This window comes from Lytechinus pictus, chromosome 3, assembly GCF_037042905.1.
Source record: "Lytechinus pictus isolate F3 Inbred chromosome 3, Lp3.0, whole genome shotgun sequence".
Taxonomy (NCBI): Eukaryota; Metazoa; Echinodermata; class Echinoidea; order Temnopleuroida; family Toxopneustidae; genus Lytechinus; species Lytechinus pictus.
In genome coordinates this window covers 45377439-45449527 of record NC_087247.1, presented here as the reverse complement: position 1 = coordinate 45449527, position 72089 = coordinate 45377439, and the positions used below count along the sequence as shown (strand labels likewise).

Below are 72089 nucleotides of genomic sequence, written 5' to 3'. Positions count from 1 at the left end.
CAAGTATTAAATGAAAAATGAAATGTAAACCCACTTTTAATGATAAAAACTGAGTGAAAAAATGCTGGAGATGTCTGATATAAACTTTTGTTTAGATTCAGTTATGATCCAGCTGGCACAAAAAGGGTGCTTACTAAGTGTTAAAATATTAATGTGGGTGGCAAAATTGTTAAAAAATGCTTGAATGTATCCGGTTTTTTTCAATTGACTAAAAGTGCAGGGAAATGTATGAGAAACGTTTCGCAGGGTAAGTTTGATTTCGCCTTTTCCCCTTGACACAGCGTGAAAACGAGCATTTCTGCGCAAACAGATTTCTGCGAGCTTTACAAAAATGGACAGTGCTCACTCAAGCGTAACATTCTGTCAAAACCTTTACTTTCATTGGATAGATGAGACCCAAACCCAAGAATATATGTGAAAAAAATACCCACATGCTCTATTTTTTCTATTCCCATGGCTTTTTCAAAGTACAAACTTTTTTATACGCACTGTGTTTATATATACACACATATATATATATATACATATATATATATATATATAGTTTATTAATTAATTTGAGGTGAATAACACATTTAGTACAGTGTGTCTTGCAGTAGATAGGTAAACAGTGTTGTAACAAGTGAAATACATACATGCATGGTGTAGTCTCTTCTGCTTCCCCCATGCAGGTTTTTAGTTCACATTTCTATCGTGTCTATAAGGAATGCTATGATTCGCTCTCATTCTTAATGAAAATGATATAATTCAATATTAATTCAACAATAATCAAATACTAATGACGAAAATAACTTTGAAAATAGATTACATTTATAGGCCAGTCTCATTTCATTGTCATGTTTTCACTCTCCACTGCAGGATTTATCCATGAGTTGGCTACAGGCGCTCCATAAACAAAAGTGTTCGAAGTTGATTTTAAAAGACAAGTCTACCCCTACAAAAAGTTTCTTTGAATAAAAAGACAAAAATCCAACAAGCACAACATTGAAAATTTCTTCAAAATCGGATGTAAAATAGGAAAGTTATGACATTTTTAAGTTTCGCTTAATTTCACAAAACAGTTATGTGCACATCCTGGTTGGTATGCAAATTAGGAGACTGATGACGTCAGCCACTCACTATTTCCTTGGTATTTTATCATATAAAATATATTTGAAATATTATATTTTTTCCTCATTGCCAAGTGAAACGATTAAATACTCCCTAAACATGTGGAATTAACATTGTTCAATACTATATGGTTCAGTCAAGTTGGTCCCTATTGTCAAATCTGTAAAAAAATGAAATATTGTATAATTCAAACAATAAAAACAAAAGAAATAGTGAGTGAGGGACATCATCGTTTGTCTCATTTGCATGTCACTGAGTTGTGTATATCACTATTTTGTGAAAAATAAGCGAAATCTTAAATGCCATAATCTTCTTATTTTAGATCCGATTTTGATGAAATTTTCAGCGTTATGCTATATTTGATTTCTCACCATTTATTCAAATCAACATTTTTCTGGGAAGGACTTGACCTTTAGTGATACACCCGACCTGTCGAAAACAAAGAAGAAATACTACAGCATCTATCACAATAATGTATTATAGGCGTATCAAATCAATATTTGATTCATGTTCCTATTGTTTTAATCATTCAATGAAAAATTATGTTTTCTGCTTCGTTGGTTGTTTTCTTGTGTCCCAATTTCCAGTACTAAAGATTATATTTAAATGTCAAATCGTATATAGACATGTAGAACGCGCAATTTGGCGCCACAAGGGAACATCGGAATTCCCAGTAGTCACATTATGAGCGAAGAAACCTTCAAAAAAATTCGTGAATGTTGTATAGCCAAACAAAAAAATCACGAATAAGAACTAATGAATAAATTCATTTGATTTTCATTGACATTTTTTCCGGGAAAGACCAGCCTGAAAATGCATATTCTCTTCCTTTTTTGGATGGAAGGTCGAAAATAGTGTAAATCATTCAAACAAAAATATATTAAGGATTTTCTTTAAAGGGAAATGAAACCCTTGGAACTAGTGGGCTTGTGTGGAAAGAGAAAAATCAAAGAATGAGATCAAAGAAAGTTTGAGGAAAATCGGACAAATAATGGGAAAGTTATGAGCATTTGAATATTGCGATCACTAATGCTATGGAGATCCTCGTATTGGCAATGCGACAAGGATGTGTGATGTCACATGTACACTACTTTCCCTTTGATGGACTATAAAATACACCCCAAATGTCTCTTTTTGCTCTTTCTTATGGTGATACAAGCTTTTTATCCTTATCATATTCTTTGAAAATCTGTATTACAAGCCCTCCTATAGAAAAAAAATCATAATCTACTGATGTGATAAAAGAGGCATTTTAAGTGAAATGTATACAAAGTAATGGTAAAGCTGTTCACATTGTGACATCACACATCCTTCTCGCATTGCCAATAGGATGATTTACATTATAATAATGATCTAAACTTCAAATGCTTATAACTTTCTTATTATCTATTCAATTTTTCTCAAACTTTCGTTGATTTCTTTTGATTTTTTTTTCTGTTTCTTTGATTTTCCTGTTTTCACATAAGCTATCTTGTTCCAAAGATTTCATTTTCCTTATTTTGACGTATGTATAGTCAATAATTGTACAAGCACCGATGATACCATCAATAAAATTGCGGTTGATACACTCCCTTAATATCAATGCAGCACGGTATATATGTTGCATTGCACATACAAGACGATATGAATGCGGGGGGTACTCGTGAGAACAAGTACCATAATTACAAAAATAAATCATGTATTGGGTCATATTAAAACGGAAATATTATGTTTTTTAGCGGTTTTGTTCTTCTAAAAGAGTATTACGTATACAATATTTTAATGTCTATAGAGACTGGATAGAATAATCTTACTCATTTACTTCTTTGGAGTTTAAATGGAATCAGAATGTAGTGCATGAAAGATGTGTAATAAAAAAGCTCAATGACATTTCTGAAACTTAGGTCAATAATTACTGAATTTTACATGAGACTCGTTCTTGGATTTAGATCTTTGACCAGCAAAAGATGACAATACGTTATACGTTAGAAGACATTTCACACACTGGTTTTTTTTACACACATACTATTTCTACTGCTGGCTTTGATTACGATTTCAAGTAATGTTTGAGATCATACATAATATATTGCACTTCAATAAATTTCATTTAGCAAGGCATCAAAAATTTCTAATTACAAGGCAGTAAAGAAACAATATCGAACAATTGACACAAAGCGTTTCAATAACAATGTGACAAAACTATTTTCGCTGGTTTCAATAAAAAGTCAGCTACTTTCAGCTCCCGAATCTCCGCTAGAGTCAATTTGCGAGTCTGCAATGTCGGTTGTTCGCTGGTACAGTCCTGTAAGGCGACGGATATCTTCAGCTTGCATGGAATATCGACGATCATGCGAGGCGGTTATTCCACCAACGTGACGCCCTAACCGCGGTGACGGTTTTGACGTCGTTGACCCGATGTCTGGAATTGGAGGACGTGGGTTGATGTTCAACGGTGGTAATGTACCGGGTCTTGTATAGGATAGTTCGTCTTCTAGTAAAAATGGCGCGGAACCTCGACGCAATAACGGCTTTTTCTTACCACTTTCGAACGGTACAAGATTGGATTCATTAGTAATATCGGTTAAACTATTAGTATTTTTGCCATTATTGGAGTCTGATGACATTTTTAGTTCAAGTAAAGCCTTTGGCACGTTGATGGCATGAACAGTTTGACTTTTCTTAAGAGGTGGTGGCATTGCAGGTAACGAGCCACGTCGGCTAGAACCAACGCCTCTGGGTATTTGTTTCTTCTCTGGAGTTGATTGGGGTGAATGAAAGGCATGTGTGATTAGTTTATGATTGGCGGAATTTAATGATGAGGGATTGAATGCATCGGCGCTCTGCCGTCTTATCAATGGACGTCTGAAAGAACGCGGTGATCTGTGCAACGAATCGTTACTGTTTGCTGGTAGAGTAGGTGCACTTCCGCTACTTTCTCGGGCAGCTTCCTCTTCGGACTCTTCCGGTAAATCTGGATGAGATCTTGTAGGTGATATAGACCCATTGTCGTACAAGAGACCCATGCTACCCCGTCTGACAAGGCGACGAGTCTGTATCGATGATTGTCCTTTTGACGGTTGCAACCGCTGTGAGCGCGGCGAATTACCCGGTGACCGCGGCGAGCTCTCTGGCGATAGAGGTGAATCTAATAGTAGTAGCTGTTTCTCTCGCCTCCTATGTGACTTTGGCGAGGATATCTCTGCGTTAAGTTTATTTGTTGCACTAGGAATGTCCAAAGAATTCGGCGGCTTCAACTCGATCTGAGCTGGACTAATACATTTATATAGTGGAGGACTTGTTGCTAGAGAAGGAGGGACATCTAAATACTGTTTTGTATCTCTCTCCTTTCCACGATCGTTTGTAGTTATGATAATCACTTCTTTTCCTTTGTTCTTGCAGTTATTGATAAGCGATGACAGCACCGACGCATCCCCTGCGTTCACAGCATACACCAGGGCTGATGATCCGTTTTTATCCGTTATTCTCGGGTCTGCTTCGTAAGTGAGAAGTAGCTTTATTAATTCTTTCCCACCCAGTTCCATACATGCATACATCAAACACGTACGGCCACATTTATCCTGGGCGTTCACATTAGCTTTGTTCTCCAAGAGCAGTTTCACCAATTTCGTCTTCGTCACATTTTCCTTATCATCTTCGTAGTGCGTCATACACGCTATGATTAAAGCCGTTCTACCATTATCGTCAACACTGTGTAAATCTGTTCCTCCTTCTACAAGCAGTCGTGTCAGGCGAAGTTTACCAAGTCTCACCGCTTTTTGAAGTGCGTTTCCATCGGTATGAACGAATGACGCCGTCATGGGTCCTGTCTCAAACCGCGGCAAAGTGGCCATTGCCAAACGAGGAGGTAGGCACCCGATCATTTGATAGCTCAAATAAAAATGTCCTCCGTCAAAGATGACGTCCTATATCATGGTTTTATTTCAGATCCCATACCGAGAAAATTTTAGAAAAGAAAAATTCAATGTTCAATATCACAAGGCGATTGAACATTTCAGAGTAATAATACTGCAGTTGATAATGTTTTGCAAAGGGCAGGGGGAAATGTCTCCTGGTAACCGGTCAATAAATTGAAGCATGCTTGTCTGTTGAATTCGCACCAACTATTCTTTCACTGATGAGCTGACCATTCAGAGTGTCCGCACACTCTCGTGATACACATAGTATACGTTGCGATATTAGTCTCGTTTACAAAATACACTTTCAGCCATTCTCGAAAAATCCGTGTTGATTAATACAACACATGCCATAGGCCTGCAGTTGAATTATCAGACTTTTGGCAATTAAGTAAACAGGTGTGCATTATGTTCACGCTGAAAGAACGAAGCATTCGTTATTTTGTTCCACCGTCACTCTGCTACTCAACAATCTATTATGAAAAGAAATATGATAAGGTAGTGTGTTCGTATAGGTACTGAGCACGTCATCGGTTGATTGCAATTTTACGAGATCAATTTCTGATGATGTAGAAACAGAAAAAAGATCTGTACAGAGGAGCTTGCATATTGGAGCAACTCACGAAAAACTAAGGATTTGACAGCTTCACTTAACAATAGAGCATTCCAGGCATTTTCTTGTGAAATATCGTATGACTGATCGATTAAAGATTCGTAACATGTTAACATCTTCTGTAGACGAACATTTCAGAAAAGGCACAGTTGAGTCAGGACAAGAGGAACAGTTCAAAGTGAAATCTGCAGATTCTGGAAGGCAATTATTACGATCTCCCTTCTGATATTTAATTAAAAGATGTCGATTGATCTCCCGCTTGAATAAATTATAACAGGTGCTAATCTGGAGGCACAGGTGTGTTTGAAATTCAACAATCACAATTATCAGACACATTGATGATGATATGATCAAAATGAATGTCCTCTTGAAGTTCGTTCATCCTTTTTTTATGATCTGGATTCCAATGATTTCAACTGCTGTTGGAATATTATGTACACACACAGGTACACACACACAGCCCTGACATTGTAAGTGTCCTAGTCTGAAATCCGATTGGGAGCCCGTGTGTGCATGGTTTTACGGTAGGACATAAAATGACAATCTCCCGATGGTTTGATGGGAGACTCGGCAGACGATGGGTATTTATTGGCGCGAAAAAAAAGTCAAGTGTCACGATCGGCCACGTGATTGGCTTTTGGTTGGTGGTAACTAGGCATTGACACGACCATAAAGGAGTGACTGGTTTTCACGGTAAAAGTCGGGGGCTAAGTATTAATCTAATCTAAAATAAATATCGGGATATTGATGTTGATCATGTTGCCAGTGTTGTCATGTAGGTCCAAGATGAAAAAATTACCGAAACCTTAGCAGGTGAAAATCACCTAACAGAACTGTAATCGCTATTTTAGACTTTATTTTGCCATTGAATCTAAAGCATGTTTTGTTTCCTCCAGCACAATTAGCTGGAATTTTAAGAGCATAACATGGTACACGCGTTATACGAGCAAGCAAAAAAAGACAGATTTTTACATAGAAATGCTATTTGTCAGAGCTAGATCAGGGGAGCGTTTCATCAACATTTTCATCTTACAAGTAGTCAGATCTGACAACTTTCCTTGATTCTGATTGGCTGAGAGGCACTGTTACAGTGGTAATTGTCGGGTAAAACGTCCGACAGGTCCTTTCATGAAACGCTCCCAAGGATGTTAAATAGCAAATTGTTGATGAAAGTTTTTCAGTTGGATTATTTTGTACTTAAAGGAAAAAGAGAATCACCAAAAAATGTAAAAAAATTAACAAATTTTCCTTTATTACCAAGTTATAAACTGCAAAAAAGTTTTATTTACATTTTCGACTGAAGCATGGTGCTATTTTAGTTGACTTTTTTTTTTGGGGGGGGTTGATTGGTAATCAATATATTGTATTATCTATTTTATTGAAAATTGGGTTTCCTTGGGGTTTTTTTCTTTTAAATTTCGTTTAGGGTCATAAGAGTACACTATAAGCAGAGGCGTTGATCCTAGGTGGCAGGTTGGGCAATCTCCCCCATGAAAATATTAGGGAGTAAGCCCCCCCCCCTCCGACAAACAGAAATAAAATGAAAAATGTATAATATGCATTGAAATCACAATGAAAATCAAATACTATACTTTTAAAAATAAAGTGCTAATTTAGCACCTACAGTGCTTGTATAGTTACTGCACTACGAATGCTGATTTTCTAGTTTAGATTTGAACTAGAAAAGCAGCACCCGTAGTGCAGTCACTATACAAGCACTGTGCTAAATTAGCACTTCATTTTTACAAAGTACCTACATAATTGTCTGTATTCCGCACGCTGACATTTTTTTGAAATTTTTCAACTTTTGCCCCCCCCCCATCCGAAACATGGATCTACGCCATTGACTATATAGGCACATTATATATTGGGACATTATGTTACCCCTATGTCATCGCGGTCCGTACCAGTCAAAGTCAAGCCACGTACACGTATATCCGATTTAATACCAATGCACATCATATTTTGATATTTGGTAATGGTTTACAGAACTGTTGACACAAAATTTAATAAATTTGACTGTAGATATGGTAGTATTGCTGCTAACCAATGGTGGATCCGGGGGGGGGGGGGCAAAGCCGGCCCGTGCCCCCCCCCCCTTGAGAGGCACAATTAAAATTTTTAATGTAAAAATGCCGTTAAAACAGAAGTGTGCCCCCCCCCCCTTTCGAAAGTGAAGACCTTTTTTATTTTGCTTGTCAAATATTTCCTCGGGAAAATGTGCCCCCCCCCCTTCGGAAAATCCTTAGTCCGCCCCTGCTGCTAACAATGATATTTTTTGTAAAAAGACTATATCGCAGGGTGTCTAATGTAGGAAACATGTAGGAGATAACTGTTCCGAAACATTCACCGCTTCGATAGGCCATCATTCGAAGGCAAAATACATATGGTTTCCTTTTTTGCATAATTTTGATCTGTGAACACGTGAACACAATTCATTACGCATTTTTGCAAGGAATTGGTTCCATGACATTTGCTCCGGCGAAATTGCTCAACTACAAACGCCACACACTAATGGAATCGCCATATTCAACCCTTGCTTTAATACCCTATCCCAGAGGCGTCGATCCTGGGGGGGGGGGGGGGGCAGGGGGGCGATCGCCCCACCAATGAAAATATTGGGGAGGCAAACATATCATTTTGCCCCCCCAATAATTCCGGATATACCAACAAAAAACAAGATTGTAATGTTCAGCAAGCGAGATTGAGATACACAACTCGTTCTTTATTTAAAATCGTGCTCAAAATGTCTGCTTTTCAGATTGGAATATAAATTTTTTTAGCTCGCGCTTCGCGCTCGCATCATTTCTGTAGTAAAAACCCATACTTTTCATGATTGAACAGGTGAATGTAAATGTCCTATTTTCAGTTTTAAGCTTCAAAAGAACTCCTGCTTCGATTTGCAATCATCTTTTCTTGGATATATATCTTGTTCTTTATAAAAAAAAACTTCCATTAAACTGTATTTTTTTTCAGATCGAAATATCAAAATTATTCTTCTTTTAGATACCAATCTTAATCATTAGTACAAAAAATGCTTAGAATATCAAGCTTTCAGGTCAGAATATAGATAAATTTCAGCTCACTTTCGGCACTCGTACTATCTGTGTAGTGAGATATGTATCCTCATGAGTTACAAACAGCCCTAAACAGGCACGCTTTTCCTGTCAGTATGCTTTTAAAAAAATCAGCTCGCGCTTCGCGCTCGCATTAATTTGTTGGTGAGATACGTCTCTGTGTCTCATGAGTCATATATATATATATATATATATATATATATATATATATATATGTATATATGTGTGTGTGTGTGTGTTTGTGTGGGGGGTGGATGGGTGTCTTATACGATCGAGCGCCTTTGGAACGTTAATGATTTTGCCCCCCCAATCTGAAAAATGGATCGACGCCCCTGCCCTATCCTAAACCTAATCCTAAACCTAACATTAAAACTTATTGCAACCATATAACCCTAATCATATAGGCCTATCTTAGAAAAAATAAAGTCCAGAGCAATGGTCGTCGTGTCACCAAAATATACACTTTAGTAAAACGATTGACAAATAGATATTATTTTTAAGACATACATTAATATACAGTTTTTGTGTGTTTTACACAATTTTAAGGATGTAGAGAAAGCAATATTTATATATATATATTTTACATATTTAATTTTGTGTTTTCTGTGCCCTTATTAATTGCCACCCTCAGAGCGTGTATTACTTTGAATTTATTGATTAACCTTTATAACACTGTAAACACTAAAAAGGACCTCGGGTCGTTCATTGCTATAGTTAACAGAACTATATTGTAAGGCGAAAATATGCAACTTTGAGAGGAATCCTGCGAGAAATCAAAGAGACCGAGCATTACAATTTAATTGCCCTTAAAAATCTTTAACAGTATTTGAAAAACTATGTTTTGATGCATCCTTTTTTCCTTTTCCCTTTTGTGTTTTTTGCACCCTCAATTTTCCATCAAGTGGATTTTCCTACCCCCTCCCAACTAGACACGCCACTTTAATTGCAAGCTCCAAATGCATGGACAAAAAAGTAACGTCTTACAGCAGACAGTCCATTAACACTTGGTATCCATAACAACGTGTTGAGAAGAAGCAAAGGAATGAGACAAAAGTACGAGAGAAAAATGCGAGCGATGGGAGCAATGAAAGTAGAATCATAAAAGAATTGGGGAAGTAGTAACACATTGTAAAGTGTCAGTTAAGGTGAGACTTCTGCATTCGCAACTGCGGTCAGTTTGAAGACAGTCATGAACTGGTTTAAAATGTACATATTGATACAGAAACCGTATTATAATAAGATGTTTAGAATGAATTGAAAATGTTGAAAAAAAAACCCAAATGGATAGTTTCAGGGTAGATTTCCAATTAACCATGTCTATTTGTAGGTAGGTCGTCATACTACTACTAATCTCCATGAATTTCATCTTTTGTTTTGTAATAAAATTATCTCCAATTAATATTTTGTACCCTAATTAAAAGTCGAGTATATGTGCCATATATAGTCTATTTTTAAGGGCGTCTTGATTGTCCATGTTTCCGAACCATACAAAAGGATACTTTATATACATGCCCAGGGGCGGATCCAGCCTTCGCCAATAGGGGGGGGGGGGGGCCGGAATTTTTTTCCACCCATATTTTCCCCGATCGGCCGCTCAAACATGATTTTTGTTTGTTTCTTTGAAGGGGTAGTCCTAATAGTCACTTCTTTGCTTTATTCTTATAAATCAACAGAAATATATAATATCATAATCCTTATTTATATAATGCGAGTGCGAAGCGCGAGCAATTGTTTTTTTTTTAAATTTTATGTATTTTTTCCTAAAATTTGAACATGTTAGGCAATGTTTGTTACCCTGAAAAAGATGTGTATGCAACTAAATAATTACTACGAACGCAAAGCGCGAGCAGTAATTTTTTATACACGTTTTGGACTGATAAAAAAGGTAGGCCTACCTACTGCTTGCAGTTAGCCATGAAGACGTTACATATTTCAACAATCAAATAATGCGAGCTGAATTTTTTTTTACATATTTACCTGAAGAATGGAAATTCTAAGCACTTTTTGTAACTTAAACAAGCACTTTGTAGGAAAATTGTGAGGTGAATATGGATCGCACTTAATAAAGAGCAGATATTTTTCATTATCATTACTTTGAGTTTTGACATAGGACCGGGACATCGTTAAGACATGTCATCATATGAAAATTATGACTATATCTTTCTATTCTTCCTATTGCTAAGCGCGAGATGAAACAAAAGGGACAATTTAATTATTGAATTGATATCTTATTTATTAATGCATAATGAGGGCGCGGAATTAATACGAGTGCAAATCGCGAGCCGAAATTTTTGATAAACTGTCATGAAAAGGGGATTTCAAGTAGTTTGTTGTGAAATCAATATTGACGCATACATAACTCGCCAATCAAAATGCGAGCATGCAGCGCTAGCGCTAGCTGATACGTTTTGACAATCATACCTGAAAAGGGACATTTTGAAAACTTTATGTATTTCACGAAAATAATAAGTACCTGATAAATCAAATTTGCTAGCGCGCAGCGCGAGCAGAAAATGTTAATATTTAGACCATAAAACTGACATTTTACAGAGCACTTTATAAAAATCTATATGTAAATCACACAAAATAATGAAAGTTCGATTTCCGATAATTTTATATAGTGACATGAAAGATTCTTTTTATTTTCCAAGTATTCCCCTTATTTTTTTTTTATTCACTCGTCTTACTCCTCATCTTTTTCTCTCTTTCCCCTTTTTTTTCTCCGCCAATAGGGGGGGGGGTGGGCCCCTCGCCCCCCCCCCCCTGGATCCGCCTATGCATGCCCTAAACTTCCATAGAAAGAAAAGTCTCTCTTGAGTCGCATGAATGAACCTAAACACTTAAAATCATCAACTTCCTTAAGCATGACCCTTTTTGTCAGTATTGACCCATGCGAGGTCGTCATGGTTCTGAAAATATACATCCTGATTACCTCTGAAAATTCGTTACATTTTAAAGCTTCTTTTACATAATCAATTTGGCATTGTTGTTCATTAAAAATGCATTCATGTCAGTATTCTATTTTGGCATGATTTTTGTTCCATGTTTTCTTGTGAAAAATTAAACAAGTTTTAAAACTATTTTTATTATAATTATTGTGATTATGATTATAATCCATTTCTTCTTCTTCTTTTCTTCTTCAAGAAACTTCAAGAAATAGAAAGGAGTAGTGGGAGAGAGTGAGGGACTGAGAGAGAGGGAGAGAGAGAGAGAGGGGGAGAGAGAGAGGGGGAGAGAGATGTTTCAAGGTTGATGATCAACATGTCACTTTATATCATTACGTCTTATTTCTTTTATTAATAAACCATCCACTGTTTTTAATTGTGAATAATATTTTAATGAATCATAAGTGAGCTCTGGAGCACCGATTAATGATTGAAAATCGGTTAATGATTTGGTAAGGGTCTTTTCAGTCGCACTTCTTTTTTTTTAAGTTAAAGCTCGAAGGGCACTTGTGTCTCATCAACGGCCTATATCTACGTAAAAGAGCTCCCAAGGCAAGCATGCATTCGTTTCACCCTTTGTAATTTCTGATGACACTGCTGAAATTGGGCTAATTTTTATTTTCACAAATAAGTTTAATTATACACAACACAGTACTATTTAAATAAGAGAGTCAATGATGTCACTCACCTACTCAGTTTTTCTTATGTATCTTATTATTTGAATTTTACAATTTGATATAAAAAGACTTTTTATCAAATCATGATAAAAAAATCATAAACAATGGCATTTCCACATGTTCAGGGAGGAAATAACTTTATTTTACAATATATTGAAGAAAAGTTTAAAATATTTACTACCGACTATAATAGAATACATGCAAAAGAAATAGTGAGTGTTTGATGTCATCAGTTTGGTCATTTACATCCTGAATGTGCATATAACTATTTTGTGAAAGCGAAACATAAACACATCATAACTTTCTTTACGCCCAGTTTTGGTGAAATTTTCCGCATTTATAGGCTTGTTTCATTTCCTTTTTTTTCAAATAAACTTTTCGTTCCGGTGTATACTTGACCTTTGAATTCACCCATTTTTTCCTGAGTTGGTCCATCCTTCCAGTACCATCACGGCCCTGGGAAGCGGGGGTGTTGAAGCGCCCCAAGATTTTCCTCGGGGGTGCTACGTGTATTATTCTCCACAGCCAGCACCCCCAGGTATTCTGGAAGATGGGTAAATACGGGGGAAAATGTAACAAAAAAATCCCCTTCATTTTGTAGTGATTTCATTTTGTTTTCGCTTTTCTAAATTCTCGGGATCAATTTGACATCCATTTTGTCATTTTGTTGTGAAAACCTTTTTTTTTTTTGCTTTTCAACTTTACATCAGCACCCCCAGTAAAAAAAAATTCCCAGGGCCCTGCAGGCAGGACCCCCGGGTATTCTAGAAGGTGTCATTTTTTAACGATCGTATTTGCCCTTTCAACAATTTTGGGGGCAATAGCAAATCATGTTCGTCATTCCAATTGTTAAAAATTGTAATGAAGTAGAAAATATGCCCCATCCCATATTCACTCTTAAATTCTCTCTATAACTTAAAAAAAATTATGTTTTTATTATTCTCAAGGGTGAACAAGACTACCTAATTAAAACGAAATATAAACTACAATAACAACGTTCATTCATTCATTCACTCACTCACCCATTCATTCCTTTGTTCATTTATTCATTCCTTTGTTCATTCATTCATTCAATATCTTCCATTATGACATATTGCCCATTGAGACAAAAATCTGGAGAGAAACACTCTCGTTATTCTATTTTCATTGTGGTATTCAAATGATGGATGACGAGTTGTTGAGATTACTTCAATGTGGTGTTGCTGTGGTATTGGCAATAGTTTTTCTTCATACATTCTACAAAATTCAATCATATGTATGTGTGTATTTATATATATATATATATATATATATATATTTATTTATTTATTTATATATATCATACTGATATTTTGTCATGGTATATATAACATACACTTTGTACGTTTATTGATCTCCTTGCGTAAAGTGTGGTGTAATCATATTATTATATCTAGTAATGTGCAATGTTTGATTGTTTGTTTTTTGTCTCGCCTACCATGCAGAGGTGAAGGCGAGACTTAGGGATCCAAATGTCGTCCGTCGTCTGTCGTCCGTCCGTCACAAACCTTATGACTCATAACTCCGCAACAATAAGTCACCTTTTAACCAAACTTGGATGGCAGATGTACTTAGAGGACCTGCACGTTATGCTGCAGTCAGAGGTCATATGTTAAGGTCAAATGACATTTTCAGGTCAACATTAAGTTTACGGGCAAGACTCTTATGATGACAAGTGTTATTCCAGCCCAGTCATTTTGTTGCGTGGCCTCGCAAATCACGACATTTCTGGTTATTTGCATAAATGAGCGAGACACAAAATCGCTTGTGTTTTATTTATTACACCGTGAAACAATAATATTCACGTATTCACATCGACAATGATGTATTGTTACATTTGCTGATAAAAATATAAGTAAGAATAAAAAAGATGTTTGAAGCGCAGATTTTCTTAAATACCATGTATAGATGTGATTCACTCATTTGAAATGCTCAAATTTAAGAGCGTGAAGGTGATTTCACAATGTGGAAACCTCAGTATGAATACACTGTGGGATATTGTGTTCTTTCCAGGAGGATTTTTTTCAGTCATCAGCGAGTTAATAGGTATCACTCTTCAAGAAATAATACTGATATTTGGAGGCCTCTACTTTCAAGTAAACAATGAATAATTTAAAGGAGAATGAAACCCTTGAAACCAGCTGAATCCATATCAAAGAGAAAAATCAAAAAAACATATTGGTGAAAGTTTGAGGAAGATTGAATGAATAATACGAAAGTTATGAGCATTTGAATATTGATATCACTAATGCCATGTAGATCCTCCCATTGGCAATGCGACCAAGATCTGTGATGTCACACACGTACAACTCCCTCATTACTTTAATACTTATTTCACGTATATTCTCACTTTTATAGAGTCTATCACAAGGTGAGGTGTTCTCTTTATGAGAGGACAAGTAGAGAGGTTTCACAACATTATATCATTGATGAATCGTTTGTCATATGATTAGAATGAGCAATAAGAGATGTTTTGGGGTATATTTTCAGCGTCCAAAAGGGGAGAGTTGTTCATCTGTGACATCATAGATCTTGGTCGCATTGCCAATGGGAGGATCTCCATAGCATTAGTGATCTCGACATTCAAATGCTCATTCTTCTATTGCTAGTCCTATTTTACTCAAACCGTTGTTGATCTTATTCTTTGATTTTTCTGCTTTCACAAAAGCTAACTTGCTCCAAGAGTTTCATTCTCCTTTAAAAGAAAAAGAACCCGTGCAGATTCCATCTCCATATTTGGTATGTAAAAGACAGCTAAACTTATATTATTAATACATTGCCAAATATACAAAAAGAGCAAATCAGTATATTCTTGTTCCCCGCGAAGTCATATTTTGAACGTACTGTATGTAAGAAACACAATGATGTAGGCCTAAAATATATGTATTATACACAAACAAAAATATTAACATTTGCAACTCATATCAATAGCAAATATGCTCTTCCTGTCATTTCATATTTATATGACCAAAAAATCTGCGTGCATTATACTGGTGTTACAGTAATGGTCATCTACATAAAATGTCATTGAGTCCGGACTCCATATAGCATGGCTATAAATCAAGGTAGTAGATAATTCCATTAGTAGCTGCTAAAGGTTATCGGAAATTACAATTTGCCTCACGCCGACTATACTTCTTTAATATGTGAAATTTGACTGATGCATATAGAATTACGTGACAGTGTAGTTATGATGAAAGGACTCAGCTTTGTAGTCCCCTCTCATCATGCTCATTGGAAATAAAACCAAATATGTGTACTTAAATACTTGATGTAATATATATGATATATATATATATATGTGTGTGTGTGTGTGTGTGTGTGTGTGTGTGTGTTGTGGGTGGGTGTATGTGTGTGTATGCGTGTGTGTGTGTATGTATGCATGTATGTATACATAGTCTGCTTTGGCATATGGAATAAAATAGTCATAAATGGTTTAGTAAATGCCGTAGAAATAAAATCGTAGATTTCAAAAGGAGCGTGGCTTTCGAAAATTAAAGGTAAAGTCGCACTCTTCGCTCTTCGTCATTGCCCATGATGTGACAAAAAAAAGAGAATTCAAAATCGGTATCTAAAACAGTTCCAGAAATGGATTTTGAAATCTCTTTGTTTTGTCACATCATTGGCACTGACGGAGAATGTGACTTTACCTTTCATTTTTTAGAGCTATATACGCTCCTTTTATAATCTACGATGTGTGTGTGCGTGTGTGTATATATACATTTATATTATTTTTTTTATTTCTATTTTCTCTAGACAGGCTGATCTCTCCAGTACATAAATTACTGCTTTTCGAGAGAGCCCTGTACATGAAAAATACATTGCATGGCAATGAATAGTGAAACAAATACAAAAGAATAAGTTAAACACAACGTGCTATGTAAAAGAAAAATAATTACAGAGGAAAGAAGATTCTGTAGTTAGTCATCATCACGGTAAAATTTTGTTTAATTTCCATCCTGCTATGTCTCGATGAAAGATTTTGGCATAAGCAGTTCGTCTCTTCTATAGTAAAGGTTCAAGTGTATTATGAGCCGCTAGGATCCAGTCACTCTTTATGTTCTTTACATGATGCTGTCACCATGGAAACAGTATCCCAAAGGATGGTCTACGAAGAGGGAAACAGTGGAATTCATCATAATTATCTCCAGAGAATATGAAATTCTAAAAGAATAGTGACAACGTCGGATGCTGAGGACGTTCAGATTATACCGCACCGTATTTTCAATTAGCGTAAAAAATATATTTTAACTGCATGGCAACATAATAATATCGCAATGGACATATCGTATTTGATTTACTTGAAATCTCTCTCTCTCTCTCTATCACTCCCCCTCTCCCTCTCTTTCCATCTCTATGGTTGTCTGTGTGTCTCTCCCTTTCTCTATTTAACTTAACTCTTTGTAACACTCTATATACAACAAATATGTTGCTAAGGAATAAAATCATTACATATTGCTCCAAGCATAATACTTTTATGATGAAGATCAAAATAACCATCAAAACGTATTCATATTCCAAATTATTGTTTCAAAAGTGTAACCGAAATATATTAACGATTTGTCAGTTTAAATTATGTTTTAGAAGGCCCCCACTGTATTGACATATTCAAAGGAGAGCTCAAATAGTTCCAACTGTATTGTTAATAATAAAGACAAATGACATCAATGTGACTGCTCGATATCTGAGGTGTCGTCCTGTTTTTCGACGAAGGCTGGCGCTCTTTCTCTTCTTCTCCAGAGAGATTCGACTCCAATGGTCCCCTTGTTCTCTGTCGAATTTCTTTCTTCTTAAATGAGATTCTTTAACCCTTATAAATCTTTCCGAAATATTTACCTCTCGACACTTAACAATTTAAAGCATTAGTATTAGAGCTGTACCTTACAGTGACCGTTTTAAGACAATGACATTAATCTTGTCAACTCTCGGCTCAAGGGATTTATAATTCAGTAAGTATAGGAAGAGTACCGGCAAGCCCAATCATAGAATGACCAAGGTAGATTTTTTTGGTTTTAATCTGAAACAAAATAATGATTATGAAATATGATATATTGATTATACATAAATTATCCAAAAATTAAAGGTAAAGTCCACCTCAGAAAATTGTTGATTTGAATCATTAGAGAATAATCAGTTAAGCGTAATGGTGAAAATTTCATCAAAATCGGATGTAAATAAGAAAGTTATGACATTTTAAAGTTTAGCTTATTTTTCACAAAATAAATTATGCACAATGCAAATGAGAAAATTGATGATGTCCCTCACTCACTATTTATTTTGGTTGTTTTATTGTTCGAATTATACAATATTTTAATTTTTACAGATTTGACAATAAGAACCAACTTGACTGAACCATAAAATGTTAATGGTTATTCCACATGTTTAGGGAGAAATAAAACTTTGTTTCACAGGTCAATGAGGAGAAAATTAGAATATTTCATAAATAAAATATAAAATAAATAGTAGGTGATGTCATCAGTTCCCTCATTTGCATACCGACCAGGATATGCATATAACTGTTTTGTGAAATTAAGCGAAGCTTAGCTATGTCATATAACTTTGTTATTTTACATATTTGATTAAATTTTCAGTGTCATGCTTGATGGATTGTTTAAATCTTTTTTATTCAAATCAACTTTTTGTTAGGATGGACTTGTCCTTTAAGTATGCATTATGTTTTTTTTTTCAACATTTTAAAAATTAGAATTGGAACAATAAAATACATAAATAATATTTACCTTTAATCGCATCGCTGTCGACGATATTGAGAAAATACAATCTGAGCGAATTCAGCGATGAGATCATTATTGAGACATCTGAGCTGCATCTATATAGATAACGACTATTCCTGAAAAATGAGCAGGGGCTTATCTAAGGGGCAGGAGTTAGAGTACGTCTGATCTGCATCAAGATATCAAGGGTTCCTACTTTGACAGGGGATGGTAAATTTTTAAGGCTTATATGAATTGCAAGATTGTTCATTTTATTTTTATACGATTTAGGCCAATTATGCTTTTTAGAGAATATTACCAAGGTCGTAGGCCTATTGTTAAGTCTGAACCACGCCCTTTCTTGCCACATGTAACGTGTTATTGTGAAATAGAACAACATGCGTTTCCGATAGGCTATGTATATAAAGGCTATATTTAGGCTTCCAACCATATATTGTTAACATATTCAATACCTCGGGCTACTTTTTATGCAAATTTCAACAACAACAACATCAATCCATTTAAGATCAAGAGATGCAAAAAGTAACAACTGCTCTTGTCAGCTCAGTGGCCTTAATTGTTTCTAAATTTGAATGTTTTGGAACTTGGAAGCAATTAATCTGCCCCTCCCCCCCCCCCCACCCCCTGGCCCCCTCCCAGTGAAGTTAATACCTGTGTCTGTCAGATATGATCCTATTTCAATTTGCGTGATATAATGATAATACTTTCCGAATATTTTCACCCGTTCTAAACAGCTTACAAGAGATATGATTTTTTTGTGTGTGTGTGCGTGTGTGAAATGGTGGGGGTGATATCATAACGGTTTAGTGCTATCATGCAATTTTCAGAAGCATCTCATCCCATCTCATGTCGACGGTGCTGGCAAGGAGTGTGGTATCCTGGAACGAAAACGAAATTGGCTATCATCGCAACACAACGCAGGTACGGTACTAGGTCAAGCTAGCTACCAACACCTTTCAGTGCATTTTCCAGGCAGCGCTTCCGGATTGAAGGTATTCACGTCGTTTGAAAGTCTGTCTGCGCTTCGACTTTTGCGAGGTATCTTTTGCAGATTCTGGTAGAATCGGGAATATACTTGCCCCCTACTAGTAAAAGTACAGGAAACTCCGGGAGGAAACTACCATCATGACTGATAAACCACCTCCATATAACCCGGTAAGTGAGATTCAATTTCAATGACTGTCGTTTGACCAGATCATAATGAGAAGAATGCTTGCGATCACTAATTTACTTTCAGTGACATGACAAGCGATGTTCGTGCAGCGCAGGCTCCGCTCCACTTCACTACCGCTACACTACGCTTCACCTACCCGAACATCGAGCCCGTGAACTCGCTCTGATATTTCGAGTGACAAAGGTGGGATTTTATCCCGGATTTTATGGGGGGAAAATATTTACTTTCAGTGACATGACAAAACATCTAAATGGCTATGCACATGTACTCAAGCGATGTTCGTGCAGCGCAGGCTCCGCTCCACTTCACTATCGCTACACTACGCTTCACCTACCTCAGGCGATGTTCGTGCAGGCTCCACTCCACTTCACCAACGCTACTACCGCAATCATGGTTATCATAAAAATTAAAGAAAAAAATATAACGAGGGATATGAATGACTTAATATCTTACTCTACACCCGTATTTCACTCCGTGTCCATCCTCCGGTTATCCTCAAAATTGGTGATTTTGGGCCAGTATCTTTTTCCTCACACGTATTTTTCACGGCCGATTTAAAAACATCGCATGCGATCGGTCGCTGATCGAACGCGATGTATAGATTTTTAGTAGCCCTATAAGATGATACCATAGAAAAGTTGAAATTCCTATTAAAAAGTGAACTAAAATGGCAAAGAAAAATCACTTTTTTTCAAAAGGGGTTAGGTCCATTTCAGTTTAGTTGCAAAAGGGGTTAGGTCCACACATAATTTTTTTGGAAAATAATATATTAAAAAATATGAAGACAGGTAGATTTCTTTTATACCCAATTTTATGTTCTCATGGTAGGGTATCATGAAAATTCAGTTTCGCATAAGAATATTGCAATATGGGAGAATTAAAAAAATTTCTTGGAGTGGACCTAACCCCTTTTGCAACTAAACTCTTCTGAAGAACTCATTTGTCAAAAGGGGTTAGGTCCATTTTTCTGTCCAGTTTTCTGTCTCTAAACCTCTAAAATTTTAGTCACTCTGATGATACCAAAGAAAATTTGAAATTCAAATGAAAACGTGAATGGAAGTGGCAAAGAAAAATCACTTTTTCAATCAAAAGAGATTGGATTCACTTCAGTTTACTTGCAAAAGGGGTTAGGTACACAATGATAATTTTTTTTTAAAGTATATAAACCTCTCAAAAAAAGTTTGGAAATCTGTGTTTGGCCATTAATTTCTCCCTACTCCCAATTTTAAACAATGCATATTTTACATTAATCGAAAGATAATTTAATTCTCTTTAAAATGATACCATGCTTGTTATGATCATGTCATCACGAAAAGAGCAGGATTCAAATGTGTTGGATGAGGTCTGAATTGAAAAGCTGCAAAACGAGCAAAAAGGGTTTGGAAATCTGAGTTTGACCATTCCTTTCTCCCAACTCCCAATATTGCACAATGCATATTTGATATCATTCAAAAGATCATTTAATTCTCTTTAACATGATACCATGCTTGTTATGATCATGCCATCACGAAAAGAGCAGGATTCAAAAGTGTTGGATGAGGTCTGAATCGAAAAGCTGCAAAAAGAGCAGAAATAGTCGATCATGAAGGGTCAATACAGAACATGGTTCTTTTGTCTGTGTCAGTAGAGATGAAAATCCATTCAAACCAAGCCCCTGCTTCTGTAGTGATGGTTCTGTGAGATAACATGGTTTGTGTCGTTGTTTGAAATACCCATGCATGTTTGTTTGTTATGTTTTTGCTTGTGCAGAGATGTGTTTGATTCCATGTTAATGTTGATGTTAAGGTGCATGAAAACAAAAGAAATTACTGAAAAACTCACTCATCACCACAGAAAAAAGAACAGTGACTTTCAATATTGCGTCATTTTGCAACTTTTGAATTTTGACCTTGCCCCTCATTTTAAGGCACTGCACCTCCATATGAATGATAATCATATCATATAGGGTATCATTTTAAAGAAAATTAAATGATCTATTCATTCATATTAATTACACATTGATATTTACTAAAACCGATGAGGAATTATTGGTCAAAGTAAAAACAAAACCGCTGAGAAACTCGCTCATCACCACGGAAAAAAGAACAGTGACTTTCAATATTGTGCCATTTTGCAGCTTTTGAATTTTGACCTTGCCCCACATTTCAAGGCACTGCACCTCCATGTGAACCGTAATCATATCATAAAGGGTATCATCTTAAAGAGAATTAAATGCTCTATTCATTAATATTAATTACACATTGATATTTACTAAAACCGAAGAGGGATTATTGATCAAAATTCAGATTTCCAAACTTTTTTTGAGGAGTTTAGAAAAAAATTGAAGACAGGTAGATTTCTTTTATACCCAATTTTATGTTCACTGTTCACATGATAGGGTAGTACATCATGACAATTTAGTTTCTCATAAGAATATTGCAATAAGTGAGAATAAAAACATGTTTTTTCTTGGAATGGTCCTAAGTGGCCCTAACCCCTTTTGCAACTAAACTTCATATATTTCCTTCTTCTTTTCCCACTTGTTATCTGTCTCCTGGTTTCCATAAATCTTGTCTTATTTCTCTTCCACCCCTTTTGTTCCTACTTCCCACATTCTAGCTCTCTTACCACCCTCCCTCTAAATTATCTCTTCATATGTGCCTCTCCATTTCTTTCTCATCTCTTTTCAACCCACTTCTCATCACTCTTTCCCTCTCTCGATCTCCATCTCATTTTGAATTTTGCCAATTCCAAATCCCTTTCATTTTAGCTCTGTACAAATACTATATGAACACAAATGAAAGTCATGAAGGAATTCTCTGGTTAGTGGTGAAATTCATTAATTAGCCAGAAAAAATATCACATTATCAGAGGATTGAGCTTTACCTTTTTCCTAAGCGTATGTTAATACTTTGAACCAAAAGAAAATGTTTTTTTTGTATGCTTGGACAGCGATCCTGGGGGGGGGGGGGCACAGTTCCCCCTACTTTTTGAAGCACTGAAAAAGTGCCTTTTTATGCAAGAAAAATTCCCCCTCACGAACGTGTACTGTGTCCCTTTCACCTGATGAGAACCTGTTTTTAGGCGTTACCAAGTGCTCTTCCTTGTATGCAATTTGTTACCCAAAAGTGCCCCCCCCCCAAACGTGTTCTGTGCCCTTTCATCTGAGAGCCCGTTTCATGTGTTAAAAAATGCCCCTCACCTTCTTGTAAGTGCCCTTTCTCGAATCACTGCCCCCTTTTACCCAAGAAAAGTGCTCTTAAAGAACTTGTTCTGTGCCCCTTTCACCTGAGAAAGACCCGTTTTATGGTCACCATGTTGAGTGCCCTTTGAAACAAGAAAACAATATTCTCATTTCTATAATATACTTATGAAGGATATCCTTTGTGCATTAAGTTTAATAATTCATGTGAGTGGGGGTATATAAACAGTTTCGTACAGATGGAGGGGGGGCTTGAAGGACTCTTTCCCCCCCCCAAAAAAAAAAAAAATTAATCACGACCAAGAAAAAAAAAGAGAATAGGAAAGAAAAGGGTGAAATATATCATTCTGAATATTTTGTTGAAATCTATCACAAAATTTGATTTTCTTTTAAAATATGTCAAAATTTTGCTCGCTCGCAACTTCTTAAAAATTTCACATAATACAGCATTTTCCCTGTGCCCCCCCCCACTTTCAACTTCACTCCGCCGCTCCTATTTGTATGTTTATAGCTTCTCCTTTTGCAACCAGTTTTAATGAAAATCAACAAGAAATTTCATACGTCATGAATTTGGGGTTGTGATAATAATTGTTTGTTTTTTAATTGGACTTGAAAAAAAAACCCTTTTCCATCTTCATCAAGTGGTTCCTAAGTCAGACTCTTCAATTTGAATTGTTGGATTTCTTGAATGAAAACATCTGTTACACCAGTCCTGCAGATTGAAAAAATAGAGAAAGAAAATCAATGAATTTAAATTAAAATTGTCATGATTTGTAAAACATAAATGTTTTAAGAAAGTGAGACTATACAATATGCTTCTTCAACACATAACATAGGAAATCTTACATCTACTAATCATAAACTTGTACTTCTATAAAGCATATCACTTAAACTTGTTCTATGCAGTTTACATACCACTCTCCATTATAACTACATGTACTTTATGAAAAAATGTCAGAGTTTTCTCATAAATATGAATATATGAATTAACATATGTAAATTATATAAATAGTCAGAATTAAAGTTGATATGTTTTGTGGCACAGAATATTTTGATCTGTGATTAAAAACGACACTAACTGTAATCTTAAAACAAAATTGAAATGGGTTTTTCAAAGGCAGGTCTATTTGTTGCCAAAAAAAATGTGAAAAACCTCCATTATTAAAAATAATCACTAATTAACTCACTCATATAACTGTTGTAGGTTGTATTTCTCTTTGTGGTCCAGTCACTGTTCTATTAGGCCTACTTCACCAATTATTTATCATCGTCAATCACCTCCATTGAAATTGTAAAACTGCATCATCCTATTGGACAAAATGTAAAATAACAAGATTTAAAAAAAAATCGTAAATCTACAAAATAATATGAATATCACACTAAAGAATGAAGAAAACGAATTTTATAAAATATAAAACATGAAAAATAAATATTGCTTTGTTTATAAACAAATAGGAAATAAAAAGGCCATTTAATTACTAGTAGATCAAGGACATGACCTTATTTTATAAATTTGCCCAAGGTACATAACTTTTGGCATTGGTTCTATTTTAGACTTGAGAGCCTGTATATTTAAGAAGTGTATATTCAGTACAGATCCTACCTCTTTTTGGCTCAGGTTATGTTTATTTAATGTAAAGTCATTGTTAACATTCAATGCATGTGATGTATCTGTAATTTTGTATGGGTTAGTTTAACTTTTATACCTGGATGAGAATCTGCAAAATGATGCATGCACTTATGATCATCATCTTTAACCATATAGGTAGACCTCTACTGTTTTTCTTGTTCTTCAAACTCAACCTGTTTGTGAAAGAAAAGAGAGAACAATAATAAGAAGTGATCTTTTTCACGGCCGTATGTATAGGGGGAGGGGTTTGGGTGGGAGCTGAAATGTGAAAACCTTCATCAAAAAAAGAATTGCATGACATCCTTCAATTTTACTGTAGAAAATGCACAAAACGGCCCTAGGTAATATTGGTCGCTTCTGGCCCTCCCTTTCTGAATTTCAGGTTTCTCTAAATTTTTTCACGTCTGCCCCCCCCCAAAAAAATAAAAAAATCTGCATCTTTTTATTTCCGAATCTTATTTCATTTGATTTTAACATAATTTCATAATCTCATGCACTAGGACAGGTCTAGATCTATTTCTAAGAAAGTATAGATCTAGTCCAACGAGACTCAGTGCTGTGCGACAGCATTCAGGTATCTAAATTAGGTCTAGATCTAGACTAACAATGGACTCTCGATCTATCTAGACCTAGAAAGTAAAGCTTCGGTTCTAAACCGAGATCTATATCGATTTAGAAATTTTTGATGTCTGACTCTGACTTTTATTCCTGGCTAAAAATTCATTGCCATTATTGACCGAGAGTAGATCTAGATCTAGTCCTTGGTCCACTGACACTGACAGTCATGTACTCGTAGTCGTACATGTAAACGGAGTCGTTAAGGCCCAGACCTAAATCTAAGCCTAAATTACAGACCTAGATCATAAGCCCTGGGGGTAAGTGTCGAGGGTTGGGAAAGTATAAGTTAGATGACTAGATTTGAATTAGGTAGGCCTAGATAGCATCGATGAATAAAAGTAAAGTAAGTATAAAGTAAGTAGGATTAAGAAGCAAGACTAGATCCTCAGCTGTTAACCAAGTTAGAAATTAGATCTAGGTCCTAGATCTATTCTATTAATAATAAGACAAACATGCGGCATAACCACAACACTGCAAGCAACATACAGGCTGCACTGGGCGACGATGACAATCTAACTTCAATTTCAAAGACCAAATTTTGCTTTCCTTTAACAGAAAAATGATAGCAAATTCTCTAATTTGTTAAAGAAATAACATAAGATCACAAAATACAGTGAAATGTGTAAATAGTCCACTGAATTCATGTGATTATATCAATTTATACGTACAGTATACTCACCGGAGTGTTCGTAGGTCCATTTTTTGTGTGGAAAGAAAAGTTTCAGAATTAATAAATTAGATGACGTAATGAGGTCAAATTAATGATTAATTCTGAAACACGATACCACTAGTATCGATGACAAAGAATCAGGGAAATCGCGTATTAATGACGCTCTTAGCCAATGAAAAGGCCATATTATGAATATCTTCATGCTCATGACTGTCAATGAGGGCTTATTTTTGTCTTCAAATGATCGCGGTAGGCGGAGCCTTAATTTCATTTGTTTTGTGTTGAACGCGCACGCAGCTTTCGGTCTAGTAATATATTATAAGGTCTTTGGTCCGAGCTCAGACCCTCGTGCATGCACATGCGATGTTTTTAAATCGGCAGCGAATTATTAATACGTGTGGGGAACTCCATGTTGGCTCTAAATCACCAATTTTGAGACTGATAGAAGCATGGAAAAGAAGTGAAACTGTGTGTAAAGTAAGACTATTAGTTTTAATTGTTTTTAAAGATCGTGATATTGCATGAATTTTTTATTTTCCCCCATAAAATCCCACCTTTGTCACTCGGAATATCAGAGCGAGTTTTTGGTCTCCATGTTCGGGTAGGTGGAGCGTAATGTAGCGGTAGTGAAGTGGAGTGGAGCCTGCACAAACATCGCTTGAGGTAGTACATGTTCATACATGTACATGTACCTTGAACATACCTTGAAGCGCCACACTTCCATCTTCACGTAGGTAGATATTAGTGTGGCAGGATTTGGGGGGCTTTGTAGCCCATTAATAACCCAATTTTGATAGTCTCTGTTTAAAGCTGAGGAGTGTGGACGATTTGATGGCTTCTTCAGGGAGTTTATTCCAGCTATCAATTACTCTTTTGCTAAAGAAATGTTTCCAGTCTGGAATGAGTTTTTTTGAGCTTTTGGGAATGACCTCTGGTACTCTGATACGTTGCTTTCTGAAACATGAAGTCAGGATTGATGTTATCGATCTGTGACATTATACGATAGGCTTCGATAAGATCACCCCTCTTCCGCCTATGTTCCAATGTTGTGAGGTTTAGTCTTTTCAATCTAGATTCATAGGGTAGATCTCTTAATTGGGGTATGAGTTTGGTAGCTCTAGCCTGCACCTTTTCAAGGACTTTAATGTCTTTAGATAGATATGGGCACCAAGCTTGCATACAATAGTCCAAATGTGGCCTGACAAGGGATTTGTAGAGTTTTAGGATTACATCTCTACTTCTGTAAGTGAAGCTCCTCTTAATCATTCCCTGAAGTATTAGCTTACTTGGCGGCTGCGGCACATTGGGTTGAGACCTTGAGAGACTTAATGTATCCGTACACCAAGATCCTTTTCTTCTTCAGTTTCTCGAAGCCTGTCATTTCCCATATGATATGTATGATGTGGGTTGTGGAATCCTAGGTGCATAACACCACACATATCAGCATTGTACTTCATCTGCCACATTTCTGCCCAAGTATTTAAGTGGTTTATGTCCATTTGCATGTTATCAATATCTTCTTCATTGGCCACTGGATGGACAAGTTTTGTGTCATCTGCAAACATGCTGATGGTTGATCCGTTGTCAATGTAGCATTCCATATCGTTCATGAACTTCATGTATATCAGGAAACAGACTGGTCCCAAAACAGCCTTGCACAACAGAGCTTTTGACATTTTCCCAGTCGGATTCTGCTCCCTGAGTGATGACTTTTTGTTTCCTTCCAGAAAGCCAAGCCTCCATCCAGCCTAACACCTTTCCATTGATTCCATGAGCTTTTATTTTAGCAATCAGTCTTTTGTGAGGGACAGTATCAAAGGCTTTGGCAAGATCTAAATACATCACATCCACTGGAATGCCATCATCTACAAATCTGGTTAGTATCTCTAGGTGCTCAAGAAGATTTGTTGTACAAGACTTTCCCTTCCTAAAGCCATGTTGAGAGTCATGAATTAACTTATGCTCGTCTAGGTGCTGTGTTATTTGGTCTCTGAGTATACTTTCCGGGACTTTGCCAATCACAGATGTGAGGCTTATTGGTCTATAGTTGCCCGGTTTTGCACGTGATCCCTTCTTAAAGATAGGGACAATATGGGCTATCCTCCAATCTTCTGGGACTGAACCTGTTGCAAGGGATTTATTGTAGATCAAGGCAATTGGCTTACACAGTTCATCTGCCAAGGTCTTCAAAATACAAGGGAGGATACCATCCGGACCTGCTGCTTTCGATGGATCAAGTTTTATAAGTCTTTCTTTCACATCTTCTGTAATAGTAAAATAATTCAATTAATCATTCTCTAGTCCTTTAAAGATTTTCTGTGGTATTGGTACTTCATCTCTTTCCACTGTAAAAACTGAAGCAAAGAACGTATTCAGGGTATTTGCAGTTTCTTGTCCAGGTGGAATAGTATCTCCGTTATCATTTTTAAGAGGGCCAACTGCATCTTTGACTTTTTGCTTAGATCTCACATAAGTGTAAAAAATCTTGCAGTCTTCCTTTATATTCTGGGCAAGCTTCTTTTCAAAGTCTCTTTTGGCTGCTCTAACTTCAAAATTGGCTTCCTTTTGACACTTTTTATATCGTTCTTTAGCTTTACTAGTTTGCATCTGTTTGTATTTTCTCCAAGCTCTCTGCTACTGGTACATGTACATGTATGCGACAGCGAGATTGGTAACGCGATCGCGGGCCACTTTCTTCTTGAATTTAAAATCACCTAGGATTATATATTGTGTGAACTGTGATGAAGTCTGTATGATGTAGCACACAACACACGCTCACTCCCAAACCGTCATGGCATTACTGTATAACAGGGCTGACAGGGGCGGTGGAGCGAAGTTCAAAGTGGGGGGGGGGGGGAGGTGGGCACATTAAGGTCAAGGAAATAAAGGCACTTGCACTTTTTCTTTCGAAAAGGGCACTATCTTAAAAAAAAAAAGACTTATCTACAGTGGCGTAACTTGGGCCCAACATTTTTAGGGGACTTTATATATTTCGCATCACGTAACATATGTAAGAATTCGCAAGCGAGCAAAAATTTGACATTTTTATAATGAAAATCCAATTTTGTGATAGATAAGGATTGCACTCTTACAATTTCTTCCTTCATAAGTAGTAACGTATAAAAAATGGGAATATATTGTTTGTTTGTTACAAAGGGGCACTCGTTATCATGTGAAACGGGTCCTCAGGTGAAAGGGGCACAGAGAACGTTTGTGAGGGGCACTTATTTTAGGTAAAAAAGGACAATGATACAAGAAAAGGCACCTATAAGAATTAAGAAGGCAAATTGGCACTTGCTAACGGCATAAAACAGGTCCTGCTCAGGTGAAAGGGGCACTGAACACGTTCGTAAGGGGGCATTTTTTTTTAAAAGTGGCAATGATAATACAAGAAATGGCACTTGCTAACACATAAAACAGGCCCTTATGTGAAAGGGGCACAGAACCCGGAGAGTCGAGAGGGGGGCATTTTTTATAAAAATTGGCACTTGTATGAGAAAGGGCACTTTGAAACAACTGAAATGGGTCCTCCTCGGGTGAAAGGGGCACATTATATGTTCATGAGGGGCATTTTTCTTGCATAGAAAAGGGCAATTTTTCAGTGCTTCAAAAAGTGGGGGGCACTGCTTTAAATGTGGTTGTGACATTGATCATAAACCAATCAAAATATCTTAATAAACACTGGTGTGAATGGGGGGAGGGGTCATCTTTGTGGAAGCAATATTAAGAGGTTATTGGACACCATTCTGTCTTCCGCGGCTGAAAATTTGCTTGCTCGCATAATGCAATTAGGCCTAACTTTGATTCATATCACAATATACAGGAAGCCATTAAAAATTGTTAAGGGCTTTAACTGAAAGAGGATATGTACAGATATACCCCCGTATATGTAGCCCTTGGTTTTGAGGGTGTCCCCAAAGTTTTGAATTTTCAGGTAACTAAAGATATTGCTATCATCCCCCCCCCCCCCCACTTCTTGGACCGGATTTTGCCAGTGGAATGACCCCTTGGGGGTGTTGGTTTGAACGTTGCAGACATGGGGTAACAACATCAGGGTCATATTTGCGAAGAATGTTATATGAGATCGTTCTCATTACACTTTCTAAAACTAGTTTACAGGAAATTGGTTCAGGAAATCAGTTTGGAAGATCGCTTTGCTAGCGTTCCCATTTGATCAGCCAAAAGAGGTTTTCAAAACCACTTCCTGTACATGTAAAGTGGTCAATTGTTACTATACAGGGATGCCACTTTTCCGTATTTATACGGAATTCCGGCTTTTTTCCTGCTATCTGTCTTATTTCCGTATTTCCGACTTTTCCTGTTTTCTGTGTATTAAAAAAAACGGAAAGTCCTCCTTTTTTCCCCCCTATGACTTCCCATTGCGATGCATGTCGATCGACCGAGTGAGAGATATTTCCCCGAGATATAAATTATAAACGCGCGCACTGCCTACTACGTTCATTGAGTTATGCTTTTATCAAGGCTTTCTGATTAGAATTATCGATATCCTGGCCAATCAATGCGAGCGACAAGTTCCAAACGCATGCACATAGACAAGCGCAAAGTAGCGGCACGAATCGCGGTATAATAGCGACTGGTAAATACGTCTGTACAGATGATGACGTCATCCAAGATGGCAACTTACGATGACCAACGAAGGAATCGAGGATGACTAAGTTTTGATCATCATTTGAAAGGAATTAGCGGTAACTGCGGTCTAAGGTACGATGTTTCTGAATTTTATATATTTTCTCGTAAGTTTGGATGTAATTATTTTTTTATAATGTGACATTTTATGTACCAAAAACGATCCGAAAATCGGGTTTCCGCCGAATGTTAGATCTAACGTTACTGCTGCAGTCTGATACGGAACCCAGGGAGCTCCGGCCCGGAAAGCGGGCCGGAGCTCCTTGGGTTACGTATCAGCTAGCCCCGGCCCGCTTTGCGGGCCGGAGCTCCCTGGGTTAGCTGATACGTTGTCTTTATGTACGGGCCAACAACTCTTCAGTCTATGTATTGGTGAGTGGAGCCAACGCGGTTCAGCTGAACAACCAAAATACAGTGACTGAAGCTTTTGGTCTAGCGTTCTATGAGAAACACACAACTAACTACCGTCAGTTTTCAAACCTAATTGACTTCAAAGTCATCGATCACAACAAGGTAAGAAACCACTTGGTCCTCCCCCCTCCCCTAAATTTGAGGTGGGGGCGGACCCCCCCCCCCTCCTATTTTTTTTTTTTTTTTTTTTTTTTGCTTGTCCAATTTTTTACCTGTGACATGTGTCCATCCCAAAATTAAAGGTGGACCCCCCCTTAAAAAAAAAATTCTTGGACACTATCCCGGCCCGCGATAAGTTTCAGTATTTTTGGAGGACACCTAGTGGCATCCCTGTACTATAGGAACGCTCTCAGTGGGGTTCTCATCATGTTTTGGGTGAAATTTGAAAAAGCAGCATAGGCATTCTACACACAGTGGGTGATTTAAAGTTCAGTGTTCGGTGTTGGTGTTGAGAGCGTAAAAAAAGCCGCTGAACCGAGCTCCAACACCGAGCTGGGTTCGAAGGAATGATACCGATTGCGGATTGCGTTATCGATAGCCTATGATGTTATGCTTCTGCGCTGTGCTGCTAAATCATCTCAACTTAACGCGAGAAGTCTCGACGACGAAAATGAAATCGGAGAAAAATGCATTAAATTCTCATCGTACAGAATACCAATACTTTAAGTCAAGAATTCAAAAGAGTAAACATTATTCTTCATCAAAATATATAAAGCTCAAATGCTTTGAACTCATCTTAACTGTAAAAGCTAATTTTACGGGATGTTTCATCGTGTTCGCCGCCTGTTCGCGAGCTTGATATTGAGATTGTCAACACTAACACCAACACTGAACTTGAAATCACGATTTTTCCAATCCCTGTGGGTTGGTGTTGGTGAATGGGGAAATTGCAAATAGAACTGCCAGAAATACCTCATAGTTTCCGAGGTCAATCCCAACACCAGCCTGATTTCCACCCCCCCCCCCCACCTTTTGTCTTGGGCACTCTACAGAGTGGAATGTACATAGATTACAATCAGTCTAGTAAAATTTATGGTGATTTTTTTAAACATATGAGAGTTCTTGAATATCTACTGTTGAAACACTCAACACAATGTTCTTTTTGGATCGTATTTAAGTGGGTCCCTGGTGGGTGACACAACATTTGCTCCTGCGACATTTGCTATGGTCTTACTCTTAATATCTCAGAGGGTATAGGGTTAGAGTCAGGATTGTTATAGAGTTTTTGGTTCAGAATAATTCAAAGATAAGGATAGGGTTTATTTAGTTTGGGAGGTAAGGTTTTATATTTGGCTTAACGTGCATATTTTCCATCGGATCAATTGTCACTGGAGCAGTTGTCATGAACCCTGTGCTGGTGGTGAAAACATTGGGCGTTATTTTGAAATTTGTTTCCTTGTTGTGTGTGTTCTTGCTGGGTATTATTAGGGTGGAAGCCGACTCACTGGAAGGATTTTACCTGCACTGATAAACTAACAGCAGTGAGTGAACTGGTACTATATGTGGTTACACTTCGTAATTCCGAAGGTTCTTTATTCCGAAGGTTCGTAATTCCGAAACACGCAAATTGCCTATACCTCGATGTTCGTTAATCCGAAAACGTAAAAGGGTTCGTTAATCCGAACATTTGTGGCGTTATTCCGAAGGTTCGTTATTCCGAAGGTTCGATAATCCGAAAACGAAATAAGGTTTGATGTTCCGAAGGTTCGTTAATCCGAAAACGAATTAAGGTTCGTTGTTCCGAAGGTTCGTTAATCCGAAAACGAAATAAGGTTTGTTGTTCCGAAGGTTCGTTAGTCCGAAAACGAAATAAGGTTAGTTAATCATTTAGTTTTCGGACTAACGAATCTTCGGAATTACGAACCTCATTTCTTTTTCGGATTAACGAACCTTCTGAATTACGAACCTCACTTCGTTTTCGGACTAACGAACCTTCGGAATTACGAACCTCATTTCGTTTTCGGACTAACAAACCTTCGGAATTACGAACCTTCGGAAATACGAACCTTCGGAATAACGAACCTTCGGAATATCCGAACCTTCGGAATAAAGAAGCTTCGGAATTACGAATGTATGCGCTATATGTTGATGATAATGCTCAGATTTGTGGAGTGCTCAAACTTTTTTTTTATTTCTTTAAAAAAAATCACAGAAATAAATTCAGCTTTTGGCCAAAACACAATAACTGAATGTCCTAAGAAAAACAATTTGAGATTGAAAAAAAACTACACATAACTTTCAACTAATTGGATTCAATCCTTGAATTAGAAAACATCACTGAATGACTAATGGAACAATATACTCTCATATGCTTTGCATTGCACTATAAGGCTAGCCTGAAATTTGCTGAAGTAGGAAGTTTCTAGCCAGAAACTTCTTCCATGCAAATCATTTGTTACCTCATCTAAGGGCGTGTTTATGCTTCCATTTTCAGGCCAAAATCAGCGTTTTCATACGTGTTTAGTCCAAAACACGGTTGCGTCCATGCTTACTTTCATTAAACAATTTTTTAGAACGCTGATCGTAAACTCACAAAAATTAATGTTTCAAAACGTTGTTTGACCAGAATCAGGGTTTCTGTGGAAGTATAAACAGAACCCCGATAACAATGTGTTTAAATGACGTCATTTGGTACGTGCTTCCGGTGAGACGAAGATCCGCGGTCAAAACGGGAACTTACCTCCACAGAATTACATTGTACCTCACTGAGCCAAAAAACCCAGTAGCATGAGAACAAATAGATATATCTTATTATTTTCTTACGTGTACTTTAATATTCTTATTTTGTCTTTAATATTATTATCCTCACCATGGTGGAAATTCTATGTCTATGTCAAGTAGCTCCATGCAATTACTAAAAGATCAGAAATGGTTCGAAGTTTAAATAATAGTTGACCATAACAACACTCGTAAAAAAAAACTTTCGAAAAATGGCGCGCCCAATTTGACCTTGCTTTCCTGCTCAACAAAAATTATGATGCAAAGCCAGCTCCAATTTGCGATTTCGCCTCTGAAAAACAAAGCATAAACAGCAGTCCCAGAACCACGTTTGCGATCGGCGATCTGAAACGACGTTTAAAAATGCTGATTCTGTCTCTGCAATGGAAGAATAAACACAACCTAAGTCGATTTGAGTGGTCCTAAAATATATGACCTAAAGGAAAAGTGACCTACATTTCACTGTTATCACACACTGTCTGTATCAGTTCTTATATTTGGATATTTATTTGTTTTGATAAAGAAATCTCACAAATATTATGGATAGTTGATTTCAAACACAATTGCATAGAATTTCAAAGCATCTATACACAACATACATGCAAATCCTTTTTTTCCAACGTGATGACTTTTTAAATAAAAATTTTCATTTTGTCAGTATATAAATGATAATCTTCTTTTGAATTCTAATTTGTGAGGTTACAGTCTGAGGATAATGGTTTTGGCAGGAGTTTTTAAATGAAGGGGAATTATTAAGATGCAATTGCAGTCAATATGACGCACAATTGCCTGAACTCATTCCATCTCTTTTTCACTCTTCAAGTATAGCATGCTAATTTGTTATTTCCACTTCTCTCTCCCTTTTAGTCTTCCCCCCTCTCTCTCTCTCTCTTCCCTGCCATCTACCCCTGTCTATTCACATGATCTACAACATACTCTCTCACAAACACAAACTATCCCTTAAGATTCCAGTCTTAAAGGGGGCAAAACCCAATTAACTTTCTTTGTGGGCAGAAGGAGGGGGGGGGGGGTTAGATCCTTTTCCCTATGCATGTATGTTATTTGAGACACCATATTTGAGAAACAAAATTTGTATTGTTTAAAAAATGTCAGCACTCAGCAGGGGATTATTGTAGTACCAGGAGTTATTACTGTTCATAATCTATGTCATTATTTACTTTGTAATTACCTTGTATGCATATTTCAATATTTACTATCGTAAAGGGTGATTCCATGCGTGTCGTACGGGACAATTTGACAATAATTTCTAGATTCCTAGCCGAATGCTGGAGCAATAAAATATTATTTTGTCGATGATAAAGCTATAGTGGGGAGTCATGTGAAAATTAATAACCAACACAATTATAGGTGAAAATGTTGTGTGTCGTATGGGACGCAGAAATGTCCCGTATAACACGCAATATTTTAAGCTATAATTCACCTGTGGACGACATATTTTTGTTGGTTGTCAGTTTTTAGCATGTCTACCCAGTAGTACTTTAATATTACCACAAAGCATTGCTAGCATAGGATCGCCTTAATGGGGAGTGAGTAGTAAATGATTTGGAAGGAAGATGTGAGAAGAATGGAATGGTGAAAGTTTTTTTTTTTAATAGGACCAGATGAGAAACAAAAAAGATTATGGCTGCTTCAAAAATAAAATACTAATAAAATTACATGTAAAGTTTCAATTTGACAAATTTGTAAGTATAAAGTATTGCGATAAATGGTGATAACAACTTTTCTATTTGTGTGTACTGTACTTGGTCATGAATATGAATTTTTGAATAGCCTTCATGTGTATACAAAATTTGAAGCCCGCACAGCCACTCTTCTTCAAATTGTGCTGTGGAATTCCCCAAGCTAATTATAGATTGAGTTGTACAATATACTGCTATTCATGAGTAGCTAGGCCTGGCTGGGTGGGGGGGGGGGTTGTTTTGCCAAATATAAGCAAAGCATGGTACATGCAAAAGTTAGTTTTAAAAATTGCTGTATATGAAATCTTTTGTAGGTACATGTATTTAAGTCGGCAAGTGTGAGGTACTTAAGAGTCTTCCTGCTGGCTTCTTACACTAACAATAACTAGTGTGTAAGCAATATTCGAGATGTAACAGGGGTCTAATTCTTGTCATTTATCTATCCATGGCCATGCAAGCAGTAGTCAATTATAAACATTGTTATTTTGTAATGTTGTGTCTTGCGAAACACCCTTCCGGGTTCTGAAACACAAAAATGGTGCCATCTGTCACAGATCAGCCAATAAAATTTGTAGCTGTATACTCATTTTGTTCAACATACGTAAGACTGACCAATCAGATTCATTCCTTGAAATGTCTTAATTTATTGCAAATAGTTGTGTAATGGGGCTCCAAAACGATTAATCATGATCATGATTATGATGTAGTTTTTGTCTCGCCTGCATAGCAGAGCGAAACTATAGGCGCCGCTTTTCCGACAGCGACGGCGGCGGCGGCGTCAACATCAAATCTTAACCTAAGGTTAAGTTTTTGAAATGACATCATAACTTAGAAAGTATATGGACCTAGTTCATGAAACTTGGACATAAGGTTAATCAAGTATTACTGAACATCCTGCCTGAGTTTCAGGTCACATGACCAAGGTGAAAGGTCATTTAGGGTCAATGAACTTAGACCATGTTGGGAAAATTATTTTCAAAATCTTAACCGAAGGTTAAGTTTTTGAAATGACATCATAACTTAAAAAGTATATGGACCTAGTTCATGAAACTTGGGCATAAGGTTAATCAAGTATTAGTGAACATCCTGCTCGAGTTTCAGGTCACGTGACCAAGGTCAAAGGTCATTTAGGGTCAATGAACTTTGGTCAAGTTGGGGGCATTTGTTGAATTACTATCATAACTTTGAAAATTTATGGATCTAGTCCATGAAACTTGGACATAAGGTTAATCAAGTATTAGTGAACATCCTGCCTGAGTTTCAGGTCACATGACCAAGGTCAAAGGTCATTTAGGGTCAATGAACTTTGGCCAAGTTGGGGGTATTTGTTGAATTACCATCATAACTTTGAAAATTTATGGATTTAGTTCATGAAACTTGGACATTAGGTTAATCAAGTACCACTGAATATCCTGCGTGACTTTCAGGTCACATGACCATGGTCAATGGTCATTTAGGGTCAATGAACTTAGACCATGTTGGGAAAATTATTTTCAAAATCTTAACCGAAGGTTAAGTTTTTGAAATGACATCATAACTTAAAAAGTATATGGACCTAGTTCATGAAACTTGGGCATAAGGTTAATCAAGTATTAGTGAACATCCTGCTCGAGTTTCAGGTCACGTGACCAAGGTCAAAGGTCATTTAGGGTCAATGAACTTTGGTCAAGTTGGGGGCATTTGTTGAATTACTATCATAACTTTGAAAATTTATGGATCTAGTCCATGAAACTTGGACATAAGGTTAATCAAGTATTAGTGAACATCCTGCCTGAGTTTCAGGTCACATGACCAAGGTCAAAGGTCATTTAGGGTCAATGAACTTTGGCCAAGTTGGGGGTATTTGTTGAATTACCATCATAACTTTGAAAATTTATGGATTTAGTTCATGAAACTTGGACATTAGGTTAATCAAGTACCACTGAATATCCTGTGTGACTTTCAGGTCACATGACCATGGTCAATGGTCATTTAAGGTCAATGAACTTTGGCCGTGTTGGGCGTATATGTTAAATTACCATCCTAACTCTGAAAGTTTATGGATCTAGTTCATAAAACTTGGACATAAGAGTAATCAAGTATCACTGAACATCCTGTACGAGTTTCAGGTCACATGACCATGGTCAAAGGTCATTAAAGGTCAATGAACTTTGGCCGTGTTGGGGGTATTTGTTGAATTACCATCCTAACTCTGAAAGTTTATGGATCTAGTTCATAAAACTTGGGATATAAGAGTAATCAAGCTTCACTGAACATCCCCTGTGAGTTTCAGGTCACAAAACCAAGTCAAAGGTCAGTTAAGGTCAATAAACTTAGGCCATGTTGGGGTAATTGTTGAAGTGCCATCATAACTTTGAAAGTTTATGGATAGAGAATGAATGAAATGTGGACATGGGTGTAGTTGACAAGTCTTAAGTCACCGTTCAAATGTCATCTATGGTCAATGAACGTGGTATTATATCATTATATGAATGGTGTTTTTGTGAATGATTATTTTATAGTAGTTTTCAAAGTTAGCACTGCTGCTATGTTAAATTGCGTAATGCAGGCGAGACTGCCAGAGGCGTTCCACTTGTTTGGTTATTCCAAGACATGAATCAGAAACAGATAATGATTGACATGCAGCATTTTTATGCAATTTCATGTAATTTTTCAGAGTGCAGCTCCTGCACCCGGTTATCCACCCCAGCAAGGCTACCCCCCACCCCAAGGCCAGCCTGCCCCTGGATATGCTCCGCAACAAGGATACCCTCCTCCGCAGCCTGGCTATGCTCCTCAACCAGGATATGCCCCTCAACCAGGATATGCCCCTCAGCCTGGCTACCCACCAGCCCAACCTGGGTATGCACCCCCTCCTCAAATGATGGCCACTAACACAGTTGTAGTAGCACAACCACCACCTGTTCAACAGAGCACTGTAGTGGTTCATCAGCAGCAGTAAGTATCTTTATTATAGTCCAGGCTAGGCACCATAGAAAATGGACTTTACCTTGTTTTTTCATAATTAATGTACATGTATACAATATTTTTGGATGGTTTCTTGTCAATTCGAGTGTCCTGATTATGAATCTGAATGATGCCACTTGTGTAACCTTGAACATGTTCCGCAAATTTGCAAAACCAATATGGTCGCCAAAATGTGCAAATTACCTAGATGAAAATCATAAAATTGCCCGCACATTGGCTATAAATGCATGTAATTGTATTGGAGGAGTGAAATTCTCTCAGAAAAAAATGAATTTTGACAAAATATATATTTTCCAGTTATTCAAAATGGCAGCCATAGACCCCGGTATACTGTATATGTACAATGTGAAAGGGAAAAACTAATTTTCACAAAAGTGAGCACTAAAATGCAAGTAATCATGATCTATGAGTGAAGTAATGAATGAAAACATGATATCTTATGAAATATAACATTTGTTATGTCATGTATGTGATGAATGATGTAAATATTATGAAATTCAAAGTGGCCGCCATAGACCTTATCTGTATCATGTAAAATGCAAATGGAGAAACTAATTTTCACAAGAGTAAGAACCATGAAATGCATATAATTGTGATCTAGGAGTAAAATATTGTCTGAAAACATGTTTCCTAGCAAAACATATAATTTCTTTTGTCATGCATCATAGAGATAAATGAGCATTGTGAATGGCCCCTATATGCACTACTATAGGCCCTAACAGTATATTCTACAATGCAAATGAGGACAGATGATTTTTGTAAGAAATTTTACTTGCTTGACTATGATTATGTTGTATGAGTAAAATTATTGTTTGAAAGAATGATTTTTATGAAATATAGCATTTATTCTGCCATGTAGATGGTAGTTAAATACTGTATTTTGACACTCAAAAGATCCACTACAAGCCCTAACTAAAGTATGTAACATGCGTGCAAGGAAACTAATTTCGTAAGAGTGAGAACCATAAAATCCATGTATAAGTCAAATATTGACGCAAACATGATTTATAGATAAATACATCACATATTGGTCATGAAGGTAATAAGTACTTTACTTTGAAATTCAAAATGGCTGCCATAGGCTAACTACCATAGGTGCTAAAAATATTATGTACATTGTAACTGGGGACAGATGATTTTGACAGAATTTGGCTTTGCTTCACTATAAAATATGGGATATAATTGTGATGTAAGAGTGAATTGTCTAAAACCATGGTTTCTACAATGTAGCAAAATATATATATTGTGTCATTAAAGATAAATTCCAGTTGTGGTAACTATTTCAAAATGAGTTCGTACAAAATCCAATGAAATGACCACCAAAGTGTCTGTTTGTATAAATCAAAAATATGTGCCAAAGGATTCTGGAAGAAATTGTGTAATTGCTGAGAAATTAGCAAATAAGCATGGGATTCGGGTCAAGCATCGGGCCGACATTCAAAGCAATAATAATACACTCTCCCACTTGCGCTTATCTGTGTTGGTGATCTTCAGTGTGAACATTTTTCAGCGTAGATTTCAAGATTTCACAAAGTTCAGTTTATGTAACTGTACCCGATCTAGATCCTCGATGATATAGTGACAATTAAGCTTGGTTTCACAAACTTTTTCGTGAAATCAGTGTTTACTGCAACTACTTTCATTTATCTTTAAGGTGATAATGCTACATTTTGAAATTGAAAATGGCCGCCATAGGCCCTTATCGTACTATGTACAACAATATGAATGGGGACAGATAATTTTCACAAAAAGGTACCAGTATACATGTGTGGTGGCCATTTTGAATTTTGAAATATAGCATTTATCACCTAAATGATATAAGATATGATATTTCATTAGAAATTATGTTTTCAGCATTTTCAACATTTTACTCATACAATACCATTGTCCCCATTCACATTGTATTATAATGTATTATTTGCATGTACATGTAGCCAATGTGCTGGGAAATTTAATGATTTCCGTGGATAATTTGCATATTTTGGTGGCCATATTGGATTTTGACAATTTGTGAAAAATGCTCAAGGTTTACACGAGTGGCATCATTCAGATTTGTAATCAGCTAGCACCTTCAAAACAAAAAAATAAAAAATATTGTATATCTATGAAAAAACAAGGTTATGCCTCTTCTAGCCTGGACTATCAGGGAAGTCTAGAAAACTATCCTTATAACATAGCCTGGAGGCAGTTAGCAAGTTACCCCCCCCCCCCCCTCTCCATTTTCTTTCAAAGCCCATTCTTTGATCGAAAAATTTAACCAAAATCAAGTGCGCACCAGATCATTTGATTTCATATATGAAAAAAGGCGCTATAGATAAGCTTGGTTACTTCTTGAATATTTGACCTATAATGTCTCACATTGTTTTCTTTAGGTCTCATATTTGTAATTTTTACTGTTTTTTTTTTCTTTGCAGTCGTCGTGGTGTGAACCATGTATTGCACTGCATCATTACATTCTTTTTCTGGCCATGGGTATTCGTCTGGATCATCCTGGTAAGAAATACTCTTCAGAAGTTGAATCACTTCAAATCTTTCTTATATGAAGACATATATTGGAATGTTGCCTTTAATAATTGTTGTTTGGACCCTTTCTTCAGATTATTTTTCATTGTGCGATCTGCATTGTGGTTTAATTGATATATTAAGGGCAAATTAAAAGGAAATTGACACTTTTTGTTTCTGAAAGAAATATAGGGGTAATTGATTGTTCCACAACCTAGCCCTCTCTCTTTTCTTTTAGTTCCTCCTCATTTTGCCCATCACCCCCCCCCCCCCCCTCTGATTTTATTTATTTTTGATCCTGTGATAAATCATAGGAGGGGCAACTGCTCCCCCTGCCCCTCTGGCACTGCCCTAGTACTTGTGCCAAACATAAGCATAAGAATTTAAAGTTTGAATATAATAGACCAGAGAGATCAAAGTTCACATACATTTAAAATCTTGGTGTTTACCCAGGTACATGAAGAATAGCAGATAACTATTTGATTTTGTAACCATGGATGGTAGCCAATACAGGTCCTACGTGTACTGTACACAATTGAAAAGAATCATGAATCTGTGTATTTTGCTTTATAGAGGCAGGAGACAGAACTCATGGGGAGTATTTCTTTATTACATGTGATCGTTCCTGATTGTGTCTGTTCTATTATAAAGACCTCGGTTCAAAGAGGTGATCATTGTTTACCAGAGAAATATACATTTGGAACAAATACAATATTTTGTACAGATTTCAATGAGAAATTGATACATGTAATAGAGAGTGTGTTTCCCTTATGGTTGCTGCCAAGATTAAAGTTTCAATATTTGTTCAAAGACAGATCTTTACCTGAAGAAATCGTCTGATACTCTTGATTTCAAAGTTGAAATTGTATGATCATGGACAAGGCAAACCCGACAAAAAAACAAAAACATCAAGGGTGTTTTGGGGGGGGGATCAGATTGAAACAAAGTACATTTATGTCATTCAAAAGCAATGGTGGATCCAGGGGGTGGGGCACATCCAGCCCGTGCCCCCCCCCCCCCTTTTGCCAAGTAAAAACATTTTTTTAGTGGAATATGTCATGCTATGCCAGTGAGGACTTTTTTTTTGGTTGTCATATTTTCCCTGGAACAAATGACCTTGATTTGGTAGTAAAAACCTTTTTTGGGGGGTTGACAAAATTTTCCTGTACAAAATGCCCCTCCCCCTTTTGGAAAAATCTTGGATTCATCTCTGTTAAAAAAAATAACTTAGTTATATTCCATTTTAATAATAACATTATCATGTTAAGCAGGGTCCACTGGTAGAACAGTTTTTCGGAACTGAAGTGCCTACCCTGGGTAAAATATGACTTTATTATTATTATTATATTCTGCAAGTACATTATTTGGCAAAGAGACATCAGTGGGTCAGTGCTACATTGTTTTGCTGGATGAAATTTATTTAATAGGTCATGTTTACCATAATTAAAATTGAAATTAAATGTTTTTATCATAGTGCATTCCCTTTTCTGTATAAAAAGATGCAAAGGCAGGTTTTGTGTTGTAAAATAATACACATGTTCTTAGTTCCTAAGATTTTATTTTTAATCATTCAGTTTTTACCTGTGGTTCTTTTAGATTTCCAGATTTCAAAAATTGCTCCAAATGTTCTGATTCAACATGAAAATTATGTATAATTACTCCAAGTCATCTCTTTTGTATGATCATTTGTACAGTGCATCACTGAGGGAGCCTAGAGATGATCACCTTGGATAAGACAGACGATGTCACCACACAATCTTTCACCTTTACCTTTTTCTTTTTTGCAGTAATCTTTTGTCTTTCCAAGACTGGTATGTGCCTTTAGTTGCTCCTGGTATCTTGGAAAGTATGAAGATGAAAAACAATTAATGTAGTAATTGATTGGTCATTTTATAATTATTTACTGTTAATTTTAATGTACCATTTTCTGTAATTAGTTCAGGTATGTACATGTATCATGATTTGTGTATTACTGACAAAGGAATCATATTTAAGTAGGTCTCGATCTTTCTGTAGCAGCTGCCTACTGTCAAGGACTGTTCAAAAGTTGATATGCTAAATGATCATAAGAGTACTTTCGAAATCATAAATAATTCCAAGTACTTTGTTTAATGGTTTGCTTTCACTTTTATTTTCACTGACTCTGTGCTTGGAGTATGTGATGAGATCAGCCGGTCTAGCAGGAATAACAATGATGGTAACAACCACTTTTATAGCACTCATATTTTTTTAATAGAGTAAACTGAAAGTTAGCTTAGCTTTCAAAATATTGTATGTCACATAGAGAATTCTCCATTTGCTCTTAAATGCAGTTTTGGTATCAATTTCATTTCCATTCAATATATTCAAGTATATTTGTTCAAACGATGTCAGTGGGAGATGAATATTTTCTGTACTGGGCTATGTTTCCTCTTTCTCTCTATTGTAACTCATGTTTGTATAGTTATAACCCAGTGGTTATTTTATACAGTGGATAAATTGGCCACAGCCCCTTTGTATTTCTTCAATCATGGTAAGAGAGGCTAAAGAATGCATCTGCACATGTACATACATGCATACATGGACATCATACAAAAACTCCCTCTATTTTTACCATCTCGTTTTTTTTTTTTTTGTCTTCTGTGCAAAAATAAAATCTATAATTTTTATTTATGGACTCTAGATATATATTTTGTGGTAAGCAGTAAGTAGTAAGTAAGACAAGTTTAAAAAAAAAAAAACGAATACTTTATTTACAAGTGAGAACCTTCTCAGACATAAAGTTTGTTAGGAACAGGTTGCAATAAGATGGAGATAAAGTTAATTGTTGCCAAAATAAAGATAAAAGCTGAGCTCAGTATGAAATCTGAAAATTGATAAATGTTTGGCTGAAATTGTATATTTTGAAACTAGTTACAGGAAACTGCTGCCTTTTTGTTTAACATTCTTATTTTGTTCTTTATATCAGTACTTGTTTTGTAGGCTTTTTCATGAAAAGTTTTTAGCACACAGTATACCCAAGCAAAGGTACATTTACATTTGTAGCACATTAACATGACCCATCCTGCCCCCCATGACTAGTAGATACAACTATTATCAAGTGAATTTATAAGAAATATTATGAAAAAAAGAGGTTGAGAAATTACTGCAGTTTAAAGATAACATATATGTCTGCAGTATATAAGACACACTTCAAAGAGAGCCTTAATTGTGCCATGTTTCACAACATGTATTTTTATCAATATGTATACGCTTTTCTTAATCATGTCTTCTTAGATGATATTTAAATTGAATTTTTTAATTTTTAATTAAAATTCTTGTACCTTCCACCATGATCACCTTCTGAAGTTAAAAAAAATGTTTTTAATATTGAAATTCAACTGCCATGTAATATTGAACTTGTGACAGTCCCATGAATGCCTTTGTTAGATCTTAAGGCAAATATAGATTGTAAACAAAGGGCTAAGATATGGTAATTTTGAGCGTTATTACAGTCCATTTATTGTCAATTTCCCCCACCTTACATTAATTCAGCATTACACATATAAGGAAATGATGATCTGATCATCATAATAGCATTATACGTGTACATGTTGTTTTACATGCAAACCTGTGTCCAAAGAAACAACCAGTAAATTTACTTGTTTTGATATCGCATGATATTGACACCAAATTATACAATTATTGTATTCATAGTGTGTAGGAGTGAAATTGTTTGATTATGATACCACAGAATAGGTTTACAGCCGTCTAGTACAAGTACACTACACTAGTTCAGGAAGATACAGTGGTTTTGGTTCTTAAGTCTAACTCTTCATCGTAATTGGCCAAAATATACATTTCCATGTGTTCATGCATGAAATTTATATACAAATTGTAAAAGAGCATGATTGTAGTCACACTATGTTATTCATTTTCACTTTCTTGCAATAATTCTTATAAGGTTATAGAAAATTGAATTGTTTGTTTATTGTTAATTAGGTGATCTGTCAATCGACAGATCAACTATTAATTTCGTACGAATTTTCTTTTTTATTTTTTTTTATTTGTCCGCCCTTTTCTTGTTAGCGTAAAATCTCCAAAACTACATCTTCAATTTTCATCAAAGTATCATCACTTATGAGGACTTCTCATGTCATGTGTATGAAAGAAGTTCAAGGTCAAAAGGTCATCATGACGTCATCTAGACGCCATTTTGTAAAATCACCTTATCAATCATATCTTCATTATTAATTATCAAAAATTAACCATATTTACATCACATTAACTTCAGGTCAAGGGTCAACTGTACATGTCATCAAAGGTCATGTAAAGGTCACGACGTGCGCGTACGCGCACGTCAAAATTCTAAAATGCTCAAAATCACTTTTTGACCAAAGTAGAGTATGAATCAGGCCATTTTAAGCATTTCAAAAATTTGCGCGCGCGCACGGTTACGCGCGTGTTCTCGCGCGTAACGGCACTATGCAACATAGGATCACCATTTTTTTTTTTTATATCAATGCACCGATAATATAATTCTGAACAATTTGATACCTTGATCAACCTTCTACGACAAATAATAACGGAATTAGCCTCCATCAAAGTTTACAGCAGGCGTGCGCACGCGCACTAACCATAGACAATATATGTGCAAAAACATGCCTATACAAAATTCATTATAGCTCTTCAGGAAGTCCGTTGACCCCCAATTTTTTTTTCATATTCGAATAGAGTATGAATGGGAGATATGATTTCATGTCACATTTGACCCGAAATTTTATCATGACGTCATCAAAATGGCGTCGGAACGCAAAATTCCCATTTTGCTACTTATGACATCATCATAATTATGCATATTTGACTCTAACTCCGTAAATATTGGCCAATTTTCACTCAGTTTTCAATATGTTGTAGCTGAGGACATACTCTTTAATTTGATGGCTATATTTACATTTAAAGGAACGGATCATCCTGAAAAATGGCAAGTTATAGAGACATGTCATTTTCGCTCATTTTGTGTGCAATCTCTATGGGAAATGACTTTTTCTCAAAACTGGATTTTACATTCCTCTATTTCGCGAGCCATATCTCCATTTCTTTTTGTCGGTTTTCTCTGAGCTTGGAGTATGTTGTAGCTGAGATTGTAAGCTATCATTAATGTGGTCTCCATTTTCCGATCAGATGCCGGGATCATGCCTGTATTTCACGTGCAAAATAGGATTTGAGATCCTCTTAATTTGCTTATGTGTAAAGTCTATGGGGAAACAGTGTAGCTCAATCGGTAAGGCATCAGACTTGCATCCTTAGGGTCCAGGGTTCGAGCCCAGGCCAGGGGTGAATAATAATTTTTTTTTTCTTTTCAACATTTCACAAATGGTCCTTTATGACCATTACAATGTATATAGAATAAGACATTGGACAATAAAAGAGATTAAAAACCCTTTTAATATAACATGTACAATATGTGTATGACCTGCACTTTTTCACACGGCTTTCTCATTTCCCTCTTTTTCAATAGTATTCAACACTTCGTTTTAAAGAAAAGTTCAGTTTTCATGACAAAGATCATATTGATCTCAATAAACATGCTGATTGTCTTCGTGATCATGAAATCAGAGACAGATCACCTAATTCGTCCTCATGACGAATTAAAATTCTAGTTTTCATTTTTTTTTTTTTTTTGGGGGGGCAATATTTCTTTTAAAGAATGTAAAATAATTGTTTGTTGTTTAGTTTTGTCACAAGTAGTAATGAGGTTCCTTTCAGACTTAAATTTGTTTGTACCATGGAGGCTGGATCACCCTCTTCCCCATGTAGATTAGAATGATCAGATAAAAGCAAAGATACAGTCTTGCCTCCAATTCATCAGTAGTCATAAGTGAGACAGTACTATAATAATGTTAATGAATCATGAAACATAATCAATTCTTACAACAAATGGATGATGCAAAATTTTAAACAAAATTACTTCTAATATTTAGGTGCGTAGTTTGCTTTAAAGGAGATTGTTGACTATTAAAAGATGATTGTTATGGTGTAACTGCAATTTCTCTGTACTTGAAAATGAAAGTAGATTATTATTAGATTTTAGTGGTCACACATAATATGAACAATGGAACTTTATACACACAGTTGATTGTACATTAAGAAAACACATTTTAGACTTGCCTTCTTTAATCTTGCTTTGGTTTTATTAGTGCAGTAGAGTGTATGTATAAAGTAGCTGATGTTATAAAGTAAAACTTTACTTGTATGAAATATGAATAGTAATGCTATTCTTGTTTTGTTTCCTGCATTGTGATATAGTATTTGTGATATAAGAGAGCTTAAAGTCAAACGTATATATTATGCAATGATACATGTGAAGAGAGCACACCTACTCTGTACATTGAGAGCTTTAATATCTAAGAGATCTGATACCCAATTTTCTATGTGTCACTTTATGTTTTGAGTTATGTTGTATCGATGAGTAAATATGACATCATAGCTGAAACCATTTTCTAATCATGTCCTTTGCTTGTATGTGATAGTGCATATACTACTATATTTTATTTATATTTTCACATGTAATAAACCTTAAAAATTAATGAAAATTTGATTTAGAACACAAGTTTGTGTAATTAAGATTCATACTAAATGAAAAATAAATGACATTCATTATGCTGATTAAACTTAAATGGTTGGACATGAAAGAATTCTTGAATTTCAGATGATTATGCATTTTATATACTGTATTTAACAAAAAATATTTTCAATTCTAATACAATCTAATGGCAATATGGTAATCAGTTATCAAACCTAAGGGTATTGAAACTTCAACGACTTTACATTTTTGCAAAGTGTTTGTATAGATTACTTCAAACAAGATAAACACATTGGTGAGTATTTCTTAAGTTAACTTACACCAAACTTTTATGGAGTGCTAACTGTTAACTCAACAAATGAAAACAATTATTTCAACTCTGAAGTGAAATTCATACTCCAAAAATAATTTTGTAATTAAATTAGCTAATTGTGTGAAATTTCCACCCAAGTATCTGTATGTTATGAATAAGAAATATGTACCAAAGTTTTCTGGAACAAATCATGTAATTACTGAGAAATAAGCTAAATAATCATGACATTTCATCAGACTGTCATGTATTTTTCAAGCAATAACACAATGTCCCATATGTGCTTTCCTGTGTAAGAGATCTTCAGTGTAATGGTTATTCAGAATAGATTTCATGGCTTTAAGTTCATTTTATGTAGCACTACCAGATCTAGATCAAGGATGAGATGGTGCATGCAATTAATATTAGCTTACAGACTTTCATTTAATCACTGTTTACTACAATTCCTTTCAATTATCTTTGTAGTAAACATGATATGAATAAAAGTATTGGGCTACAATCGATTTGATTTAATTCTTTGGTACTTTGCCTGTCATGAATGTTAATGAAAATATAAAAACACTGCATTTCATGGTAGTGCGGATTTAAATAGTTTGGTCTGGAGTTAAGCCTAGGTTTGATTGTGAGAAATGTATTCAGCTGTCTTTCATCTTGGCAAAATATTTCAATTCTAGTAAAATTCTTGCAAATTGTATGATTTTACGTATGTGATGTTCCTGTATGAAATGGATGAAATATACAATGTATGTTTGTTGAGGAGGTCCTTTTTAAATCATTAATGTATGGTTTATCTTGTAGTGTCACTCAGTGCTTGATGTGTTTATACCCAAGGTATTTTGCTGTACTCTTTGTTGAATATTTACTTATGAGCCTTCTATATCAATTAAAATCTATCAAACCTACACAACTATATTTAAGTGAAACCTGAAAAATAGTTTTCGGTTATGTAGGGGCAAATATAGCTCATAACAACTGTAGAGCATAGGATTTTAATTTTTAACTAAGTGAAAACTTCAAAAGCTGTTACTAAAGGGCTTTTGCATTTTTTTGGAAAATGTTAAGGGTGGTTTGAGAGAAAATTATTTTTTCCTCCTTCATTTGAGACAAGAGCTTTCATAAAATATCTTGGACTGGTACTCTGATTTAGGTGTAAAGGCATAGTAATTTGGGGGTGCATCGTGGTCTAGTGGTTATTAGCTTACAGACTTTCATTAAATCACTGTTTACTACAATTCCTTTCATTTATCTTTGTAGTAAACATGATATGAATAAAAGTATTGGGCTACAATCGATTTGATTTAATTCTTTGGTACTTTGCCTGTCATGAATGTTAATGAAAATATAAAAACACTGCATTTCATGGTAGTGCGGATTTAAATAGTTTGGTCTGGAGTTAAGCCTAGGTTTGATTGTGAGAAATGTATTCAGCTGTCTTTCATCTTGGCAAAATATTTCAATTCTAGTAAAATTCTTGCAAATTGTATGATTTTACGTATGTGATGTTCCTGTATGAAATGGATGAAATATACAATGTATGTTTGTTGAGGAGGTCCTTTTTAAATCATTAATGTATGGTTTATCTTGTAGTGTCACTCAGTGCTTGATGTGTTTATACCCAAGGTATTTTGCTGTACTCTTTGTTGAATATTTACTTATGAGCCTTCTATATCAATTAAAATCTATCAAACCTACACAACTATATTTAAGTGAAACCTGAAAAATAGTTTTCGGTTATGTAGGGGCAAATATAGCTCATAACAACTGTAGAGCATAGGATTTTAATTTTTAACTAAGTGAAAACTTCAAAAGCTGTTACTAAAGGGCTTTTGCATTTTTTTGGAAAATGTTAAGGGTGGTTTGAGAGAAAATTATTTTTTCCTCCTTCATTTGAGACAAGAGCTTTCATAAAATATCTTGGACTGGTACTCTGATTTAGGTGTAAAGGCATAGTAATTTGGGGGTGCATCGTGGTCTAGTGGTTATTAGCTTACAGACTTTCATTAAATCACTGTTTACTACAATTCCTTTCAATTATCTTTGTAGTAAACATGATATGAATAAAAGTATTGGGCTACAATCGATTTGATTTAATTCTTTGGTACTTTGCCTGTCATGAATGTTAATGAAAATATAAAAACACTGCATTTCATGGTAGTGCGGATTTAAATAGTTTGGTCTGGAGTTAAGCCTAGGTTTGATTGTGAGAAATGTATTCAGCTGTCTTTCATCTTGGCAAAATATTTCAATTCTAGTAAAATTCTTGCAAATTGTATGATTTTACGTATGTGATGTTCCTGTATGAAATGGATGAAATATACAATGTATGTTTGTTGAGGAGGTCCTTTTTAAATCATTAATGTATGGTTTATCTTGTAGTGTCACTCAGTGCTTGATGTGTTTATACCCAAGGTATTTTGCTGTACTCTTTGTTGAATATTTACTTATGAGCCTTCTATATCAATTAAAATCTATCAAACCTACACAACTATATTTAAGTGAAACCTGAAAAATAGTTTTCGGTTATGTAGGGGCAAATATAGCTCATAACAACTGTAGAGCATAGGATTTTAATTTTTAAAGGTCAAGTCCACCCCAGAAATTTGTTGATTTGAATCGATAGAGAAAAATCAAACAAACATAACGCTGCAAATTTCATCGAAATCGGATGTAAAATAAGAAAGTTATGACATTTTAAAGTTTCGCTTAATTTGACAAAGCAGTTCAATGCGCAACTCAGCGATATGCAAATGAGAGAGTCGATGATGTCCATCACTCACTATTTCTTTTGTTTTTTATTGTTTGAATAATACAATATCTCAAATTTTACAGATTTGACAATAAGGACCAACTTAACTTAACCATAAACTGATAAAATAATGGTGACTGCACATGTTCAGGGAGAAAATAAACTTTGTTTCACTTGACAAGGAGGAGAAAATTAGAATATTTCATATTTCATATAATAAAATACAAAAGAAATAGTGAGTGGGTGACGTCATCAGTTTGCCAATTTGCACACCGACCAGGATGTGAATATAACTGTTTTGTGAAATTAAGCGAAACTTTAAAATGTCATAACTTTCTTATTTTACACCCGATTTTGATGAAATTTTCAGCGTTTTGCTTGTTGGGTTTTTCTCCTTTTTTTTCAAATCAACTTTTTGTTGGGGTGGACTTGTCCTTTAACTAAGTGAAAACTTCAAAAGCTGTTACTAAAGGGCTTTTGCATTTGTTTGGAAAATGTTAAGGGTGGTTTGAGAGAAAATTATTTTTTCCTCCTTCATTTGAGACAAGAGCTTTCATAAAATATCTTGGACTGGTACTCTGATTTAGGTGTAAAGGCATAGTAATTTGGGGGTGCATCGTGGTCTAGTGGTTATGACTCTTGTCTGTCAATCTGAGGGATGTTGGTTCGATTCCCAGCCCTGGCATGTTTTCCTTCAGCAAGAAATTTGGGGGTGATAATAGCAGCACTTTGTATCCTCTGGCAAAAAGCATGTAATAATTCCAGCTATTATTGTTTTTTTTTTAGTATTTGGCATCATTAAGGATCAAATGTTAATAATTCTGAGGTAAAAGTAAGTGTCCTTAATCTAAAAACTACTTTGTTGTGGTTTATGTGGAGGTTACTTCCCATTTACTATAATTGGTTTTGATTAAAGAGAGTTATGAACCATGACCATCCCCCTCTTTATACCAATATTTAATTTCTGTTGCAGTTTTGCATTCCGTTAATATTTTTGACAATGCCTTGTAAATGTGTACTAGCAACTCAATTTGTATGCACCGTTTTAAAGAAAATACTAATTTGATTATTTTATTTGGAATTATATTATGAGCATTCCTAGAAAAAAATATCTGAATTGATTTATTTGTACTATTTTGATCATGTATTATTCAAGATAAGATTATATTCTGTTATAATGCAGAATCATAATCTCCAAGATGATAAACAATTATTTGTGAAATAAATGTATTTTCACTAGCATCTAACTTTTAATGTGTCGAATTGTCTTTTTGTTTTTTTATTTAAAGTTCTATTCATTCGTATTCGTGTTATTAATTGAAAGGGGTTTTAAATACCATCTGTATTGGGGGATTGAAGTCGGAGAAGAATGGAAATTTTGAGGTTACACGGGCCTAACTAAAACTGGCAGGCAAATTTTTAAATTTGATATTGCTGATTGACAAAAATGAATATGACTGACAATCAAACACTGATTCTAGGGAGGGTACCTACTGAACTTCCCTTTTCCACATTAGAAAGGTATATCACTACTATGGAACTATTTTTTTTATTGGCGGAAGAATTGGGGCCATTTTACTCTGAAGTGACGAATTGATCCCGTCAGGTGTAAACTTCATAAATGCCGATTTATTTTTAAAATGAGCCGGTCGAGGTACCCTTTTCTGGTCAGATATGGGATGTCAGACATGTATCCTATCCACTGGTAGTAAACATTCAACCCTCGAATTTCCTCATTTTTAATTTTTTTTTTTAAAGTGCCACTTTTACACACGAGTCTATGGGAAATAATAGATTTTGGTCATCAACTTGAACAAAGATAATATTGCAATGTCGCCCTCTTCTGACGATGTATTAGCGTGAAATCGATCAAGGGGTTCGTGTCTGTGTGTTGATTAGTCCAGATTGGACCTTGGTGTTTGGAAGTTTTCCCAAAGCTAACATTTCCCCCCCCCCCCCCCCTCACCAAGGTGAGTAGGGAAGATGAGTGGATTGGCACTGATTAGAGAGTGGGAGTCATGTGCCCTCTATGTTAGCTTTGGGAAAGAGAACTTCCAAACACCAAGGTGTTGATGTGCGAGAGGGGAGTGGATGTAGACACGGGGACTCGGGAGATTTTACTTTTTTTGTTAAAACTAATAATTATTTAAACTCAATTTTGCTACTATTATTTTATCATAAAATAATGATGAATAAAAAAATAGAGCTTTGGTTTTCGTTAAAGGTCAACTCCACCCTATCAAAAAAATTGTTGAATTAAAAACATGAAAACAAGCCCAATACTGAGAATTCATCAAAATTGGATGTTAAATAAGAAACTTAGGCCTACAGTTTCTTCTAAATCTTGAATTATTGTCACATTACTGTGATGTATCAAGTGCGCTATGCAAATCAGGGAAACGACGATGTAACACGTTTTATTTTCTGTAATATTAAACATTTCCATATTTTTTTTTACGATGTAAAACTTATTTGACTCTTCATTGAACATGCTAGTCATTATTCGGTTTGTTTTGGAGCTGTGAGGACCTTCTTTTCACCAAAGATATAAAATCTAAATATTTTGTGTCACGTAATATTAATAAAATACAATACTAGGTGTGTGACATCATCGACTACCTCATAATTAGCATACAGTCCAGGATGGGCAAAAAATAACCGTTCTGAAAATTTAGAAATGTCATAACTTTCCAATTTTATAGCAGATTTCAGCGATTATGCTTATTTGTGTTTGCTCTCTTTATTGAAGTCAAGAAATATTGTTGGGATAGATCGACCTTTATAATTTCTCAGAAAATTATCTGAACATGTCGTGGACTGTAGGCATAATATCGAAATTAACCAAGCACAACTGCTATCGAAGATGTCCCTACACTGTAAAACATGAAGTGCTAATTTAGCACTTACAGTGCTTGCATAGTGACTGCACTATACGAGTGCTGATTTTCTAGTTCAAATTTAAACTAGAAAATCAGCACTCGTAGTGCAGTATTTACTATACAAGCACTGTAAGTGCTAAATTAGCACTTCATTTTTTACAGTGTATATAGCAATTCACAGCAGGCCAAATTAATGGGGCGAGTTTATCAATAACCACATTATTTGACATTTCTAGTTTTTCTCTCTTTCTCATTGTATCTCTTGTTTCATAACACTCTCACCCTTCTAAAATCAACCAATCCGTCTTTCTCCATGAGACATCATAATACTGTATCCAACACTCGTTATAATAATCGTGTTTTAAAATGTTATTTAATCACCTGTTGCATTATATTTATATTCACACACGCTCATTATGTATATAAAACAACACTCACACATTTTTCATATTGATGTAGTATAAGCCATAGAAACAATGCAAATAAAAAAATATATATCTGAACAAAAATATGCCTATTGTTTGATTAAATCAATGTGTAGAGACTGATTGGGGAGGTTTGATCCGACATTAATTTAGGAAAGATTCCGAGTCATTGGCGTCCTTTGGTTTATGAACCCGGTTTATGAATGGGATGGGATCCCATTTTCACAAGAACTTTGTCATGTATTTTTATCATCCCATGTTTTTACTGAAAGACTGGAAGAGTTATAGCCATTCTATATACGTTCACATCGTGTGTTACCAAATTCATAAGTCTATCTTGAATAATATTTCGGTTGAATAAGTAAACTCATTATGTATTTACTCCCTTTCGCCGCGATTTTTTTAGAGGCCAACTTTCAGGGAGCGCGGAACGGTTTTGAAATGGGGGGGGGGGGGAGGGGGCTGACCATGCAAAGACATACCGTACTTTGGTAATTTTTACGTTTTTGTACAAGTTTATTGAAAGAAAGTGGTGGCTGAAGTTCTACCATCCAGTTTCGCTACCCCCTGACTTTGTCATGAATTCTGAAATACTTTATATTCCAATAAAGAGGTCACATCGTTCTTCTAAGTTTATAATACCCCATGCTATTCCTCTAATTCAAGAATTCTATAACTACATGAAGTAGCCTACACTTTTAATAATCGACTAATAAGAGGTGAACCCCCCCCCCCCATAAAAAACCCTCAGCAAACGTATATAATGAAAGGCTTATTCAAGACCATCTTTAAAAACTTCAATTGCATGATCATACAGTTTTACCTAATAATATAACTCACATATTAATAACCTCATTTATTTTTATTCAATTACATGTATTGCATTTTTCATAGCATTCCCATGATTCTGCTCAGTTTATTCCATCACCATTCAGCATGCTCAGTATTAAAAAAACAACCCCCGAAAATAAGTAGACTTTATTCAATATTAGAAAATGAAAAGATTATTTGCTTGAAAAAAATACTGCATAGATAATAACATATCATAGCGGGAGATGAATAATTCTGCTGTACGTTCAAAAGCTATATGGCAAATAGCCCAAATGAAATGTTTCGATTATCACCAACAAAAGACACAAGTGTTCGATGCGATAATGAACAAAACTAGGGTCCTCTGAAATCCCATATGTGGTTACCATAATGTGTTGTTTTTATGTAATTTTCACATGTGTAGTGAAGGCTTCACTCTTAAAAATGTTGGGCAACATACAGTCCACACAACAATTGGTTAAAACTTTATCCAATTCTTGGTGGTTTTAAACCAATAATGTGTGCTTTGGGTGAAAAACTACACAGTATTGGTTAAAAACTACCCAGAGTTGGATCCCGGGAGTTGGATAAATTTTATTTTTTAACCAATTGTGTGGAAAGTATGTTGCCCAATTAAGAGTGTTTAATTGGGATCTTATTCAGACATGCACTCGGCATCACTTTGAGAAATTTCTTTGCTTTGGTCTATTTGAAATGGATTCGAATGCCTTCTTGATGAAAATGGACCAATGACGTCACTAGGCACAGGGCTTATGACAAATCGTTGACCTATCCTTGATGCTTCTGAGGCTGCAGCACGATCGCTGAAGACCGCTCCAGCACCACCCCGTGCCCAGCATAGCCTCATCATGTCATGGATGTCAATGATGTCGGCTTTGGCACGCTCCATCTCATCACGTGTCGTTCTGAGCTCGTCCTGGAGCTCCTCCACGGCGCGTTCTAGACTGTTAACGCGTCGACATCGTGCATGCGGTCTTGTCGTGACATCGTCAACATCTGGTAGCAGCATTTCACGAGGAATCTTTGTCTCCATACAGATTCCTTCACATGAATGGCTCTTTCCGAGGTCTTTTAGCATCGCTGCCTTTCGCCTTGAGAAGTTCATCGGTTTCACCTTGGAACCGGTGTTAGATGACGTCACTGGGGTAGGACGAGTGAACACGGTCTCCTCGTCGCAGGGAAACTCAACCTTCGTCTGTGAACCTTGGACGTTTGATGATGTTTTCATTGGTTCAGCCGAAGCGGTTAGAACCCATTTCTTCGTGCGGGCTTGGGTGTCCAGTTGACCAGGGTATTTCTCGTCAGCTAACCCGATATCACAAGGAGGGTTACACGGTAAAATTTCTCCAGGAGTGTTGTCTACCCACGCCGTCACGTTCGTCTTTTGCGGTGCTGGTTTATTTTTTAGTAGCTCTGTTCTCGAAGATCCAAACGCTGTTTGGTACCTCTCTCCCTCCGGATTTTCACCTGAAAAGAAAGGCATGTAAAAAAAATGTAATCAAGAACGGACCTAGATTGTCAAAATATGTATTTTCTTTAGTCTCCCGGGGATCGGGAGGGGAAACATATTACTTCCTTCTTTCATATGGAGCCAATAATGCTTGGCGCCGATCCCGTCAAGGGAAATTCCCTAAAATAATTATGTGCAGGGTCCATAAAGCAGCTTTACGGGACGCAATCACAATATTGATTTTGTTTACGCCCAATCCAAAAAATGAACCTTAACACGATGTTGTTTGATCACAAAGGACAAATGTCAACTGTTTATCTGGATATGCATTTCTTAATTTGTTATTGGGTTCAGTAATATTTGTTGTAAAAATAAATTATGTACGTATTTTTTTTAATTATCAGGTAAATCCGAAGTATCATTCATATGAGAGCGTGGTCGCATGGTTATAAGCATGAAGAAGATGACTTTCATCCAAATTATACAATTAGATTATGATCAGGATAGAGTCGTACCGATATCAGAAATACCAGAAATAGATGAAGACAGGGCAAGTGAAAATGTCAAGGGTGATATGTATAGGAGTGATTGGGAGAAAGAATAACAGACGGGAGATATAGAAGGAGAATGATCTTCATAGATCTATAGATGTATGCCCCCAAAATACCAACAGACCAACCCTATTTTTTTCTCCGGTTACGGCAAACAAACATGTGGAAGGAGGGGGTCGGCTGGGGATCGATCATTGGTATACGAAACCGGAAATCATCTTGTTGACCCCTGATAACTAACACCCCCCCCCCCCCCCCATCCATGAAGACTGACTTTTTAATGATTTCAGTAGCTTGTAACAAAATGATAGAATGAAAATCCATGATGAATCGATTCTTGATACAAGGTGGATCGTCTTCCTTCGGCTCAACTCACCTGATCGTGAGGGTCTCTCGCATCTCAGCCGCTTTGAGATGATGTGATGACCAGCGAGCTCGGCTTCGTCCACGGCTGTCCTACCCTTTGAGTTGGTGATCGTGGTGTCTATTCCCGCAGCGAGGAGGAGTAAGATGACCCTATGATGGCCCCTATAGGCTGCAAGATGGAGGGCAGTGTCTCCATACTGTGTCTGGATGTGGAGGGGTACTTTCTGCTCAACAAGAAGCCTGTAGTTAATAAAATGAAGATAAATCGGTTACAGGAGGAATCGAATTCGGGGGGGGGGGGGGTATTAACACTACACAAAGGGTGAATAATATCCATTCATTATCAACTTTTGCCATTGGTACCTACATGGATTATAAGTGTTATGGCAAAACTACTCTATTATGCTATAACTCCTTCTGATTATTGCAAAACATACAATATGCATTCTCCCTTTTTTCAAAAATATTTTTGTTCAAATTACCTGTCATTGTAATCACTTCGAGTGACTACACTCACTTTAAGTCAATAGTATTTATTTCGTTTACAAAAATGATCTTGTTCAAACATAATATTAATCCAATGAATTTAATTTTGTTCGTTACCAAATCATAAATCCTATATCGCTGCCATCATAATAAGAAGGATACGTGCCCTTGGTGCCACTTTCAGGGATAAGTTAGAAAAAAGGGGAATTACTATAAACAGGGGAAACCTTAAAATCATAATCTTTCGAACAACCAAATAAAGTGAAAATTTTTACGATTAATATTTAAAATCAATTCGATTTGCATGTATTTGCTATATGTTGACTGTCTAAAGACTCTAAATATACGCCAATCGCCTGAAACCCCCCAAACCCTTCATAATTCGTTTTTCATGCTCGTCATATAATAAGCAGGATATATTAAAATCGATGTATCATCCCGTCCTATCAATATTTAGTTTGAATGCAAGAAGGAATATTATTTATCGTTCGGTTTATTACCTTCACTCTAAAACATCTCATACATTGTATTGATGGTAAGCAGACATCTCGTCAATCCATTACATCAAGAGAAAATGCAAAAACAATTATTTTGTTTGTAAGATTTTTATACCCTGTTTATTGCTCTCGACAGCACAATACTGCGCGTACATTCTGGCATACTGGTCGGGGATGGGACACAGAGCCCCTAATACTTCGTTTATTTGTATTTGCTAATAAACCGCTGTATTGAGTATCATTACGGTAATCAAATTCGGATCGAATCGAATCTTATGAATACCAAATGAGAGATTTGATTGTTTGCGCTTTCACTTTGCTTTACTGATAAATCTTCAAAAAATAGCACAATTTATCAGAAATTCGACACGCTGCTACATCATGCCAATACCCATGTATGAGAGGGGCGGGTGAAGGGTTGAAAAGGGGAGAGGAGAGAAAGGGGGAGGTGTGGAGAAAATAATATTGGGCATTTTGGCAAAATTTATAAATGCTCTGTTGCCATTAAAAACGTGGTTCTTGCCATTCATTTCCATCCGTGTATTAATCTTCATAAAACATTCAATGATTTATCATAAAAAATTATCGATATTTTGAAATAAATCTATTTGCAATGTTTATTATCAGTGGTACATCCTGCCCTCAAAGACACACACAATTTTTGCGAAATTTTATTTTTGAATATTCTAATTATTCTGAAACTCGTTTGTCCGACCCCCTCTTTTAATGATGGTATCCTTCCCTTTTTTTTTATTCAAGTGCCTTGCTTCAAGGATGTTAATAATGGCACTTTACCAATAACGAACCGAAGTTTAGATTAAGGTATAACAAAATATCAGATGATGAAATAAGATGATTCAACTCTGATTCGGGTAAAGAGATACCGGGTTATTGTACAGAGCGTAAAAAGTACGGGTCATGACAGCTCCACATGATATGCGGAACTAAAACCAGGTATACCTGGAAAAGAGGATATGCCTTTGAATTAATTCTTTTGTATTTTGAAAGTTCTCTAGTTTTCATTATTGTCAAGCAGGTATGTCAACTGGCGTGAGCAGATATAAAGAATGGTACACTACTGAAAGATAAACATTACTATCCGGGATTTTTGTGCAATTTTCTGAAAAGACAATTATTGTTTAATAACAAACAAACTAAACGAATTTGTATCCATCCAATATACATGATATAAGCAGGTGAAAGATCAAGGCGTGGGACAAGATAGCGATATTGTGTCCATATCTGTATCAAAATCCCAAGGCACTTTATGCTTATCGAAATAAACGCGCAATTCTCTTTTTAAAAATTATGTTGAGTAAAAACTTATCGATAATGCACAAAAAGAGATGACATCGGTTTGTCGCGTACAACAATCTCGTGTTTTACGAGTTTTCGTAATTATGATGCTCACATCATTTTACCCAACTATCATGTTTCCGTTGTTGTTTTTTGTTTGTCATCAAACACTATTAAATCCATTTTTAGTGTAATATTTCATTGCTTTATCTATTGAGTTTAATTCATGACGGAGGGAGGGGGTGGTGGCAATTCGCCTTTTTTAATACCAAACTCATTTTAATGGAGGTTGGAAATAACGCGTAATGTAGTCAGTAGAACCAGCTCGTGATGGGGGTGGGGTTCCACGACCGAGTGAAAAAAAAAGAAACGAGATTAAAGGGAAAGTGTAAGGTGTAAAATTATTTTCAGGATATTATTTTAAACCTGACACCTGAAACCTGAAATCTGGCTGGCTCGCGACTTTTTAGCACCACCCCCCCCCCCCCCCCCCCCCCCGTTTGCGATGCACCCCCTAAAATGTTTGAGTCATAATACGCCACTGATGGTAGGGCAGGATTCCTTCTCAAGTTTCGGTAGAGATTATCATTTCCATTGTCTTATTCATCGTCTTTTTAATTTTCGGGGTTTTTTTGCTGTTTTTTTTTTACTCAGTTATACGATGAGACTTGCCCTTCGACTTTCGAAAAATCCTGAATCCCTTACTAGTGACATGTCAAAATGATATATATTAATGATGAGTGAGTGCTCCTTTCGTAGGAAAAGGGAACATCCGTAAAACGGGTTAACATAATACTTCAGGAAATATATACACTTCCAATATGCCATACCAAGTCCACTTCAACATTGCATAACGGTGTTCGAACTGATATAGTGATTAGAAACCATATTTTTGCAACTTTCGTACTTTATTTGAAATAAATGTACATGAAATCATTTCTTTTATAAATATCAGAAATTATAAATTATATAAATCGATTACAATAAACAACAATTATATTGATTTTTTGCCCCCTTTATAAAGTATAAAGATGGAAAATAAGAATGAGAAAAGTGGAAGAAAAAGAAGAAAATAGGGTATAGAATTTGTCTACTTTCCTTTAGCCGCACACTTCGCACAAGAAAGATCTTTTTCAGAGAACATTCAACAATGTTGCAGCCTTCTGAAGATTATGATTTATATTAAATGACTAGAAGGAGGGGCAGTCGCTTTTTCTACATTTTTGGGAAAAGAACTTCAGAAAAGAATTTATATAAAATTCATAGCAATCCCCAGCGTTGGATGGGGAAAGAGGGCATCCCCCAGAAAGAATAATAGGGCCTAATAATAATCGTGATGGTACAAACAATCTAAAAGTACTAATAACAATAATAAATGAATAAAATCTAAAAAGTGCAAGCTTACGCTTTATGGGCAAAAGTTTATTAAAATTAAAAACAACTGGGCACAATTTAGTTGCTTCGTCTCATTGCTCTAAAGTTTCTTTGAAATATATTACACATCTCTGACCACCTTGACATAATAGGTGACGCCGAAAATTTGTGACACGAGTCCCCTTTCAATACGAAGATGAGTCCTCTGTGTGTTGCCCCCCCCCCCTCGTCCAGAAATCAATGCAGCTACTGCTCAACCTATAATCTTGATCAATGAATCCAACGATTATCTCAAATATCATTCATAGATATAATCATTATTTTGTAAAGGAATTTCGGCTTACAAAATTAAATGTACAATATTTCAGTTGGTATTCACTTTAAGTTTCATGACATAACCTCTTGGTCATTGGACTATTTTGAAATGAAAACTTATATGACAATAGGTTATTTATATATTAGACTATAAGTATGTCTCTACACGAAGGACATCAGTATCATTATGAGTGGAGAGATATTATTATAGACACTGTGTTAATTGGTTAAATTAATCAACTCATTGTCTCTAATCCCGGTTCTCGTTTCCAGTTGATCAGTGACACATTATTGTGTCATTGTAAGAATAAATTATACTGGTCTTCTATGCAGTAGGACTATATGTTATACCGCTGCTATAATAGATTGATGAGACTGTTAAGGGTTTGCCCAGCCGCAAACATAAGACAACCAAGAAACATTGATTGAAAAGTATAAACGTTGATAGAAGGAGCAGAGGAGGAAATATGAAAAAAATAAAGCCTCAAGTGACTGATAATTTTTTTTTCTTAACAGAAAGCCATGAACGAGACACCATTTCCCCTTTTTAAATATCAAAGCTTTCGCGCTTCGCCACCCCTGCATCCCATAAAATTCCTGTAAAGCGAGTGCATATAGTGAACCATAATAAAAGGAGTCTAAATAAAGGATTTTGTTATTAATTTTTTTATATTACTTATATTTTGGCTACACTCTAAAAAAAAAGGTTACCCAATATTACCCAGAAAACGTGCATGTTCCCTTTCTACCCAATATTAGGTAAATTTTTACTCAGTGTTTTAGGGTGTAGATTATTATGTATATAATCTATTACTGTAAAGAAAGTGATTGACTGGTTGTTTGATCGTACAATGTATATATATCATTATTGTAGCATTCTCCAATTCATTATCATTGCATTCTCCACAGATTTAGCCTTAATTCTGTATTTCTATTATTTTCTTTCAATAACAAAAAAATTTACAAGATTTACAGAGATTTTACAAAAGCCAATTTATTGACAATTTACCTAGCTCCACCTATAGAGTTCAACAACAGATTAATGTGTGTATTTAAAATTGATTGAACATCTATTCATATTTATTTATGATATGATAATGAAACTTAGGAATATTTACAATATTTTTTACGCACATTGCACCTTCTTAAATGTTTACATTACCCGTTTTACAACAGTATTATGACAATAAAAGTTAAATGTTATTCTTACTTGACAATTGAATCGTGACCCCTTTCGGCTGCAGCATGAAGGGCAGTCGCACCCCAGCTTGTTGTTACATCGACCCGAGCCCCTCGGTTGAGCAGCCAATGTACCACGCCGGTGTAGCCTCGTACGCTGGCGACGAAAATTGGTGTTTCATGGTTCTGCGGTGCTTGGTAGTTGACAAGTTTACGACAAATAGGAGAGAATGACAAGAGACGCTGGATTTCGCTGACATCGTTGGCCTTCACGGCAAGCAGAAGAGAATTCATTGTACAAGTCGAAATGCACATGTGATCTGATGTTTAGGAGCCACAGTTTGTACGTCCAAATTATCGTCTGAGAGCTTATTGACTGACTTGCAGACTCGATCCCTCGCGGTACGGACTACAACTCGAATGTCGTCTGCTTTTTTCTAGTCACGTGATCTGAAAACTCCCACGCATTCGCCTTATCTTAATTATCAAACGATGACATGAACCTGTGTGTACAGAGATTTAAATAATTAGAGTAATCATCAATACCCTTCCCCATAAAAAAGGCAATAATCATCCCTTTGCACGTATCTCAAAATACGAGCAAAAGTTCGAGCGAGGTATTCATCTTGTTGAGGCTACCACAACATTAAATACTAATAATGGGCCTATATAATCATACAAAATCCATTTAGGCCTATTGATGGTTAAACGTATTTAACCCCATTATAATTCTCACAACCCAGGCTGGCACATTTACCACTGTTTATTGATTGCCCGGATTGATTGTATAAAATTGGTGAACAGACTGATTTTGACCTTTAAATTGAACGCACCTGAGCTTGAATTTAGCACGCTTGGGACTATTATTATGTAAATCAGAGAGTAACATGGAGGATGGCAATACGATTCATATTTTGACGGTAGATCTGTTAAAAACCTGTTAAAAACAAGCGATAGTGTTCCAGCAACTTGATTTCATCTCTATTCCCCAAATAGGGGTGGAGCAGAATACGCGGGGTAATGGTCATTGATGTGAAACAATCTATTTGATTTGTCATCGGTCACCGATTATAACAGTGATGTATACCTGGTGACACGACTGAGTGAGTGGGCGGTTCTTTGTTGTTGTTTATGAATGTGACAGCGCTGAGAAGACATTATACTTGTGATAAGGTCATTGAAATTATCGGATGTTTCAAACAAAATGTAATAAAAAAATAAAGCCTATTATATAAGTTCCGCCTTTCATTGAATCATGAAATGGACTGTATGCATGTTAGTCATAACTTTTGTAGTCCATGGTAGAAATAACTATTACAAAATGCGTGTTATGAAGAAAAGTGAAAGAAGTATACTTTGAACAATAATTGCTTGGTCATTTTTGTGCAAGGGATTCTGTGGCCGATCATGGTTAATATAGAATAATTACATGTCGAGTTAGGCAATTAGGTCCATTAATATTCAATCTTTGCTAATTATGGTGAGAATTTACAGACTTTATTTGGCTCAATTTCTGCTTCTTATTTAATTGATTGAAAGATTAGAACCATGGGACCAGTTCATCTTAATAATGTCAAATATGAATGATTAAAAGTCTAAATCAGTACAGTTCCCATGGGCGGAATTCCCAGGGGGGACAATATCAAATGTCTCCCTATACTATTTTTTGGTATTTTATGATGGAGAAAAACTCATCATCCACAATCAAAATAATACATGTATTTTGGACTAAAATGACCTTAAATTTTGGGTGAAAACCTTTTTTTTTGCTTGTCAAATTTTCCAGCCCCTGGTCCTCCTACCTTTGGGGACAGATTTCGGCCCATGACAGTTCGAAAAACGGCGAAATCATACAGTGGACCACGATGATGGGATGAAACATTTTCTGACCAGCAATGCAAGTCTGGTATTTAACGTTCCTTCAAACCTATACAAGACCTATTACATAAGGTATATCATCAAACTGTATATTGTGAAAGCGTAGAGCTAAAATTACGCTTTATAAAAATGTGACAGATACTCACCAATATAGGCCTACTTGTCACTGAAGGAAGTACTTTGGACAATAAGCACTGCATGAAACAATTACACATCTAGTCATGCATCGCAGGGAAAAAAATCACAGGGAAATACGCACATTAATCTTATCGAACAATCCACTAAGGCTCGAATTCAAAACACAGAAATGGCAGGTTGAAGGATTGTCTTGTCTTCCGTCTGTCCACGAAAGTCCGGATTATTTCACACGGTCTACTGGTCATTCGAAGCATGGTCAGAAAAAAGGGGATTCTGAAATCAGATGTTGAAGCCGTATACATTGCAACTTCAGAATTGAAAAGGTAAACAATCTCCCGACCTCATTCTATTCTCCTTTGTCTGGTTTTAGAACATTGCCCCATAATGCACATTTACATGTCATCGGTTCGTTAATGATAAAATAATAACCAGAACCAGAACGGTTGTTACCAAAAAGTTGCAACTCATAATAGGAGACAAAATACGATTTTTGAAATCCGGTATATACGACTTTTACAGAGGCGGATAAGTGCTGACTTTGCCAAGTAAATAAATATTTACAAACATCCTTGTGATTTATACGGGTTTACTGTTGCTTTGACTATGTGACCTTTAACTGGAAATGGTCTATAGATCCTAGATATGAACTGCCCGCAATGGGTCATTTTTCCTGTGATGAAGCTGATTACAAGGTATTTTCCCCTATTTTCCCTCTACCACTCATGACTTGCGACCGGGTTTGTCCATAGTCAGCTGAGTATCCCACACAAGGGTCATATCCTCGTTGCATGTGGTTTAGTGAGTATACGACTAAATTTAAAGGTGGGACTGTAATGTGGGAAATTGTAAAATATTTAGAAATATCATTTAATTTTGATCACAGTGACTAAAATCTCTTACAATTTTTAGTTTCCTTCTTCTGCATTATTTTGATGAAAATTATATAATAATATTTCTCGAAATATTTTACTACAAATGTTACCATCCAAATACAAAGTGCCTGAAAACATTACTAAAAGGAATGGGTTTTGAAATGTATTTATAGATAGCATCCATGATATTATTTCTCATTCTGCTTTAATCGCACACTGTATGCAACAAGCTAATGAAGGCCTATTCACTAAAACATGAAATCGTTTTGAGTTACATGAGCTTGAATTTTAAATTATGTATACTTGAAGCTAACTGGGAGACGAAAAAAAAATGTTTCATTGTCTTTCATAATTCAGTGCCAATGTTTCCGAAATGCCTACATTGAACTGCTTTTGCTGGATCTATTCATGGGGCTACTAACACAAATTGAAAATAATGCAGGGAAAAGGTCGGGGAAAATTCTTTGAAGACCGCTTTCTCTTTTCCCATTTACAATTTGACAGCCTTGGAAAATGAGTGAAGTGATATTTTAATTGCTACCTGATTGCACAGACACGTTCTCAATGACCATACTGACTTTCGTTTCCCCTGAAACATCCCTTTGCGTGTGACGCTTAGAAGAATGAGTGGGGGGAATTCCCGTCTTTTTATAAAGACGTCATCCTCTAATATGGGGAAATCCGAGCGATGCGCACGCGCAACAATTAGCTTATTGTGCCTGATAATTATGTAGAAATTACTGTGGTGAGGGGGGTGGGGGTGTTCTAAACAAATTCCAGGGACTTGGAAAACGGGATGTGAATGAAAGATGATATATAAAAGTTATAATTCATTTTTTCTGCCTTTCTGTATTATCTTTGTGTGCAGAAATTCGTCGCAACTCTTTGTGGTCTCAAAGGCTGATTCATGGAAGAGGCAAGGGGATGGATTCATTTATAGAATCGAATTAATTGGAGCATAATTTTCCATGATCTTTTCATTGTTTACAGGAATGGTTATGACTTTAAATTGAAATGAAAAGTTTCATGAGTTGCAATGAAAAGGCATGCGAATTACTAGTAATAGGGCATGACAGAGGCCTGAATTAAAATAGGAAAAATAAACAAGAAAAATATTGACAATTCCATCAAAATCAGATAGTTGGGACTATCTTGCAATGCGTTAGTTTACGATGTCACCTTACCACTTCATAATTTGACATTTGATTTTTTCCCCATTTTTTTTATTCATACATGAGTCTCAAAACGGATATATCCCTTGTAATAAAACAATTACACCAACGATGATTTCGCATTGCATGTAGACTTATTACAGTTTGTTCATCAGAAAAGTTTAATGGTTATTTAATGGTTGTATTAAATAAATTGGATCAAATCATCAGCCCACTAACTGTTTCGCCGAAATCAACCCCCCCCCCCAAAAAAAAAAAAAAAAAAAAAAAAGAAGAAAACTGCCATAACTTCTTCATCGTGTTGATAAGATATCGACAGAATTCCCAGCGCTTCTTATTATGAAGTGTTTAATTCCTAAGGAAGCTAAATCCCCCTTTGACCAATCTTGATTTTTAATGATAAATAGATATTGTATACCTTTGACAAGGGAAAAAAATGCGCCCTATAAATATAACAATATATATTTTTGAAGATTTGCAAAAGTTGATTACCAATTTAGGTTTTGTTCCGAGAGGAGCTAAATCCAAAACAGTTTTATTGCCAAAACGAGCCTAATCCACTATGGCCTTCATAAGATTTGTTGATTTAACCTCATTAACTAAAGTATACATTCCAATTTAAAGTACATGTTGTGCCTATATACGAGTCTTCATCATCAGTGCCAGTTTTTATAAAAATAACAGTTTTATGAATATTTTTGGATTTAGCTCTTTTTGGAATAAAATGTCTAAAATTCACCTCTTTCAGATAAGATAATTTCCGCCTTTTCTCCTTGTCCAAATTTTTCTCATTTGACAAACATCAGAAAACATGTAAAATACACTACTTTAGCAATATTAATGTGTTTCATTTTGAATTTTCATTGTTAAACATGTTTAAATGTGCAAAATTAGACATTCGAATAAGATTTTATTCAAAAGCAGCTAAATCCATGGAAATCAAATTTATTTTAAAAAAATACTTGAAAATGAAATTATGTGCTATATCTTTATTAAAATTATTTGATTAATCTAAGGTGATAGCACTATCACATAAAAAAGCATTGGATAAGGGAAAGTGGTGAATTATAAAAACTTATTTCAATTTCATTCCAAATTACATTTTTTTTCTGTAAAGTTGATTCCTTACAGGGAAGTCCGTACCGTATTCAAATGATAGAAACGTAAGGATTGGTGAGAATCCATAAAAAAATAAAAGAACTGTGCAGTTTTTTTTTTCAATTCAAATAAGTTATAGGGCATATATATACGGGGACATGAGGAGACTGCCCCATGTGAATTTCCACATTGATCACAAAAGAATAAAAAGGAGAAAATGAGAGAAAGCAGGAATAAATATTAAGAAAGAAAAAGCGGAATCACAACATGTCATTATCAAACCGCCAGTTCCCTTTTTTTCGCTGTCGAATTTCCCTGTCGCCGCCCCTTAATTTGAAAGTGGTTTTGTTGATATCACTGTACTTATATGGACACTTCAATGGGAAGAAAATGAGAAAAGACAACGTGCTACTTTCAAAACATGTTATTCTTTTCAGAATGCATTATGGTAGCCTTTTGTCGAGGCCCTGGCGGCTGTTTCCCGAGCGAAGCGAGGGATTTCCTAATTCGCGAAGCGAATTAGGCCTTGCTTAGCCATGTTCGCTCGGAAAGCAGCCGACAGGGCCTCGACAAGAGGCTAGCATTATGGTGGCGTATGCATAGTTCTCACTGTACTAGCAGGTATTCCATACGGGCAGGGTGCACACACATTTTTAATGTGAAGCAACGAATGTAGTTATTCATTCATTCATTCATAATGTCAACAATATTTATTGGTAACAACCTTCTTTGCAACGTGAATGGCTTTGATCCAATATATAGTCTGATAGTAAGCTATACATGCAGATGCAATGAAAAATTTGAAGAAAATACAAAATGGTAAATAGTGGTTAGTAATCCTGGAGCAAACAAGATAACTTCTGTGAATACATAGCATGCAACCTTGCCAGGGGGGTGTGAGGGGGAATTTCCCGGTAATATACCAGGATGATAAGCATTACAGTTACTTGAAAGTTAGTAGATAATAAGGGGCTGTGATAAGATATTCGTATGGTAAATATAAATTAAATTTAGATGGCGCTGCATAACTGTATTTGATATAATGTTCTATTATCATTCCCTGGTGATTCGATTTCAAATGAATTCATAAACTACCATGTTTTTATGTTTATATATAGGAAAATAACATCTTGTTCTGTTTGGGAGGGGGAAAGGGTACAATGTCTTAAGTTGGCCCACATTATCTTCATTTCCACTACAGTAGTCATAGATCTACGTTCCCGAAAAAAAGTTGGAGTTTTTCAAAGCAAAATTATAATCGGTGTTCATATATGCATGTACTCCATTAATAATTGTTTTTAATTAACTTGTATAAATCTGTATTTTGTATATTGTGAATCAGTTTTGAGTACCCAATAAAACTACTTTTAGTTATATAGTTTTTATTGGAAATGAATAAATGGAGTTTTATATTAAATGTATCATTACAGAATGTCAATGAGCTGTACTAAAATCAAATTTCATGGTAACAATCACTAATCAAAGGCAGGAATAAGGTATACGGTGGTGTCTGTATATTAGTGATTGTGCCTGGGAGCAGGCCGGGGGCTCACGAATCTAGAAAAGGTATTGGGGTGTGCGGCACCATACCTTGAAGAACCAGTGAGAAGTTGCTGTGAAATGAGGGGCTTGAATGGGGGTGCTTTGGAAACTGACATTTAACATGATATGGTCTTTGAGGACTGAAACCTGAAATGAGGGGCTTGAGAATGGGGGAGAACGAGTTGGTCAATAAAACTCGATAGGTTGAGAATGATATCCAGCTGGCAAAGCGTGAAAAGGGTGTTGGCTGCACATAACGAAATGCCATTGTAGTCGTGAGTATAACACAAGATATAGAAGTGAACACTAATAACAAATAAGGAGGGACATTACTAGAACATAATGACTTTTACAAGAAAATATATGTCATAACACGAATGAAAGGAGACGAGAAAATTGTTGTCCATTGTGTTGGTTTATTTAGCAAATACGGATGTCGCATCCAGGACGTTTATGTGGTTTATTTAATTTGTAAAATTCTCATTCAGGATTTTCAACAAATTTATTGGTTGAGCTCAGCGGCGTAACAGGGCTCGGTGGCCAGGGGGGGGGGGGGGGGGGCAAGTGCAAAAATTTTCCCGGTCATATCATACTATGAACAGGCGTAATGGTGTAATGAGGCAACGATTTTGAGAGGGCCGGACATTGCGTATCGGGCAGAATTTATCTTTAAAAAAAAGTTGCGAGCGAGCAAAAATTTTGACATTTTTTATATAAAAATCCAATTTTGTGATAGATTTTGACATGATATCCAGAGAATGATACATTTCATTCTTTTCTCTTTCCATTCCTTTTTTTGTGGTCTGTACCCCACTGTGAACAGGATTCTCTGCGGCAGTAGCGTACAGAGTACAAAAAAACGAGGGCACAATATTGCGCATGTTCTAAAAAGCTGCTTAATATAAGTCCCGAGCGAACGAAGCGAGCGAAAAAAATCACCTTCTCATGAGAATCTAACTTTGAGATACTTTTTTACTTTATATTCAGTAAAGAAAATCAAATCCTTCCCTTTTCCTTTGCTTTTCTTTCCTCCTTTTTTTTTTTGCTCTTGGTTGTAAAACTTTTGGGGCCATGGCCCAACCGTTCCCTACTCCGGCAGTGCAATGTGGATGGGGTCTTGATATCAAAGCCATTTAAACCTCGCAGATTGCCGCTATTTTTAATTTACACAACACATTTATTCAACCCAGTTGCGTAATGAACCAAATATTTTGAGGGGGCAAAACAAAGCAATGTGGGAAAATTTGTAACAAGTCGCCAGCGAGCAAAGCGAGCAGCCATAAAAGTGCCTATTGAAATTAAATTCTAATTATGTGATAGATTTTTCCATTATATTCAGTAAATAACACATTTCATTGTTTCCATTAATTTCATTATACGTTGTCTCCTATAATAATTATTATTTCCTCTTGGGTGTGGAACCATGACCCCCCGCGCCTATGCCAGTGATTGAATCATAGCTCTATGATTGAATGTAAAGCTTAATGTAGGAAGGTACCCGACAGGGGGGCGTTATAAAGCCATTTGAATGTTATAGAGGAAGAGCCCCTACTGCATGGGGTCCGGCAGCTTATTTGCATAAAATTTAGCAAGCTTATAGCACAATGTTGTATATTGTCCATCTTTCTTCCCACTTTTTACTTTCAATCCTCGGCAGACCGGTCGCGTTATTATTTTTTTTTTCTTGTCCCATTTCTTTGTTTTCCAATTTAGCTTTTGACTAATTCCATTCTACCTTCGTTTCCCGCTATTGTTTGCCACTTTGTCATCTTTTGACTTATTTCCCATCATGCTATTGCATTATACATAGGCCTATTCCGGAATGATTTGTTCTTTCTCAAATGTTCTTCTTTCGTTCCTTTTCCTGCTTAATTCCTTCCTTTTTCATTAACAATTTTTTTTTCTTCGTTTTCTTTTCCCTTTCTTTCTCCCTCCCTTTTCTCTTTTTCCTTTTTTTTTTAAATTTTCCCGGTGAAATCCGCCAGCTTGCCCTCCGCCTGTTACGCCACTGGTTGAGCTAACTGCCATATCGTTTTAACGATCATATCCTTGTTCAGTGTTTATTCTCTTCAAAAGTTTACTGACAGAGAGCACAGGATCCCAAGTATCAGTACTATTTGTATGCAAGCCAACGAATTAATTTATCTGATCAGCAGACCATGGACCTAGGTCCATGAACAGACCAATGACACACTGATTATCATGGGGAGTCGGTTTCACTTGCATGCTGTGAGCATCAATCACGTTAATAAAGATCAGATAAAGATACGGAAGTTGTGATTTTTCTATAAAATGTTTAGAATGTAATCAATTTACTATATCTCTGACAATCAGTGACGTGTCTGTAAAGCTTCAGCCTTCTTTTTACTTTGTACAGAAAGTCCCACAGAAAGTCCAAAATATCGATGACATATAGCTTTCTCATATTCCGTTTTGCAATTGAGTGAATACGTGCGGGGTCGGTCGTTTACGTTATTTTGACACAATCTGTTTTTTTTTTCAACATGGTTAGGGAGAGAGGAAAAAGAGAAATGAGAGACAGAGAGAGGGGGAGAGAGAGAGAGAGAGAGAAGGAGAAAGGGGGGAGGGGGCGGACAAAAAACGGGCAAAATGATAGATTTTATGAATGAATGGTGTGTTTCAGACCAGACATTCCGCTAATATTTCAACTTGTTATTGTTGAAGAACCCGGATCAGTCTTTAATTGACTCGTGAGTGTGATATCAAGAGAGATATAAACATTAATATTCTACATTGTTATAGGGGAATCAAACAGGATCTCTTATGAATAAGATCACTTTATCCTTTAATTCAGCAATTTTCTTTCAACAACAGGGACATCTAGGGGTGTCTCTAGAGAAGGTCGATTACATCAAGTGCTATTTAAATATCATCATATAAATTCAACACTATTGAATATCGTACACTTTGTGTTGTCCTTGCGACGTGCAAATAATAATGGAAGTTAAAAAAAATGTACATTTACAGCACAAAATGTGCATACACCAGGCCAGATGATTCACACTTTTATTTACATCAAACAGTGTCAAAGTAAATCACTGATGCTCACTCACGTGCGTCTGTGCTACAGCAATGTCGATCATTATTCAAAATTATTCATTGTACAGGGATTGGTTGTTTCCTTTTGCTGATAAAATCATTTGACAAAATGATTATGATAGCACCAACGATAAAGACGACAATGATGGTAATGAAGCGAAATTTAAGAAAGTATAAAGATAATGATTTAAGAAAAAAGCAAGATTATATAGCAATGCTAATACTAATGATGGTGGTGATGATGACGGTGTTGGTGGGTGTGGGTGTGATAAAGGTGATGATAATGGGGAGGAGCAAGAAGTAAAGGAGGGGGAGAATGATGATGGCGATGAGGAGGAGGATTAGGGAAATGGCGATGATGATGCTGCTGATGATGATGAGGAGGATGATGATGATGATAATGATGATGATGATGATGGTATATGACGATAATAATCATCATCAAATTCATTTCCACCAATTAATTCATCATAATGGAAAACAATCATCGCAATACTATGAACGAGTGCACTGAACGGTCATTGACTAGGTTAAGCTCAAAGATGATGATGATGATCATGATGATCATGATGTTATGACGATAATTATCATCATCATAATCATTTCCACCAATTAATTTATCGTAAAGGAAAACAATCATCGCAATACTATGAACAGTAGTATGTCTCTTTTAAAAGAAATAATTCACCCACTTGCTAATCCTCTTAGTAACATTTTTAATAAATCATTATCACAAGGAGTATTTCCTGACTTATTCAAAATCGCCAAAGTAAATCCAATTTTCAAAAAAGACAATC

At 35.9% G+C, this 72089-nt stretch overlaps 3 protein-coding genes across 4 annotated transcripts; 1 reads left to right on the top strand and 2 right to left on the bottom strand.

The window, feature by feature from the left end:
* Window positions 1-1438: 1438 nt before the first annotated feature.
* On the bottom strand, window positions 1439-6170 carry LOC129256282 (ankyrin repeat domain-containing protein 34C-like). The gene has a single exon (XM_054894529.2). It carries the CDS (start codon window positions 4968-4970, stop codon window positions 3315-3317), a length of 1656 nt encoding a protein of 551 aa, XP_054750504.1. The 5' UTR covers window positions 4971-6170; the 3' UTR covers window positions 1439-3314.
* A 13020-nt stretch (window positions 6171-19190) lies between these two features.
* Window positions 19191-47542, top strand: LOC129257158 (annexin A7-like). The gene is made up of 4 exons (XM_054895425.2): window positions 19191-19220; window positions 37471-37751; window positions 40196-40274; window positions 41978-47542. The coding sequence occupies exons 1-4, from the start codon at window positions 19191-19193 to the stop codon at window positions 41996-41998; spliced, it is 411 nt and encodes a 136-aa protein (XP_054751400.2). The 3' UTR covers window positions 41999-47542.
* Window positions 47543-54175: 6633 nt separating this feature from the next.
* Window positions 54176-64169, bottom strand: LOC129257159 (ankyrin repeat domain-containing protein 6-like). Of its 2 annotated transcripts, none has more exons than XM_054895426.2 (4): window positions 63557-64169; window positions 61564-62035; window positions 56396-56625; window positions 54176-55485 (listed from the first exon to the last, which is right to left on the bottom strand). In XM_054895426.2, the coding sequence occupies exons 2-4, from the start codon at window positions 61845-61847 to the stop codon at window positions 54653-54655; spliced, it is 1347 nt and encodes a 448-aa protein (XP_054751401.2). In that variant the 5' UTR covers window positions 61848-62035; window positions 63557-64169; the 3' UTR covers window positions 54176-54652. The 2 variants fall into 2 exon arrangements, with proteins under 2 accessions (XP_054751401.2, XP_063953226.1); XM_064097156.1 differs by lacking the exon at window positions 63557-64169 and adding an exon at window positions 62366-62576.
* Between the last annotated feature and the right edge of the window lie 7920 nt (window positions 64170-72089).

Excerpts from the sequence above, each read along its gene's own strand:
- LOC129256282 (XM_054894529.2), bottom strand. The coding sequence starts at position 4,970 with ATGATCGGGTGCCTACCTCCTCGTTTGGCAATGGCCACTTTGCCGCGG.
- LOC129257158 (XM_054895425.2), top strand. The coding sequence starts at position 19,191 with ATGACTGATAAACCACCTCCATATAACCCG. Across the intron at positions 19,221-37,470 it reads AACCACCTCCATATAACCCG|AGTGCAGCTCCTGCACCCGG; the intron begins GTAAGTGAGATT and ends GTAATTTTTCAG. Across the intron at positions 40,275-41,977 it reads TATTCGTCTGGATCATCCTG|TGCATCACTGAGGGAGCCTA; the intron begins GTAAGAAATACT and ends TCATTTGTACAG.
- LOC129257159 (XM_054895426.2), bottom strand. The coding sequence starts at position 61,847 with ATGTGCATTTCGACTTGTACAATGAATTCTCTTCTGCTTGCCGTGAAG. Across the intron at positions 56,626-61,563 it reads GGTCACGATTCAATTGTCAA|GCTTCTTGTTGAGCAGAAAG; the intron begins GTAAGAATAACA and ends TATTAACTACAG. Across the intron at positions 55,486-56,395 it reads CGAGAGACCCTCACGATCAG|GTGAAAATCCGGAGGGAGAG; the intron begins GTGAGTTGAGCC and ends CTTTCTTTTCAG.